The sequence below is a fragment of the Oncorhynchus kisutch genome, linkage group LG30 (genome assembly GCF_002021735.2).
Source record: "Oncorhynchus kisutch isolate 150728-3 linkage group LG30, Okis_V2, whole genome shotgun sequence".
NCBI classification, from domain to species: domain Eukaryota; kingdom Metazoa; phylum Chordata; class Actinopteri; order Salmoniformes; family Salmonidae; genus Oncorhynchus; species Oncorhynchus kisutch.
In genome coordinates, this window is record NC_034203.2 from 45751668 (window position 1) to 45812615 (window position 60948).

The following is a 60948-nucleotide window of genomic DNA, read 5'->3' on the forward strand; positions in this document are numbered from 1 at the left end:
CTCTGTCCTCTCACTGGTCTAGATGGAGGTCACCAGTCCTGATGTGTCTCTGTATTCTGGTCTAGATGGAGGTCACCAGTCCTGATGTCTCTGTATTCTGGTCTAGATGGAGGTCACCAGTCCTGATGTGTCTCTGTCCTCTCACTGGTCTAGATGGAGGTCACTAGTCCTGAAGTGTCTCTGTATTCTGGTCTAGATGGAGGTCACCAGTCCTGATGTGTCTCTGTACTCTGTTCTAGATGGAGATCACCAGTCCTGATGTGTCTCTGTATTCTGGTCTAGATGGAGATCACCAGTCCTGATGTGTCTCTGTATTCTGGTCTAGATGGAGGTCACCAGTCCTGATTCGTCTCTGTATTCTGGTCTAGATGGAGGTCACCAGTCCTGATGTGTCTCTGTATTCTGGTCTAGATGGAGGTCACCAGTCCTGATGTTTCTCTGTATTCTGGTCTAGATGGAGGTCACCAGTCCTGATGTGTCTCTGTATTCTGGTCTAGATGGAGGTCACCAGTCCTGATGTGTCTCTGTATTCTGGTCTAGATGGAGGTCACCAGTCCTGATGTGTCTCTGTCCTCTCACTGGTCTAGATGTGGTCACCAGTCCTGATGTGTCTCTGTATTCTGGTCTAGATGGAGGTCACCAGTCCTGATGTGTCTCTGTATTCTGGTCTAGATGGAGGTCACCAGTCCTGATGTGTCTCTGTATTCTGGTCTAGATGGAGGTCACCAGTCCTAATGTTTCTCTGTATTCTGTTCTAGATGGAGATCACCAGTCCTGATGTGTCTCTGTATTCTGGTCTAGATGGAGGTCACCAGTCCTGATGTGTCTCTGTATTCTGGTCTAGATGGAGTTCACCAGTCCAGTGTGAAATAAACATATTGACACCTAAGTACACCTCCAGTCTTTTTAGTCCAAACCTGAAAGTTGCTGCATCAGCAAACAACAAGATGGAGGTGTATTTAGGTCAGATATCAGCTCTTAGGATCTGGATCATTTAACTTCCTTAACACCAACTGTTGTCAGTAGGTCAACAATGTCAAACAGTGTCAATATGTTTATTTCACACTTTGCTTCCTCAGCAAACATAACGGTGGACGTGTCGCGTGTCCCATTAGAGAAAACATACGGTCACATGTTTGTCAAGTAATGTTGCAATAAGGGTTTGGAAACAGGAATTGACCAGCTGTCTGTATAGATTCCCAATGAAGCTTGATACAGTATGTGTCTGGTCATACTGCCTCCCCTGGAGTATTGGTCTCCCCCTCCGACCCTACCCCCTGCTTCATGGTCGGGATGTTGTTCTTCAGCTTGCAAGCCTCCCCCTTTTTCCTCCAAACATAACGATGGTCATTATGACCAAACAGTTCTATTTTTGTTTCATCAGACCTGAGGACATTTCTCCAAAAAGTACGATCTTTGTCCCCATGTGCAGTTACAAACCGTAGTCTGGCTTTTTTATGGCAGTTTTGGAGCAGTGTCTTCTTCCTTGCTGAGCGGCCTTTCAGGTTATGTCGATATAGGACTCGTTTTACTGTGGATATTGATACTTTTGTACCCGTTTCCTCCAGCATCTTCACAAGGTCCTTTGCTGTTGTTCTTGGATTGACTTCCTCTTTTCGCACCAAAGTACGTTAATCTCTAGGAGACAGAATGCGTCTCCTTCCTGAGCGGTATGACGGCTGTGTGGTCCCATGGTGTTTATACTTGCGTACTATTGTTTGTACAGATGAATGTGGTACCTTCAGGCGTTTGGAAATTGCTCCCAAGGATGAACCAGACTTGTGGAGGTCTACAATTTGTTTTCAGAGTTCTTGGCTGATTTCTTTTGATTTTCCCATGATGTCAAGCAAAGAGGCACTGAGTTTGAAGGTAGGCCTTGAAATACATCCACAGGTACACCTCCAATTGACTCAAATTATGTCAATTAGCCTATCAGAAGCTTCTAAAGCCATGACATCATTTTCTGGAATTTTCCAAGCTGTTTAAAGGCACAGTCAACTTAGTGTATGTAAACTTCTGACCCACTGGAAATGTGGTACAGTGAATTCAAAGTGAAATAATCTGTCTGTAAACAGTTGTTGGAAAAATGACTTGTGTCATGCACAAAGTAGATGTCCTAACCGACTTGCCAAAACTATAGTTTGTTAACAACAAATCTGTGGAGTGGTTGAAAAACGAGTTTTAATGACTCCAACATAAGTGTATGTAAACTTCTGACTTCAACTGTATACAATACATGCCCTAAAGCCAGTCACAGGACCAGGTAATGACTTCCCTCAGGCCTACAACAGCACAGGCATACATGTTCTGCTTACGTTCTTGTTTTTACATGTCTAGTGATTAACTCCACGTTGACCCAGCTCTCATTCACCTGAGCTCAGCCTTTATTCTGCTTGCACATGCCTCTAAATGAATGTTGATTCTTACTACTTCTGGGAGAACAGTCTAGATACAGAAAAAAATCACCCATAAGTCATGAATTTTCTCCTACAATATGCTACATGCTTTACGGGCACACACACACACAAGGACACACACAGCACCAAGAATAGCTGCTCCTCATCTCATTAAAACTCCCAGAATGTATCATCTCTGTGCTAACAGGCTGCAGACACTGGTCAATCAGAGAGCTATAAATGTGAAGATTTTTTTTTTTTAACTACAAAAAAATGTGAATCACATTTTTATTTGGCGTACCCCCAACGGCATTGTGCGTACCCCTGGGGGAAATACCTGCCCTAGAGCACACAAACTATACATACCACGGCCTAAACATCAGCTCCACAGGTAACTTCCACAAAGCTGTGAATGATCTGAGAGGCAAGGCAAGAAGCCTTCAAAAGGAACATAAAATTAAACTTATCAATTAGGATTTGGCTAAAAAAATACTTGAATCAGTTATAGAACCCATTGCCCTTTATGGTTGTGAGGTCTGGGGTCCGCTCACCAACCGTAAATTCACAAAATGGGACAAACACCAAATTGAGACTCACCAAATAATGCATGCAGAGCAGAATTAGGCCGATACCTGCTAATTATCAAAATCCAGAAAAGAGTTGTTAAATTATACAACCACCTAAAAGGAAGCGATTCCCAAACCTTCCATAACAAAGTCATTACCTGCAGAGAGATGAACCTGGAGAAGAGTCCCCTAAGCAAGCTGGTCCTGGGACTCTGATCACAAACACACCCTACAGAGAGATGAACCTGGAGAAGAGTCCCCTTAGCAAGCTGGTCCTGGGACTCTGATCACAAACACACCCTACAGAGAGATGAACCTGGAGAAGAGTCCCCTTAGCAAGCTGGTCCTGGGACTCTGATCACAAACACACCCTACAGAGAGATGAACCTGGAGAAGAGTCCCCTTAGCAAGCTGGTCCTGGGACTCTGATCACAAACACACCCTACAGAGAGATGAACCTGGAGAAGAGTCCCCTAAGCAAGCTGGTCCTGGGGCTCTGATCACAAACTAATCAAAATGTATTGGTCACATACACATGGTTAGCAGATGTTAATGCGAGTGTAGTGAAATGCTTGTGCTTCTAGTTCCGACCATGCAGTAATATCTAACAATTTCACAACAACTACCTTATACACACAAGTGTAAAGGAATGAATAAGAATATGTACATATAAATATATGGATGAGCGATGGCTGAACGGCATAGGCAAGATGCAGTAGATGGTATAGAGTACAGTATATACATATGAGATGAGTAATGTAGGATATGTAAACATTATATAAAGTGGCATTGTTTAAAGTGACTAGTGATTTAATACATCCAATTTTTAATTATTAAATTGGCTAGAGATTTGAGTCAGTATGTTGTCAGCAGCCAGTCAATGTTAGTGGTGGCTGTTTAACAGTCTGATGGCCTTGAGAGAAGCTGTTTTTCAGTCTCTCGGTCCCAGCTTTGATGCACCTGTGCTGACCTCACCTTCTGGATGATAGCAGGGTGAACAGGCAGTGGCTCGGGTGGTTGTTGTCCTTGATGATCTTTTTGGCCTTCCTGTGACATCGGGAGGGCAGGTAGTTTGCCCCCGGTGATGCGTTGTGCAGACCTCACTACCCTCTGGAGAGCCTTACGGTTGTGGGCGGAGCAGTTGCCTTACCAGTACACAGCCCGACAGGATGCTCTCGATTGTGCATCTGTAAAAGTTTGTGAGTGCTTTTGTTGACAAGCCGAATTTCTTCAGCCTCCTGAGGTTGAAGAGGCGCTGCTGTGCCTTCTTCACCACACTGTCTGTGTGGTTGGACCATTTCAGTTTGTCGTTGATGTGTACACCGAGGAGCTTAAAACTTACTACCCTCTCCACTGCTGTCCCGTCAATGTGGATAGGGATTTGCTCCCTCTGCTGTTTCCTGAAGTCCACGATCATCTCCTTAGTTTTGTTGACGTTGAGTGTGAGGTTATTTTCCTGACACCACACTCCGAGTGCTCTCAACCTCCTCCCTGTAGGCCGTCTCGTCGTTGTTGGTAATCAAGCCTACCACTGTAGTGTCGTCTGCAAACTTGATGATTGAGTTGGAGGCGTGCATGGCTACACAGTCGTGGGTGAACAGGGAGTACAGGAGAGGGCTGAGAACGCACCCTTGTGGGGCCCCAGTGTTGAGGATCAGCGGGGTGGAGATGTTGTTTCCTACCCTCACCACCTGGGGGCAGCCCGTCAGAAAGTCCAGGACCCAGTTGCACAGGGTGGGGTCGAGACCCAGGGCCCTGAGCTTAATGATGAGTTTGAAGGGTACTATGGTGTTGAATGCTGAGCTGTAGTCGATGAACAGCATTCTTACATAGGTATTCCTCTTGTCCAGATGGGATAGGGCAGTGTGCAGTGTGGTTGCGTCGTCTGTGGATCTATTTTGGCGGTAAGCAAATTGGAGTGGGTCTAGGGTGTCAGGTAGGGTAGAGGTGATATGATCCTTGACTAGCCTCTCACAGCACTTCATGATGACAAGTGAGTGCTATGGGGCGATAGTCGTTTAGCTCAAACAGACCCCACAGAGCCCCAGGACAGCAACACAATTAGACCCAACCAAATTATGAGAAAACAAAAAGATAATTACTTGACACATTGGAAAGAATTAACAAAAAAACAGAGCAAACTAGAATGCTATTTGGCCCTAAACAGAGAGTACACAGTGGCAGAATACCTGTCCACCGTGACTAACTCAAAATGAAGGAAATCTTACTGAGCTGCACTTCCTAACCTCTTGCCAAATGTATAACCATATTAGAGGCACATATTTCCCTCAGATTACACAGACCCACAAATAATTTGAAAACAAACCCAATTTTGATAAACTTCCATATCTATTGGGTGAAATACCACAATGTGACATCACAACAGCAAGATCTGTTGCCACAAGAAAAGGTCAACCAGTGAAGAACAAACACCATTGTAAATACAACCCATATTTAGGTTGATTTATTTACCTTCTGGGCTTTAACTATTTGTACATTGGTACAACACTGTATATAGAAATAATATGATATTTGAAATGTGTCTATTCCTTTGGATCTTCTGTGAGTGAAATGTTTACTGTTGATTTCACTTTTGTTTATCTATTTATCTATCTAATAAAGCTCTTGAATTGATTTGTACCTACTGTTAATAAAGCGGAGAATATTTCCTCATAGCGTTCCTCCTCAAGCCGAACGGTGTTACGTGATCAGGCCTATACGTTCTGCAGGGAGCGGATTAGGTTCATCTGGCTCGGGCGCATCTGGCGGGTTTTGCACCAGGTGAACATTGATTGCATTCGTTTTGGAATAAAAAAAATATATATATATTATGTCAAATAGAAGTTATATTTGTTGCTGAAAAATGTACCATGCCTTGTTGATAACATGACCGAGCAGCGCAGATGACTGTTCGCTTTGAGAGGGTGCTCCTCCCTCACCGTTTCTTTCCCCGCGGATCAGCACAATCAAATTTGCCCAATGCCTGGTGCACAAGGTAGATGGAGATTTCACTTAAGGACCAATGGAATGGTCTACAATGTGCAAACCCCGCCCCCACGCCCCGCCCAGACGCGTTTTCATATGTCTGTCATGTTATTGGACAAACGTCAGGGACTTTTTGCAGACAGCTCAGATAACCGTCTTCATGCAAACTGTTTATTGCTGAAGAAGGGATGCGAGGTCGGAAGTAACTTTACTCACTGAAGAATTAACTATGGCACGGAGGTGAGTTACATTTTAGGCTAAATTCTCACATACATGCTGTTGAATTACAGTGATCAACCGCAAATAATGATAGATATACTTTGGGCAACAATTTTTTAAATAGTTTTAGTGTATGTTGATTGCTCAATTGAATCTTTTTTTTGTGATGTTATTTTTGCGTTTGATTTTTAAATCAAACAGCCTGCTACGAAAAATATGAGTTAGTTGAACACTAATGTAAATCAAATTGATTTGTCACATGCGCCGTATACAGCAGGTACCTTACAGCACTTCTTTTTTTTATGTGCAAAGGTTGTTATTTTAATTGTAAAATGGATTCCTGATTAATAACGGCAGGCAGGTAGCCTAGTGGTTAGAGGCAGGTAGCCTAGTGGTTAGAGGCAGGTAGCCTAGTGGTTAGAGGCAGGTAGCCTAGTGGCAGGTAGCCTAGTGGTTAGAGGCAGGTAGCCTAGTGGTTAGAGGCAGGTAGCCTAGTGGTTAGAGGCAGGTAGCCTAGTGGTTAGAGGCAGGTAGCCTAGTGGTTAGAGGCAGGTAGCCTAGTGGTTAGAGGCAGGTAGCCTAGTGGTTAGAGGCAGGTAGCCTAGTGGTTAGGGGCAGGTAGCCTAGTGGTTAGAGGCAGGTAGCCTAGTGGTTAGAGGCAGGTAGCCTAGTGGTTAGAGGCAGGTAGCCTAGTGGTTAGAGGCAGGTAGCCTAGTGGTTAGAGGCAGGTAGCCTAGTGGTTAGAGGCAGGTAGCCTAGTGGTTAGAGGCAGGTAGCCTAGTGGTTAGAGGCAGGTAGCCTAGTGGTTAGAGGCAGGCAGCCTAGTGGTTAGAGGCAGGTAGCCTAGTGGTTAGAGGCAGGTAGCCTAGTGGTTAGAGGCAGGTAGCCTAGTGGTTAGAGGCAGGTAGCCTAGTGGTTAGAGGCAGGTAGCCTAGTGGTTAGAGGCAGGTAGCCTAGTGGCAGGTAGCCTAGTGGTTAGAGGCAGGTAGCCTAGTGGTTAGAGGCAGGTAGCCTAGTGGTTAGAGGCAGGTAGCCTAGTGGTTAGAGCGTTGGGACACTAACCGAAAAGTTGCTAGATTGAATCCCCGAGCTGACAAGGTACACATCTGTCGTTCTGCCCCTGAACAAGGCAGTTAACCCCACTGTTCCTAGGACGTCAATGAAAATAAGAATTTGTTCTTATTAACTGAATTGCCTAGTTAAATAAAAAATAAAATAACAACAGGATCAGAAATGACGGTGATGGTACTGTTATTGAGTCTTTAAATAGAAGCCTGGATCTTTGGAAATGCTTCTTTGAAATTTGACTGTTTTTGTTTGTAGGGACCCGTTAGTGAAACTAACAGCATGACATGTCATTTCCTCCTGTTGAACTAAAACTGTTGACGGACATGCAATGCAAGTGGCACGTGGAGTTTTATAACCGCAGGAACAATATACCGAATATTGACCTTGCGTCTCCATATGCAAACGTCATATCAACTGCCACTACTGACGTGGTTTTTATCTGGATCTGTCTTGGTTTCTGTTGACGCATCCTCCTGAATACTCAACAAAGGGTCTTGATTAGATACAAACAAAGACACATTCCGGACTATTATGCACGTGTGACAAATACAATTTGATTTGAATTCATCTCATACTATATAATTAATATTAGTCATAGCATGCTATGTTTTGATTGAAAGATCAAAACTCAAAAATAATAACAACATCACAAAAAACCAGATAAAGTTGAGCAATCAACTTGCACTAAAACGATAGTTTTTCTGCCAAACAACTGTTCCTTGCTAATTACTGAGTCAGCTAATTGTTGAAAAGTCCTTTTGATGAACCAGCAGCAGGATATGGGGATGATATTCATTAGCTCACCAAACTACACTCTGAAAACAACACAGGAAGTAGATCAGCTCAGGCCGCTGTCTGGCCCTGTTGGCTGTTCTCTGTCTGGCCCCGTTGGCTGTTCTCTGTCTGGCCCCGTTGGCTGTTCTCTGTCTGGCCCCGTTGGCTGTTCTCTGTCTGGCCCCGTTGGCTGTTCTCTGTCTGGCCCCGTTGGCTGTTCTCTGTCTGGCCCCGTTGGCTGTTCTCTGTCTGGCCCCGTTGGCTGTTCGCTGTCTGGCCCCGTTGGCTGTTCGCTGTCTGGCCCCGTTGGCTGTTCGCTGTCTGGCCCCGTTGGCTGTTCTCTGTCTGGCCCCGTTGGCTGTTCTCTGTCTGGCCCCGTTGGCTGTTCGCTGTCTGGCCCCGTTGGCTGTTCGCTGTCTGGCCCCGTTGGCTGTTTGCTGTCTGGCCCCGTTGGCTGTTTGCTGTCTGGCCCCGTTGGCTGTTTGCTGTCTGGCCCCGTTGGCTGTTCTCTGTCTGGCCCCGTTGGCTGTTCGCTGTCTGGCCCCGTTGGCTGTTCGCTGTCTGGCCCCGTTGGCTGTTTGCTGTCTGGCCCCGTTGGCTGTTTGCTGTCTGGCCCCGTTGGCTGTTCTCTGTCTGGCCCCGTTGGCTGTTCGCTGTCTGGCCCCGTTGGCTGTTCTCTGTCTGGCCCCGTTGGCTGTTCTCTGTCTGGCCCCGTTGGCTGTTCGCTGTCTGGCCCCGTTGGCTGTTTGCTGTCTGGCCCCGTTGGCTGTTTGCTGTCTGGCCCCGTTGGCTGTTCTCTGTCTGGCCCCGTTGGCTGTTCGCTGTCTGGCCCCGTTGGCTGTTCGCTGTCTGGCCCCGTTGGCTGTTTGCTGTCTGGCCCCGTTGGCTGTTTGCTGTCTGGCCCCGTTGGCTGTTCTCTGTCTGGCCCCGTTGGCTGTTCGCTGTCTGGCCCCGTTGGCTGTTCTCTGTCTGGCCCCGTTGGCTGTTCTCTGTCTGGCCCCGTTGGCTGTTCGCTGTCTGGCCCCGTTGGCTGTTCGCTGTCTGGCCCCGTTGGCTGTTCGCTGTCTGGCCCCGTTGGCTGTTCGCTGTCTGGCCCCGTTGGCTGTTTGCTGTCTGGCCCCGTTGGCTGTTTGCTGTCTGGCCCCGTTGGCTGTTCTCTGTCTGGCCCCGTTGGCTGTTCTCTGTCTGGCCCCGTTGGCTGTTCGCTGTCTGGCCCCGTTGGCTGTTCGCTGTCTGGCCCCGTTGGCTGTTTGCTGTCTGGCCCCGTTGGCTGTTTGCTGTCTGGCCCCGTTGGCTGTTTGCTGTCTGGCCCCGTTGGCTGTTTGCTGTCTGGCCCCGTTGGCTGTTGTACTGTTCTACTGAGGAACTCATGATGCATCAATGGAACTCTGTTTCAATAGTACAACATTTGAATGATATTCTGTAGTGGAGGTCGACCGATTAATCGGAATGGCAGAATAATTAGAGCCGATTTCAAGTTTTCATAACAATCGGGAATCGGTATTTTTGGACACTGTTTTGGCCTATCTATTTTACACTTATTTAAACTTTATTTAAACTAGGTAAGTTAGTTTAATAACAAATTCTTATTTTCAATGACGGCCTAGGAATGGTGGGTTAACTGCCTTGTTCAGGGGCAGAACGACAGATTATCACCTTGTCAGCTCGGGGGATTCAATCTTGCAAAGTTACAGTTAACTAGTCCAATGCTCGTAACCACCTGATTACATTGCACTCCACGAGCAGCCTGCCTGTTACGCGAATGCAGTAAGCCAAGGTAAGTTGCAAGCTAGCATTAAACTTATCTTATAAAAAACAATCAATCATAATCACTAGTTAACTACACATGGTTGATAATATTACTAGTTTATCTAGCGTGACCTGCGTTGCATATAATCGATGCGGTGCATATCGTTGCTCCAATGTGTACCTAACCATAAACATCAATGCCTTTCTTAAAATCAATACGCAGAAGTATATATTTTTAAACCTGCATATTTAGCTAAAAGAAATCCAGGTTAGCAGGCAATATTAACCAGGTGAAATTGTGTCACTTCTCTTGCGTTCATTGCACACAGAGTCAGTGTATATGCAACAGTTTGGGCCACCTAATTTACCAGAATTTTACGTAATTATGACATAGCATTGAAGGTTGTGCAATGTAACAGCAATATTTAGACTTATGGATGTCACCCGTTAGATAAAATACGGAACGGTTCCGTATTTCACTGAAAGAATAAACGTCGACCATATTAATTACCTAAGGCTCGTATTTCTGTGTGTTATTATGTTATAACTAAGTCTATGATTTGATAGAGCAGTCTGACTGAGCGGTGGTAGGCAGCAGCAGGCTCGTAAGCATTCATTCAAACAGCACTTTCGTGCGTTTTGCCAGCAACTCTTCGTTGTGCGTCAAGCATTGCACTGTTTATGATTTCAAGCCTATCAACTCCCGAGATTAGGCTGGTGTAACCGATGTGAAATGGCTAGCTAGTTAGCGGGGTGCGCGCTAATAGTGTTTCAAACGTAACTCGCTCTGAGACATGGAGTGGTTGTTCCCCTTGCTCTGCATGGGTAACGCTGCTTCGAGGGTGGCTGTTGTCGTTGTGTTCCTGGTTCGAGCCCAAGGAGGAGCGAGGAGAGGTACGGAAGCTATACTGTTACACTGGCAATCCCAAAGTGCCTATAAGAACATTCAATAGTCAAAGGTTAATGAAATACAAATGGTATAGAGAGAAATAGTCCTATAATTCCAATAATAACTACAACCTAAAACTTATTACCTGTGCATATTGAAGACTAATGTCAAAAGGAACCACCAGCTTTCATATGTTCTTATGTTCTGAGCAAGGAACTTAAACGTTAGCTTTCTTACATGGCACATATTGCACTTTTACTTTCTTCTCCAACACTTTGTTTTTGCATTATTTAAACCAAATTGAACATGTTTCATTATTTATTTTAGGCTAAATTGATTTTATTGATGTATTATATTAAGTTAAAATAAGTGTTCATTCAGTATTGTTGTAATTGTCGTTATTCCAAATAACACAAAATAAATCGGCCGATTAATCGGTATCGACTTTTTTGGGCCTCCAATAATCGGTATCGGCGTTGAAAAATCCTAATCGGTCGACCTCTATTCTGTAGTTATATTTTGGTAGATGGTTTCCTGTCACAAGCGATTTCACAATATTTTGTGCCCCTGTTCTATCTGGGTTGTTTTAGACACTGAGGTTACGGGGTCCTCTGGTGAGGGGTTAAGAGTGACCCAAATAGCACCAGAATCAAAAACTCTTGGGCACTGGTCTTTTCTATGAGAATGAATGGTTCTTTTTTTTTTTTGTGTCCCAGATGTTGTTATTTTAAGGGAAGTGAAGGCCACAGTGGTAACTGGCTGTGGCTGTGGCTGTTAACAGGAAGTGAACATATCCACGGGCTATTGGTTTATCAAACCTCCACAGTATTGTCTCTGTTATAGTAGCCTCTGTCTCGGTCCCCAACAACCGGATTTTCCAGTTTTGGACATATTAACAAGACAACAATCCATCTCAACCTCTTCTCTAGTTTCAGCCGTTTACTTTTTACGCCTGCTACATTAGGTTACCATTATAGCAATGCAGAGACACCAGCTAAGTATCAACATAGATCTATGTAGGTTACCATTATAGTAATGCAGAGACACCAGCTAAGTATCAACATAGATCTATGTAGGTTACCATTATAGCAATGCAGAGACACCAGCTAAGTATCAACATAGATCTATGTAGGTTACCATTATAGCAATGCAGAGGCACCAGCTGAGTATCAATATAGATCTATGTAGGTTACCATTATAGCAATGCAGAGACACCAGCTAAGTATCAATATAGATCTATGTAGGTTACCATTATAGCAATGCAGAGACACCAGCTAAGGATCAACATAGATCTCTGTAGGTTACCATTATAGCAATGCAGAGACACCAGCTAAGTATCAATATAGATCACTGTAGGTTACCATTATAGCAATGCAGAGGCACCAGCTGAGTATCAACATAGATCTATGTAGGTTACCATTATAGCAATGCAGAGACACCAGCTAAGTATCAATATAGATCTATGTAGGTTACCATTATAGCAATGCAGAGACACCAGCTAAGTATCAACATAGATCACTGTAGGTTACCATTATAGCAATGCAGAGACACCAGCTAAGTATCAACATAGATCTATGTAGGTTACCATTATAGCAATGCAGAGACACCAGCTGAGTATCAACATAGATCTATGTAGGTTACCATTATAGCAATGGAGAGGCACCAGCTGAGTATCAACATAGATCTATGTAGGTTACCATTATAGCAATGCAGAGACACCAACTAAGTATCAACATAGATCACAGTAGGTTACCATTATAGCAATGCAGAGACACCAGCTAAGTATCAACATAGATCTATGTAGGTTACCATTATAGCAATGCAGAGACACCAGCTAAGTATCAATATAGATCACTGTAGGTTACCATTATAGCAATGCAGAGGCACCAGCTGAGTATCAACATAGATCTATGTAGGTTACCATTATAGCAATGCAGAGACACCAGCTAAGTATCAATATAGATCTATGTAGGTTACCATTATAGCAATGCAGAGACACCAGCTAAGTATCAACATAGATCTCCGTAGGTTACCATTATAGCAATGGAGAGGCACCAGCTGAGTATCAACATAGATCTATGTAGGTTACCATTATAGCAATGCAGAGACACCAACTAAGTATCAACATAGATCACAGTAGGTTACCATTATAGCAATGCAGAGACACCAGCTAAGTATCAACATAGATCTATGTAGGTTACCATTATAGCAATGCAGAGACACCAGCTAAGTATCAATATAGATCACTGTAGGTTACCATTATAGCAATGCAGAGGCACCAGCTGAGTATCAACATAGATCTATGTAGGTTACCATTATAGCAATGCAGAGACACCAGCTAAGTATCAATATAGATCTATGTAGGTTACCATTATAGCAATGCAGAGACACCAGCTAAGTATCAACATAGATCACTGTAGGTTACCATTATAGCAATGCAGAGACACCAGCTAAGTATCAACATAGATCTATGTAGGTTACCATTATAGCAATGCAGAGACACCAGCTGAGTATCAACATAGATCTATGTAGGTTACCATTATAGCAATGGAGAGGCACCAGCTGAGTATCAACATAGATCTATGTAGGTTACCATTATAGCAATGCAGAGACACCAACTAAGTATCAACATAGATCACAGTAGGTTACCATTATAGCAATGCAGAGACACCAGCTAAGTATCAACATAGATCTATGTAGGTTACCATTATAGCAATGCAGAGACACCAGCTAAGTATCAATATAGATCACTGTAGGTTACCATTATAGCAATGCAGAGGCACCAGCTGAGTATCAACATAGATCTATGTAGGTTACCATTATAGCAATGCAGAGACACCAGCTAAGTATCAATATAGATCTATGTAGGTTACCATTATAGCAATGCAGAGACACCAGCTAAGTATCAACATAGATCTCCGTAGGTTACCATTATAGCAATGGAGAGGCACCAGCTGAGTATCAACATAGATCTATGTAGGTTACCATTATAGCAATGCAGAGACACCAACTAAGTATCAACATAGATCACAGTAGGTTACCATTATAGCAATGCAGAGACACCAGCTAAGTATCAACATAGATCTATGTAGGTTACCATTATAGCAATGCAGAGACACCAGCTAAGTATCAATATAGATCACTGTAGGTTACCATTATAGCAATGCAGAGGCACCAGCTGAGTATCAACATAGATCTATGTAGGTTACCATTATAGCAATGCAGAGACACCAGCTAAGTATCAATATAGATCACTGTAGGTTACCATTATAGCAATGCAGAGACACCAGCTAAGTATCAACATAGATCTCCGTAGGTTACCATTATAGCAATGCAGAGACACCAGCTGAGTATAAATATAGATCACTGTAGGTTACCATTATAGCAATGCAGAGGTCTCTAGGTTACTAGAAAGAGATGAACATAGATCTATGTAGGTTACTGGAAAGAGATGAACATAGATCTCCCTAGCAGTATCTCTATGCTTTTGTCCCCCCCCCACCCCCCCCCGCCAAACATTTTATACTGTAGCATTATATCTATAGCAAGGGTCTTTTTCTTGCATTGCAATGGGAAAGTATGAGTTCATATCGATGTGTCTATTGCCTGTTTGTGTATTAGTCAAGGTGTGAACCACGAGCTCTCTGAGGTTCTGAACCAGCTGTGGAGTCGGGATACAAACCGTCTCAAACCTGGGACTGACTACACCATCTCCCTACAGGTACGGATGTCAGGGTTACCGTACTACTACTTGGCGAGATTAAATTTAGGAGCACCAGAAAATATTTTGTTATTTGATTGAGATACAGCCTATATGATTTCTAGTTACTTTTGAAGGACAGTTACTTTTGTGCCCTATAAATTATTTTGATTGATCCTTTATTTAGACAGGGAGTCAATGCTGAGACCGGGTTGTCTTTATTTAGACAGGGAGTCAATGCTGAGACCGGGTTGTCTTTATTTAGACAGGGAGTCAATGCTGAGACCGGGTTGTCTTTATTTAGACAGGGAGTCAATGCTGAGACCGAGGTGTCTATTTAGACAGGGAGTCAATGCTGAGACCAAGGTGTCTTTATTTAGACAGGGAGTCCATGCTGAGACCAAGGTGTCTTTATTTAGACATGGAGTCAATGCTGAGACCAAGGTGTCTTTATTCAGACAGGGAGTCAATGCTGAGACCAAGGTGTCTTTATTTAGACAGGGAGTCAATGCTGAGACCGAGGTGTCTTTATTTAGACAGGGAGTCAATGCTCCCCGGCTGAAACGCCCTAGAGGATCCCCTAACAACCGTCTGAAACGCCCTAGAGGGTCCCCTAACAACCGTCTGAAAGGCCCTAGAGGATCCCCTAACAACCGCCTGAAACGCCCTAGAGGATCCCCTAACAACCGCCTGAAAGGCCCTAGAGGGTCCCCTAACAACCGCCTGAAACGCCCTAGAGGGTCCCCTAACAACCGCCTGAAAGGCCCTAGAGGGTCCCCTAACAACCGCCTGAAAGGCCCTAGAGGGTCCCCTAACAACCGGCTGAAAGGCCCTAGAGGGTCCCCTAACAACCGGCTGAAACGCCCTAGAGGGTTCCCTAACAACCGTCTGAAATGCCCTAGAGGGTTCCCTAACAACCGTCTGAAACGCCCTAGAGGGTTCCCTAACAACCGTCTGTAATGCCCTAGAGGGTTCCCTAACAACCATCTGTAAGGCCCTAGAGGGTTCCCTAACAACCGTCTGAAATGCCCTAGAGGGTTCCCTAACAACCGTCTGAAATGCCCTAGAGGGTTCCCTAACAACCATCTGTAATGCCCTAGAGGGTTCCTAACAACCGTCTGTAATTCCCTAGAGGGTTCCCTAACAACCGTCTGAAATGCCCTAGAGGGTTCCCTAACAACCGTCTGAAATGCCCTAGAGGGTTCCCTAACAACCGTCTGAAATGCCCTAGAGGGTTCCCTAACAACCATCTGTAATGCCCTAGAGGGTTCCTAACAACCGTCTGAAATGCCCTAGAGGGTTCCCTAACAACCGTCTGAAATGCCCTAGAGGGTTCCCTAACAACCGTCTGAAATGCCCTAGAGGGTTCCCTAACAACCGTCTGAAATGCCCTAGAGGGTTCCCTAACAACCGTCTGAAATGCCCTAGAGGGTTCCCTAACAACCGTCTGAAATGCCCTAGAGGGTTCCCTAACAACCGTCTGAAATGCTAGGCTTCTACACCTGCATTGCTTGCTGTTTGGGGTTTTAGGCTGGGTTTCTGTACAGCACTTTGAGATATCAGCTGATGTAAGAAGGGCTATATAAATAAATTAGATTTGATTTAGAGGGTCCTCTAACCGTCTGAATTTCCTCCAATTTTAAAATGTATTTTTAGATCATTCCACACGTAAGGTGGAAGGAAATGAAAAGCTGATCATCCTAACTCTCTAGAAACCAAAGGAGTCTCCAGAGTTAACCAACCCTGTGAAGGGGTTTGATAACTGGTCATTTGAAATCTTACCGGTGACGTTAGGGAAGTTGGGAGTTTGTGGAGCAGGGTTTTGTATACAGAAAGAGGGTAATGATGTGATCTACCTGACTTTTAAAGAGGTCCAGACAATGTTTTGTAACACTGTAAATACATATGTTTTTATTATAAAACCTCAAATTCATTTGTGAAATATTAGGGTTTTTAAATTGTACAAATTGCACTATTTTCCTTTTTGAGATGCGTTACATTTGAAAATGGTATACTCTCTTTTTTTAAAACATCAGGTTTGTGATGACTACATGTAAGAGATCTGTCATTCATTCATTCCAAAGGAATACCTGGCTGGCACATGTGTTTCCCCATAGAAAGGTTAATGAAGTTGCCACTACGTGTAACTCTGGTCTGAACCCCCCTAGAGAGGCAGGTAACGTTACTGGGAGCTAGCTATTCAAATAAAGACAGGAAGGAATTTAGCTTATTCAGGGTTGAGGTCAGGCCCACAGAGTAGTTTTCATGGTGTTGTTGGGAGATGTGATGGTCTTATTCATATAGTATGTTTGTCTATCCAGGGAAAGGCAGGTTACGTGGCCCAGGGTAGTAACACTGCCAGAGACATGGCTAGGGCTCCTCTGTTCGCCTATGTCAACGAGGGCAAACTGAAAAGCATCAAGACCTACACCTGTAAGTCCTTTCTACCTCCACTCCTCCCTTCCTTCACTCCTCCCTCCCTTCCTTCACTCCTCCCTTCCTTCACTCCTCCCTTCCTTCACTCCTCCCTTCCTTCACTCCTCCCTTCCTTCACTCCTCCCTTCCTTCACTCCTCCCTCCCTTCCTTCACTCCTCCCTTCCTTCACTCCTCCCTCCCTTCCTTCACTCCTCCCTCCCTTCCTTCACTCCTCCCTCCCTTCCTTCACTCTCTACCTCCTCTCCTCTCTTCCTGTTATTCAAGGCATATTCTCTCTACCTCCTCTCCTCTCTTCCTGTTATTCAAGGCATATTCTCTCTACCTCCTCTCCTCTCTTCCTGTTATTCAAGGCTTATTCTCTCTACCTCCTCTCCTCTCTTCCTGTTATTCAAGGCATATTCTCTCTACCTCCTCTCCTCTCTTCCTGTTATTCAAGGCATATTCTCTCTACCTCCTCTCCTCTCTTCCTGTTATTCAAGGCTTATTCTCTCTACCTCCTCTCCTCTCTTCCTGTTATTCAAGGCTTATTCTCTCTACCTCCTCTCCTCTCTTCCTGTTATTCAAAGCATATCCTCTCTACCTGTCCTCTCTTCCTGTTATTCAAGGCATATTCTCTCTACCTCCTCTCCTCTCCTCCTGTTATTCAAGGCATAGCCAGTATTTCACAAAGCATTCTTCAGAGTGATGCTTCGTGGGTGACTGTTGTCTGTGTGCAGAGGGTCAGAGTGATATATGCTTCTTGTGTGCAGTGTTCATGCGTCTCCTGGACAACTATGAGATGTCTACAGGCGTGTCGGAGACCGTCACCTCTGAGGAGCTGATAGAGAACGATCTCTTCCTCAATGCCATTCTGGAGACCGAGGTCATGAAGGTAGTGTGTGTGTGTGATCTGTCTCTGTGTGCCCACAGGTAAAAGTGTGGGTTATAGTCCTTCTTGCTTGGTTGAGCACATATAGCTATGTTCTGTCGTCATTTAGATCCATAGCCAAGACTCCTGGAGACAGGCCCTTAACCTGTCTGTTCAGGACAGGACTCCGGGAGACGGGCCCTTAACCTGTCTGTTCAGGACAGGACTCCTGGAGACGGGCCCTTAACCTGTCTATTCTGGACAGGACAGGATAAGGGCCTGTCTGTTCAGGCCAGGAGTCCGGGAGACGGGCCCTTAACCTGTCTGTTCAGGCCAGGACTCCGGGAGACGGGCCCTTAACCTGTCTGTTCAGGCCAGGACTCCTGGAGACAGGCCCTTAACCTCCATGAGTTAGTCAGATGGTGTTCTGTCACTGTGGACATGTGTTTTGCCTTGTTATTTAGTCTCAGGTGTGGACTCCACAACACACAAAGCAATGTGTACTGTTGTGTCGGTCTAATCCTGGTGTGTGTGTGTGTGTGTGTGTGTGTGTGTGTGTGTGTGTGTGTGTGTGTGTGTGTGTGTGTGTGTGTGTGTGTGTGTGTGTGTGTGTGTGTGTGTGTGTGTGTGTGTGTGTGTGTGTGTCAGTGTGCCCACAAGTACCTGGTGAGTAAGGGTCACTCCCCGTCAGACCAGCAGCAGTTCAAGAGGCAGCTCTATGACATGTGGTTCAGACTCTATCACCGAGACCGCAGTGGAGGGTGAGTGTGTGTGTGTATTTTATTATGCCCACATACAGTGAGCAGTTTGAGCTTGTTTTAGTTGTATCAAATCAAATGTATTTATAAAGCCCTTCGTACATCAGCTGATATCTCAAAGTGCTGTACAGAAACCCAGCCTAAAACCCCAAACAGCAAGCAATGCAGGTGTAGCAAGCAATGCATGTGTAGAAGGTGGCTAGGAAAAACTCCCTAGAAAGGCCAAAACCTAGGAAGAAACCTAGAGAGGAACCAGGCTATGAGGGGTGGCCAGTCCTCTTCTGGCTGTGCCGGGTGGAGATTATAACAGAACATGGCCAAGATGTTCAAATATTCATAAATGACCAGCATGGTCAAATAATAATAAGGCAGAACAGTTGAAACTGGAGCAGCAGCATGGCCAGGTGGACTGGGGACAGCAAGGAGTCATCATGTCAGGTAGTCCTGAGGCATGGTCCTAGGGCTCAGGTCCTCTGAGAGAAAGAGAGAATTAGAGAGAGCATACTTAAATTCACACAGGACACCGGATAGGACATGAGAAGTATAACAAACTGACCCTAGCCCCCCCACAAACTACTGCAGCATAAATACTGGAGGCTGAGACAGGAGGGGTCAGGAGACACTGTGGCTCCATCCGAGGACTCCCCCAGACAGGGCCAAACAGGAAGGATATAACCCCACCCACTTTGCCAAAGCACAGCCCCCACACCACTAGAGGGATATCTTCAACCACCAACTTACCATCCTGAGACAAGCCCGAGTATAGCCCACAAAGTTCTCCGCCCAACTGTTCTGACCAGTTGTACCTGTATGTGTGTGAAAGAGACAGAGAGTGACACGCAGAGGGAGAGAGAGGGAGATTTGCAAATAATAGGACATTTTAAAATGTATTTTATTCTTTTGGAACTGTGTAATGTTTACTGTTAATTTGTCTATTTCACTTGCTTTGGCAATGTTAACATATGTTTCCCATGCCAATAAAGCCCTTAAATTGAATTGAATTGAGAAAGAGACACACACACACACACACACACACACACACACACACACACACACACACCGAGACAGAGAGAGAGAGAAACGCAGAGTGAGAGAGAGAGACACACAAGGACCGAGACCGAGAGAGACTGATCACATATTTTTTTAAACATAATTTCTTATGTTTCCAATCCAGTGAGGACTCCTGTGGTTTTGAGCATGTGTTTGTTGGTGAGTCTAAGAAAGGGAAGGAGATCACGGGGTTCCACAACTGGGTTCAGTTCTATCTGCAGGAGAAGCATGGCAATGTGGACTACAAGGGTTACAAGGCCCAGGGCAACAGGAACACTGTAAGACATTCTAGAACAATCTCCCTATCTTATCAGCAGAGTTACATTTCACACAGGTCCATGTAGCTCTATGGTTGTTGTCTTGCTCTGGTAATTAGTTCACCTTTTGGGTGTGTTTTTTAGTATTTACAATTTACTGACTGATTTCAAGACACCCAAAACTGTGGCCACCACTGTACACTTCCCAAATCATACATTATATTTAACCGTATGTTATGTGCGGCAGGGTAGCCTAGTGGTTAGAGGGGAGGGGCGGCAGGAAGCCTAGTGGTTAGAGGGGAGGGGCGGCAGGAAGCCTAGTGGTTAGAGTGTAGGGGCGGGGCGGCAGGTAGCCTAGTGGTTAGAGGGGAGGGGCGGCAGGAAGCCTAGTGGTTAGAGTGTAGGGGAGGGGCGGCAGGAAGCCTAGTGGTTAGAGTGTAGGGGCGGGGCGGCAGGTAGCCTAGTGGTTAGAGTGTAGGGGCGGCAGGTAGCCTAGTGGTTAGAGTGTAGGGGCGGGGCGGCAGGTAGCCTAGTGGTTAGAGTGTAGAGGCGGCAGGTAGCCTAGTGGTTAGAGTGTAGGGGTGGCAGGTAGCCTAGTGGTTAGACCAGTAACCAAAAGGTTGCTGGATCGAATCCCCGAGCCGACAAGGTAAAAAAAACTGTTGTTTTGACCTCTCTGTGCAGCCAGATGAGGATGACCACGTTCTGAACCTGCAGTTCAGCTGGAAGGGCCTGGTCAAGCCTGTGGGAAGCTCCTTCATCGGGGTCAGCCCAGAGTTCGAGGTCGCCCTCTTCACCATTCTCTTCCTCGCGTCGACTGAGAAGGTGAGCGGTTGCCTGATTGACCACACGGGGTTCAAACCTGGGTCTATTAGATAACCATGAGACTGTGTTGACCTGTAGTGCTGAAGCCTAGGAAGACATTATCTTGGGGAGCTAATGCTAGATCTCAGGCTGGTTACTCATGGTTCCCTGAACCACCCTGATGACACGTCTTATCAACCGGAAGTCATCATAGCTAACATGACCCCTCCAGTCTGAATACATAACATGGCTAAATAAACTACTGTTCTGACCAGCATAACATGACCCCTCCAGACTGAATAAACTACTGTTCTGACCAGCATAACATGACCCCTCCAGACTGAATAAACTACTGTTCTGACCAGCATAACATGACCCCTCCAGTCTGAATAAACTACTGTTCTGACCAGTATAACATGACCCCTCCAGTCTGAATAAACTACTGTTCTGACCTGCCATAACATGACCCCTCCAGGCTGAATCAGCACAGTTCTGGGAAAGGTTTGTGAATTGGGATGCAGCCCAACGTTGGTGTTGATGAGAACCCTAGCCAGTATATAAATGTGTGGATGTATATGTATTGGCTAATGTTAGCTTTGTGGTTTATGTACAGGTGACCACGGCTGTGGTGAAGGTGGACGAGTACCTGCTAGAGATGGTGGTGTATCGTCAGGGGCGATCCATCGGAACCTCCTACCCCAAACTACTCAGCAGCAACAACAGGGACCTGTAGTGGGGAGATCTACGCACCCTGATTCTGAAATCAGGCCCAAATGGAACCCTATTCCCTATGTAGTGCACTGCTTTCAACCAGGGCCCATAGGGCTAGTAGTGCACTATATAGGGAATAGGGCGCCATTTGGGGCTTAGCCAGAATAATCTGTCATGTTGTTTTTGACACCATATTGTTATTAGGTTGTGTTCTCCTCCATCAAATCCTTAACCTCGTTCCCAGGTTCAATTAGATCCTGGATCATTCATTGTTTGCTCTAAACTATTATATTAGAGATTACAGTTGATCCAGGACCAGGATTGTGTCTCTCTCTGCTACCAGCTCTCCTTTCTGTCCTGAATATTCAGTTCTGGTCCTTGGTCTTTCACAAAGCAGAGGGCTGTTTTTATTTTCTGTTAAGAAAACTACTAAAGCATTTTGTCAATCCATTAAAACCAAGATTTACCTGATTGTCGAACATTATATTAACAGTGTTGTACTCTTGTTTTTAACATTATTACTTTATGATTATTAAATTTAATTTCTGCTTGAAGAAAAGAAAACATGTTTACAAGTTATACTATCTTATTTATTTAACCAGGTATTTATATATATAACCCTTTATTTAACCAGGTATTTATATATATAACCCTTTATTTAACCAGGTATTTATATATATAACCCTTTATTTAACCAGGTATTTATATATATAACCCTTTATTTAACCAGGTATTTATATATATAACCCTTTATTTAACCAGGTATTTATATATATAACCCTTTATTTAACCAGGTATTTATATATATAACCCTTTATTTAACCAGGTATTTATATATATAACCCTTTATTTAACCAGGTATTTATATATATAACCCTTTATTTAACCAGGTATTTATATATATAACCCTTTATTTAACCAGGTATTTATATATATAACCCTTTATTTAACCAGGTATTTATATATATAACCCTTTATTTAACCAGGTATTTATATATATAACCCTTTATTTAACCAGGTATTTATATATATAACCCTTTATTTAACCAGGTAGACCAGTTGAGAACAACTCATTTACAACTGTAACCTGGCCAAGATAAAGCAAAGCAGTGTGACACAAACACAGTTACACATGGAATAAACAAACATACAGTCAATAATACAGTAGAAAAGCTTCTCCTGGGCTTTTATATTGAAGATTAAAACAAACAATGGTTACAGTACGTCTCCTTGGCAGAAAACAATACAATCATGTCAGACTAGCGTATGTTAAACTACAATTCCCATGGAAAGATCTCAGGTTTATTTGACTCAATAGTAGAAGCCTAAGAACAGGTCTGTATTGAGGAATGTAATCATGATCTGCCTAAGAACAGGTCTGTATTGAGGAATGTAATCATGATCTGCCTAAGAACAGGTCTGTATTGAGGAATGTAATCATGATCTGCCTAAGAACAGGTCTGTATTGAGGAATGTAATCATGATCTGCCTAAGAACAGGTCTGTATTGAGGAATGTAATCATGATCTGCCTAAGAACAGGTCTGTATTGAGGAATGTAATCATGATCTGCCTAAGAACAGGTCTGTATTGAGGAATGTAATCATGATCTGCCTAAGAACAGGTCTGTATTGAGGAATGTAATCATGATCTGCCTAAGAACAGGTCTGTATTGAGGAATGTAATACTTAAATATAAACTAATTAATATATGAAAACATAATGATACAGTTTAGATTAAAAGCATGGATTTTAATAATATACACGTCACTACTTTCATTATCATCAGTGGTGTAAAGTACTTTAGTAAAAATACTTTAAAATACTACTTAAGTTGTTTTATGGGATACCTGTACTTTACATTACTGTTTATATTTTACTTTTACTGAGTGGACAAAACATTAAGAACACCTGCTCTTTCCATGACAGATTGACCAGATGAAAACTATAATCCCTTATTAATGTTAATTTCTTGTTAAATCCACTTCAATCAGTGTATCTGAAGGGGAGGAGACAGATTTAAAGAAGGATTTAAGTCTTGAGACCATTGAGACATAGATTGTGTATGTGTACCATTCAGAGGGATGACTGGGTAAGACAAAAGATTTAAGTGCCTTTGAACGGGGTTTGGTAGTAGGTACCAAGCGCACCGGTTTGTGTCAAGAACTGCAACGATGCTGAGGTTTTTCCACACTCAACAGTTTCCTGTGTGTATCCAGAATGATCCACCATCCAAAGGACATCCAGCCAACTTGACACAACTGTGGGAAGCATTGGAGTCAACATGGACCAGCATCCCTGTGGAACACTTTCAACACCTTGTAGAGTCCATGATCCGACTAATTGAGGCTGTTCAGGGGGCAAAAGGGAGGACAAAAGGTGTTCCTAATCTTTTGTCCACTCAGTGTATATAATAATTTCTGTGTCTTTCAGGAGATGTGTTGATGTCCCAGTTCTCTTCAAAATATCTGTTGTTTATGACATATAAGAATTCCTCATTCTCTGTTCCATGTTTTTCTACAGCTCGTTTACGATCTCCATGTTGAATGATAAAGCAGGGGTCTGTCTTTTTCACCCTGCACTCGGGGTGGCCGATGATGCAGATTCCACCCTCTAGAGACGGAAAGCTGAAGGTGTCAAGCAAGCTTGAAGGCAAGGTGATGTCAGGATCTGAGCTAAGCTCCAGCAGAGCAAAGTCAAGATCCCCAGAATCAACTTTTCCATAGGCTACAACCTCACTTTGCACTGGTATCTGCTGCGTTCTCTCATCCAGGTCTTCAAAGTCAAACGTGACTGTTACCGATTGTTGCAGCTTGTTAGTTATCGGCTCATAGATTTGATGGACAACATGGGCGTTTGTAAGGATGAACTTTTCAAACAGAAGGAAGCCAGTTCCTTTTGCATTCCCTTCAATTCTCACCTGACAAACAGAAGCACTCAGCTCCATTAGTCTCTTCACTTTCTTCACCTCTTGGAAGCTCTGTGTTTTCTTTCCAAACTCTACTCTTAAGAATTGTTGCACGTCTGAAGGCTTTTTCAAATTCTCTCTCTCTTTCAAGTGATCTACCAAACCTGCATATTGGGAACGCAGGATGTTTAGGATCTCTTTAGAGTTTGGAATCTCTTGCCGTTTTTGCTTCACTACCAGATAACTACCATCTTTTCCTGCCTCTTTTGACTGCAACTGTGTTTTAACTGTGTCTGTTGTGGTAGGATTCTGAGGAGAGAGAGCTGCTTCCGATGTTACACCAGAGGGGACGGACAGCTCTTCAGTTGGTGTGTTGTCCCAATCCTCAAGACTATCTGGCTGTGGCTGAGATACACGTGTTGTGATAGGACTCTGAGGAGAAAGATGTCTGAAAACACAACAGCCAGCTGGTCTGCACATGCTCTGAAGGGTGTGGCTAGGGATGCCGTCTAGTTCGGCAGCTTTGCAAGGGTTAACGCGTTGGAATGACTTACATACATCTTCCGTGGAGACAGGAAGTACACAGCCCACTTCATCTTCAGTGGCTCTCCTCGGCAGTTCACAGTCTTCGTTGAGAAAATGGTGTTCAGTTCATCCGGTAGCCCCGATGACATCTTTCCACACACTCTTGACATTCTCTCAACCAGCTTCATGAGGTAGTCACCTGGAATGCATTTCAATTTCAACAAGTGTGACTTGTTAAAAGTTCATTTGTGGAATTTCTTTCCTTCTTAATGCGTTTGAGCCAGTCAGTTGTGTTGTGACAAGGTAGGGGTGGTATACAGAAGATAGCCCTATTTGGTAAAATACCAAGTCCATATGATGGCAAGAACCGCTCAAATGAGCAAAGAGAAATGACAGTCCATCATTACTTTAAGACATGAAGGTCAGTTAATGCGGAAAATGTAAAAATTTTAGAAAATGTATTCAAGTGCAGTCACAACAACCATCAGGTACTAAGATGAAACTAGCTCTCATGAGGACCACCACAGGAATGGAAGACCCAGAATTACCTCTGCTGCAGAGGATAAGTTCATTAGAGATACCAGCCTCAGAAATCCCAGCCCAAATGAGAATGCTCTGGGAACTGCTCGTTGATTCCCCACTGGGCCAGGTGTAAATGCACTGGGAGGCGTAAGTCTACCCCCCACCAGTTTGATTACAATGTTGGATTCCCCCCCCCCCCCCCCCCCCCCAATACATCCCTTTCAAAAACAGTTGCAACAGGCCACCAACCAAAGTCCTACCCTAAACACGAAACGTGTTTTTACATGCCCAACCAAACCCCCCATCCTCTCCACCTACAAACTTGATCAAAAGTCACAATAGTCCTTAGCCTCCCCAAATACCACTGATCAAGGGCGTAACACATTTTTTTGTCCCACAATTGACCAAGGACTCTACTTGATCCAAAATGTATTTTGGATTTTGTTTTTCCATATAGCCATAACAAGCCCTCATACATGTCTCCCGGATCAGAATAAATAACCACAGACTCAGCTGTCTGAAACTATCCCCTCATGCCCCAACATGTCTGGATATAACTGAGGAACTCCTGGCAAACTTCATGTCTTCTTCATTTGGTCTGACCCGCTTGGTGTTACTGGGTGGACCAGACCTGTTGACCCGCTTTGTGGTACTGGGTAAACCAGACCTGTTGACCCGCTTGGTGGTACTGGGTGGACCAGACCTGTTGACCCGCTTTGTGGTACTGGGTAGACCAGACCTGTTGACCCGCTTGGTGGCCCAGACCTGTTGACCCGCTTGGTGGTACTGGGTGGACCAGACCTGTTGACCCGCTTTGTGGTACTGGGTAGACCAGACCTGTTGACCCGCTTGGTGGCCCAGACCTGTTGACCCGCTTGGTGGTACTGGGTGGACCAGACCTGTTGACCCGCTTGGTGGTACTGAGTAGACCAGACCTGTTGACCCGCTTGGTGGTACTGAGTAGACCAGACCTGTTGACCCGCTTGGTGGTACTGAGTAGACCAGACCTGTTGACCCGCTTGGTGGTACTGAGTAGACCAGACCTGTTGACCCGCTTGGTGGTACTGAGTAGACCAGACCTGTGGACCTGTTTGGTGGTACTGAGTAGACCAGACCTGTTGACCTGTTTGGTGGTACTGAGTAGACCAGACCTGTTGACCTGCTTGGTGGTACTGAGTAGACCAGACCTGTTGACCCGCTTGGTGGTACTGAGTAGACCAGACCTGTTGACCTGCTTGGTGGCACTGAGTAGACCAGACCTGTTGACCCGCTTGGTGGTACTGGGCGGACCAGACTTGTTGACCCGCTTGGCCACCCCTCATAGCCTAGTTTCTCTCTATTTTTCTTCCTATGTTCCTGCCTTTCTAGGGAGTTTTTCCTAGCCACCCCTCAGAGCCTGGTTCCTCTCAAGGTTTCTTCCTAGGTTCTGGCCTTTCTAGGGAGTTTTTCCTCGCCACCCCTCAGAGCCTGGTTCCTCTCAAGGTTTCTTCCTAGGTTCTGGCCTTTCTAGGGAGTTTTTCCTAGCCACTGTGCTTCTACACCTGCATTGCTTGCTGTTTGGGGTTTTAGGCTGGGTTTCTGTACAGCACCTTGATATATCAGCTGATGTAAGAAGGGCTTTAAAAATCAATTTGATTGATTGATTGATTGACCTAGTTTCAGTCAGACCCTGAGTATCACCACGGTGGAATGTGAAAAACCGGTATGTGTGGTTTGAACTCTTAAGCCAATCAGGACAGTGGGTGTGATATTTACATCCTGGTGTGAAGTCCCGCCCACTCAATACACACCGACACACAACCCCACCCCTTCCTGACGAGCCCATCACAAATTTAAACATTCTCACTGGTTAATGAAATTGGACAATGGAGTATAGGAGTTCTGCCCAGACATGGAACTCCCATCCTAACTGACTCATCACATTAACCCCCACTGTCTCCCCATAGGTCCCAGTACAAGCCCCTTGATCAACACAATAGTCTCTGTCTCTCCAACCAACACCTTTCACAACATGTCTGCACACAGACACTAGGACCCCTCCTCCCATCTACAACACTGTAATTAGAACAGTGGGTGTGATATTTACATTCAACATGTGGTAATGCCCCAGCCACTCAGAATAGTGGGTGTGATATTTACATTCAACATGTGGTAATGCCCCAGCCACTCAGAACAGTGGGTGTGATATTTACATTCAACATGTGGTAATGCCCCAGCCACTCAGAACAGTGGGTGTGATATTTACATTCAACATGTGGTAATGCCCCAGCCACTCAGAATAGTGGGTGTGATATTCAAATCCTAGGTCGGAAGTCCCACCCCCTCATCAACCACAATATTTGATTGATAGTTTGACAGTTTAAGCCCAATACTAACCACCACTACCACTATTACTACTAAGCGCAAACCAAATGGGATGGAATATCACTGCAGAATGCTGTGGTAGCCGTGCTGGTTAAGTGTGCCTTGAATTCTAAATAAATCACCAACAGCGTCACCAGCAAAGCACCCCCACACCATCACACCTCCTCCTCCATGCTTCACGGTGGGGACCACACATGCGGAGATCATCCGTTCACCTACTCTGCGTCTCACAAAAGACACGGTGTTTGGAACCAAAAATCTCTAATTTTGGACTCATCAGATCAAAGGACAGATTTCCACCGGTCTAATGTACACTGATTGTTGTTTCTTGGCCCAAGCAAGTCCCTTCTTCTTATTTGTGACCTTTAGTAGTGGTTTCTTTGCAGCCATTCGACCATGAAGGCCTGATTCACACAGTCTCCTCTGAACAGTTGATGTTGAGATGAGTCTGTTACTTGAACTCTGAAGCATTTATTTGGGCTGCAGTTTCTGAGGCTGGTAACTATAATGAACGTATCCTCTGCAGCAGAGGTAACTCTGGGTCTTCCTTTCCTGTGATGGTCCTCATGAGAGTCAGATTCATCATAGTGCTTGATGGTTTTCCAGACTGCACTTGAAGAAACTTTAAAAGTTATTGAAATTTTACACATTGACTGACCTTCATGTCTTAAAGTAATGATGGACTGTCGTTTCTCTTTGCTCATTTGAGCTGTTCTTCCCATAATAGGGACTTGGTCTTTTACCAAATAGGGCTATCTTCTGTATACCACACCTACCTTGTCACAACACAACTGATTGGCTCAAATGCATTAAGAAGGAAAGAAATTACACAAATTAACAAGGCACACCTGTTAATTGAAATTCATTCCAGGTGACGACCTCATGAAGCTGGTTGAGAGAATGCTAAGAGTGTACAATGCTGTCATCAAGGCAAAGGGTGGCTACTTTCAAGAATCTCAAATATAAAATATATTTAGATTGGTTTAACACTTCATGATTCCATATGTGTTATTTTATAGTTTTTATGTCTTCACTGAAAATAGTAAAAATAAAGAAAAACCCTTGAATGAGCAGGTGTGTCCACATTTTTTGACTGGTACTGTAGGAAAATGTGTTTTTAGTTTTAATACTCCACATTTTTGGATTCGTTAACAAATTTCATTACATTTGGATTCCCTGGTCCCACTGGGGCAGTTTAAAACCCTGATGATAAATGAGTTTACCTAGTTGTGCAATTGTTTTCATTGATTGACTTGAATAATTTGTTTTTATGATGTTCTAATGTAATGTCCTTGTTATTGTATCTTGTTATTCTTTCTTGTATCTTGTCGAATTATATTTGATATCCTCAGGGCACCATTGCAAATGAGACCCTGGTCTCAGTTGGGCTCCCCTGGTTATATAAAACTTAATGAACACGTATTTGAGATGCTTTTCAATGACAGCCACAGCTCAATAATCAGCTAGGCCTATTGCCACACATTGCCCAAATTGTGGGCTTCCCAATATAGGCATAGACCCGCCCTTGTGATTTGAATCCACACCTATGTTCTTACAGAAGCTAATGATCCTCTGTGTATTCTGGTGAAGTATTTTAATGGTTTTATTTAGACAGGTGTAATCATATAATTTTGGCAAAAACATCAATTTAGTTTAGTGGAAGCCAACACCTGAACAGTGTACCGTGCACCAGCAAACCTTCCTTTCCAATTCGTTAAGAATGGGATATCATATAATTAATTTTACCGACACAAGAATAACCCACCTTGTCTAATTTATTTTGTTTTATGACATTTATAAAGTTTACCCGTTCTGTTTACCAACAGGTCTGTCATGACATGTATTATCCCACGTACTTCACTCGTATAAAAAGGTTGGATAGAAACGTGGTTATTTTGAATACTTTATTTGGACAGGCAACGAGGTATGGTAGAGCGGACAAGGCCCGCCACATAATACCAGCCCATAATACCAGGCCTTCTTCAATGCGGGGTAGCGATGTCACAAGGATCCAGAACAGCAAGGACCGTGAGATGACTCAGACGACTTGAAGCCCGTTTAACCAAAGCTGAGTTAGGCTTTTGTATTATTTTCTTCGTGAGTAAAATCCTGCTGTTAATTCCAGTCATGAGATTGCACATGATATCTGAGTCAGAAGTGTGTATAAATTGTAATTACTACGCTACTATGGCCTATTTATTGCCTTACCTCCTCACGCCATTTGCAGTTTGTCTACTGTATTATTGACTGTATGTTTGTTTACTCCATGTGTAACTCTGTTTTGTTGTTTCTATCGCACTGCTTTGCTTTATCTTGGCCAGGTCGCAGTTGTAAATGAGAACTTGTTCTCAACTAGCCTACCTGGTTAAATAAAGGTGTTCTCAACTAGCCTACCTGGTTAAATAAAGGTGTTCTCAACTAGCCTACCTGGTGAAATAAAGGTGTTCTCAACTAGCCTACCTGGTTAAATAAAGGTGTTCTCAACTAGCCTACCTGGTTAAATAAAGGTGTTCTCAACTAGCCTACCTGGTGAAATAAAGGTGTTCTCAACTAGCCTACCTGGTTAAATAAAGGTGTTCTCAACTAGCCTACCTGGTTAAATAAAGGTGTTCTCAACTAGCCTACCTGGTGAAATAAAGGTGTTCTCAACTAGCCCACCTGGTTAAATAAAGGTGTTCTCAACTAGCCTACCTGGTTAAATAAAGGTGTTCTCAACTAGCCTACCTGGTTAAATAAAGGTGTTCTCAACTAGCCCACCTGGTTAAATAAAGGTGTTCTCAACTAGCCTACCTGGTTAAATAAAGGTGTTCTCAACTAGCCTACCTGGTTAAATAAAGGTGTTCTCAACTAGCCTACCTGGTGAAATAAAGGTGTTCTCAACTAGCCTACCTGGTTAAATAAAGGTGTTCTCAACTAGCCTACCTGGTTAAATAAAGGTGTTCTCAACTAGCCTACCTGGTTAAAGAAATAAATAATTAAATTCACTTCATTATCTTTTATTCTATGTGTTGTATTCATTATTATAGGCCTGATTTACATGTAGGCAAACGAAATTAGGACTGCATGAAACATCACAGAAGAGACGCACACAACATGATTTGGACTTATATTTTGAAATCCCAGAATGTCGAACTCGGAAGTGAATATTACCCTCACGCATGCGCGTACCGTCAATCTGGGGGACATGTGTTTTCAAGCACGAAATCGTTTTTCTAGCAACTGTTTCTAGCTAGTTAAAATCATATTTCTTTCAGCTCATGTTTTGCACGTAAGTTACAACAGTTACCCTTTACTGGTTTTGATTGTTTCCGGTGATAGAGTCGGAATAATCTTAACAGAAACACGTGAGAAAGGTTATTTGTTAGTTACTGTAGCATTCATCGTTAGGACAGCATGGGGCCCGTAATAGAGCTCATTGCTGGAAGTTACGAGCAGATCGCCTTTGGTTACCGTGTGTCTACAGGTGAAGAGGTATGTTGCATTAGTTTCTAAGCTTGGATTTTGATACCTGATTGTCCTGTGTATATGACAAACTATACTGTTTACCTTTTGCGAACCGATTAACGTTAGTTAACAGAGTTGGGGAGTATGTAACGGATGACACCGAAACGAACTAATCCGTGACGTTACCAGCAAACATATTGTAATAAGATTACAAATACTTAAAAAAAAAGGTGTAAAACAATACTTCTAGGATTCATTTTAAATTGAGAATGTTGGTGTCGCTGTAACGTTACAAGTCCCATGACTCTTCCAGTAACATTGGGAGGGGGGGGGGGGTGTTGATCTTTAAACAGTTTTTCAGTTTAACCCAAACTCACTGTCAACCTAATGGTAATGTTATTCATCACTCTATTGCCCCCTTTGATAAAGGTGTTAGCTACCACCGCTAAACTGCTAATATAATGACCTGTATTGCCTCTATTGATCAAACCTCCATTGCCAGATGTTTGGAAGCAGGTCTCATTGCTGTGTTGTCTATCTGCAGGAGTGGACAGCCACGGCAGACTTCACCCACCATGCCCACACTGCCTCAGTGTCCGCGGTGGCCACCAGCGAGAGGTATATCGCTACAGGAAGCAGAGACGAGACCATCCAGATCTACGACATGAAGAAGAGGGTTGAACATGGAGCTCTGCTGCATCACGACGGTAAGAGATATGACATGAAGAAGAGGGTTGAACATGGAGCTCTGCTGCATCATGACGGTAAGAGATATGACAGGAAGAAGAGGGTTGAACATGGAGCTCTGCTGCATCATGACGGTAAGAGATATGACATGAAGAAGAGGGTTGAACATGGAGCTCTGCTGCATCATGACGGTAAGAGATATATGACAGGAAGAAGAGGGAGCTCTGCTGCATCACGACGGTAAGAGATATGACATGATGAAGAGGGTTGAACATGGCGCTCTGCTGCATCACGACGGTAAGAGATATGACATGAAGAAGAGGGAGCTCTGCTGCATCACGACGGTAAGAGATATGACATGAAGAAGAGGGAGCTCTGCTGCATCACGACGGTAAGAGATATGACATGATGAAGAGGTAGCTCTGCTGCATCAGGGGTGTATTCATTAGTCGAACACTGTAGCAAAACGTTTAGCAATGGAACCATTTACTCCAGTAGGGAAAAACATTTTTGTAAGGGAAAGAGCATAGAAAATGTTTCTGCATCGTGACGGTGAGTTCAGGAAAACCACTTCTTGGAATTAAGTCTAGTAATGTTCAGGTTTTTTAGAGCTGCAGAATCTCACCTGCTACAGCAACAATCGGTTCCCAATCTGACGATCTTGAAGGTACCTCACTAACTGCATCCAACATTAATTTATGACTTCAATGGCTAAGGTTTGACTGTCTATTCCTTCGACATGCCGTTTTGATTAAGTCACTGACACGGTCAACAACATTATTGTGTGGCCCATGGTCTTTAGGCATGTGGCAAGCCACTAATATCGATTGAAGTATTGTTCCCCTAAGTGTTGCGGCTGCTGTAAGAGGACTTTAGTATCTCTGACCTAGGTTTCATTGTTATGATCTTTGTTCAGGTACCATTTCATGTCTGGAGTTCTATGGCTCCTCCCACCTGCTGAGTGGAGGACAGGACGGGCTGCTGTGTGTTTGGAGCACCAGGAACTGGGAGTGTCTTAAGTCCATCAGAGCACACAAGTAAGTTGTCACTCTCACATAAATTATTAGGTTTTTCCAGAAATCCCGGTTGGAAGATTGTCTGCTTATTCCCTTCTGAATCCTGGAATCTTCGAAACCGGGATTTCTGGGAAGTCAGCAGAATTTTGCATCCCCCACCGACAGACATGATTCACAATATATTGTCAAACTAAGTTTCCATCCACTGTTTTTTTAAATGTTTTTTTTTATGTGCGTAAAGTCATGACATATAAAATAAATAATAATCACGTCAAATGACATTTTATTTGTCACATGGGCTGAATACAACAGACAAGCCCTTAACCAACAGTGCAGTTGGTTATTTACTAAATAAACAAAAGTAACACAATAAAATAACGAGGCTATGTACAGGGGTACAGAGTCAATGTGGAGGCTATATACAGGGGGTACTGGTACAGAGTCAATGTGGAGGCTATATACAGGGGGTACCGGTACAGAGTCAATGTGGAGGCTATATACAGGGTGTTACGGTACAGAGTCAATGTGGAGGCTATATACAGGGGGTACCGGTACAGAGTCAATGTGGAGGCTAAATACAGGGGGTACTGGTACAGAGTCAATGTGGAGGTTATATACAGGGGGTACCGGTACAGAGTCAATGTGGAGGCTATATACAGGGTGTTACGGTACAGAGTCAATGTGGAGGCTATATACAGGGGGTACCGGTACAGAGTCAATGTGGAGGCTATATACAGGGGGTACCGGTACAGAGTCAATGTGGAGGCTATATACAGGGGGTACCGGTACAGAGTCAATGTGGAGGCTATATACAGGGGGTACCGGTACAGAGTCAATGTGGAGGTTATATACAGGGGATACCGGTACAGAGTCAATGTGGAGTCAATGTACAGGGGGTACCGAGTCAATGTACAGGGGGTACCGAGTCAGTGTGCAGGGGGTACAGATTAGAGGTGATTTGTACATGTAAGTAGGGGTGAAGTGACTATGCATAGATAAACAGCGAGCAGCAGCGTAAAAATAAAGGGGGGAATTGTCAATGTAAATAGTCCGGGTGGACATTTGATGAAGTGTTCAGGAGTCTTATGTCTTGGGGGTAGAAGCTGTTAAGAAGCCTTTTGGACCTAGACTTGGTGCTCCGGTACCTCTTGGGGGTAGAAGCTGTTAAGAAGCCTTTTGGACCTAGACTTGGTGCTCCGGTACCTCTTGGGGGTAGAAGCTGTTAAGAAGCCTTTTGGACCTAGACTTGGTGCTCCGGTACCTCTTGGGGGTAGAAGCTGTTAAGAAGCCTTTTGGACCTAGACTTGGTGCTCCGGTACCTCTTGGGGGTAGAAGCTGTTAAGAAGCCTTTTGGACCTAGACTTGGTGCTCCGGTACCTCTTGGGGGTAGAAGCTGTTAAGAAGCCTTTTGGACCTAGACTTGGTGCTCCGGTACCTCTTGGGGGTAGAAGCTGTTAAGAAGCCTTTTGGACCTAGACTTGGTGCTCCGGTACCTCTTGGGGGTAGAAGCTGTTAAGAAGCCTTTTGGACCTAGACTTGGTGCTCCGGTACCTCTTGGGGGTAGAAGCTGTTAAGAAGCCTTTTGGACCTAGACTTGGTGCTCCGGTACCTCTTGGGGGTAGAAGCTGTTAAGAAGCCTTTTGGACCTAGACTTGGTGCTCCGGTACCTCTTGGGGGTAGAAGCTGTTAAGAAGCCTTTTGGACCTAGACTTGGTGCTCCGGTACCTCTTGGGGGTAGAAGCTGTTAAGAAGCCTTTTGGACCTAGACTTGGTGCTCCGGTACCTCTTGGGGGTAGAAGCTGTTAAGAAGCCTTTTGGACCTAGACTTGGTGCTCCGGTACCTCTTGGGGGTAGAAGCTGTTAAGAAGCCTTTTGGACCTAGACTTGGTGCTCCGGTACCTCTTGGGGGTAGAAGCTGTTAAGAAGCCTTTTGGACCTAGACTTGGTGCTCCGGTACCTCTTGGGGGTAGAAGCTGTTAAGAAGCCTTTTGGACCTAGACTTGGTGCTCCGGTACCTCTTGGGGGTAGAAGCTGTTAAGAAGCCTTTTGGACCTAGACTTGGTGCTCCGGTACCATTTGCCTTAGCGGAAGCAGAGAGAACAGTCTCTGACTTGGGTGACTGGAGTCTGACACCGCCTAGTATATAGGTTCTGGATGGCAGGAAGCTTGGCCCCAGGGATGTACTGGGCCGTACGCACTACCCCCTGTAACGCCTTACGGTCAGATGCTGAGCACTTGCCATACCAGGCGGTGATGCAACCGGTCAGGATGATCTCGATGGTGCAGCTCTAGAACTTTTTGAACATCTGGGGACCCATGCCAAATCTTTTAGTCTCCTGAGGGGGAATAGGTTTTGTCGTGCCTGCTTAACGACTGTCATGGTGTGTTTGGACCATGTTAGTTTGTTGGTGATGTGGACACCAAGGAACTGGAAGCTCTCAACCTGCTCCACTACAGCTCCGTCGATGAGAATGGGGGCGTGCTTGGCCCTCCTTTTCCTGTAGTCCACAATCATCTCCTTTGTTTTGATCACGTTGAGGGAGAGGTCTCTGATGCTGCCTGGTCTCAGACCTCCTCCCTATAGGCAGTCTCATCGTTGTCAGTGATCAGGCCTACCACTGTTGTGTCTCCGGCAAACTTAATGATGGTGTTGGAGATGTGCTTGGCCACACAGCCGTGGGTGAATAGGGAGTACAGGAGGGGACTAAGTACACACCCCTGAGGAGCCCCCGTGCTGATCCTCAACTTGGCAGATGTTGTTGCCTACCCTTACCACCCGGGGCAGCCCGTCAGGAAGTACAGTTGCAGGAAGTGTTTAGTCCCAGGATCCTTAGCTTAGTGATGAGCTTTGTGTGCACTATGGTGTTGAACGCTGAGCTGTAGTCAATGAACAGCATTCTCACATAGGTGTTCCTTTTGTCCAGGTGGGAAAGGGCAGTGTGGTTTGCAATTGTGTCATCTTTGGATGCGTTTGGGCGGGATGTTAATTGGAGTGTGTCTAGGGTTTCTGGGATGATGGTGGTGTTGATGTGAGCCATGACCAGCCTTTCAAAGCGCTTCATGGCTACTGACGTGACTGATACAGGTCAGTAGTCATTTAGGCAGGTTACTTTAGCTTTCTTGGGCACAGGGACTATAGTGGTCTGCTTGAAACATGTAGGTATTACAGACTGATTCAGGGAGAGGTTGAAAATGTCAGTGAAGTGAATTTGTTTGTCCGAGTTGGTGGGATCTTTTTTTGTGTATCAGTACACATGCAGCACAACACATCATTGACCATTTGCCTCATGCAGCACATCTCCTTCACATAGAGTTGATCAGGCTGTTGATTGTGGCCTGTGGCATGTTGTCCCACTCCTCTTCAATGGCTGTGTGAAGTTGTTGGATATTGGCGGGACCTGGAACACGCTGTCGTACACGTCAATCTAGAGCATCCCAAACATGCTCAATGGGTGACATGTATGGTGAGTATGCAGGCCACGGAAGAACTGGGACATTTTCAGCTTGCAGGAATTGTGTCCAGATCCTTGTGACATGGTGCCGTGCATTATCATGCTGAACATGAGGTGATGGCGGTGGATGAATGGCACGACAATGGGCCTCAGGATCTCGTCACGGTATCTCTGTGCATTCAAATTGCCATCGATAAAATATAATTGTGTTCGTTGTCCGTTGTTTATGCCTGCCCATACCATAATCCAAAGGGGCACTCTGTTCACAACGTTGACATCAGCAAACCGCTCGCCCACACGACGCCAGACACGTGGTCTGTGGATGCGAGGCCGTGGTCTGTGGATGCGAGGCCGTGGTCTGTGGATGCGAGGCCGTGGTCTGTGGATGCGAGGCCGTGGTCTGTGGATGCGAGGCCGTGGTCTGTGGATGCGAGGCCGTGGTCTGTGGATGCGAGGCCGTGGTCTGTGGATGCGAGGCCGTGGTCTGTGGATGCGAGGCCGTGGTCTGTGGATGCGAGGCCGTGGTCTGTGGATGCGAGGCTGGTTGAACGTACTCCCATATTCTCTAAAACAACGTTGGATGCAGCTTATGGTCGAGAAATTACTATTCAATTCTCTGGCAACAGCTCTGATGGACATTCCTGCAGTCAGCATGCCAATAGCACGCTCCAACAAAACTTGGGACATCGGTGGCATTGTGTTGTGTGACAAAACTGCACATTTTAGTGGCCTTTTATTGTCCCTAGAAGAAGGTGTGTAATTAATGATCATGCTGTTTAATCAGCTTCTTGATATGCCACACCTGTCAGGTGGATGGATTATCTTGGCAAAGGGTGAAATGCTCACTAAACAGGGATGTAAACAAATTTGTGCCCAACATTTCAGAGAAATAACATTTTTGTGCCGTATGGAACATTTCTGGGATGTTTTATTTCAGCTCATAAAACACGAGACCGACACTTTTACATGTTGCATTCTGGTTCAGTGTATTTATAATGCAGATGCTATTGGATGGAAACCTAATGACCTACAACACGTTGATCCATTAAGGGCGCCAACTCTAAGGGTCATGGGAAGCTAAGGGAATGTGCAGATCTTTGTTCCATCCCAGCACTAACATACATGTTTTATTTCTTCTCCTCAGAGGTCAAGTTACGTCACTGTCCGTCCATCCCTCAGGGAAACTGGCCCTGACTGTCGGCACAGACAAGACACTCCGGTTTGCTTTCTGTTTTGAGTACATTTTTGGTTCTTGTTGTAGGTGTTCGAAACATTCTCTAGGAACTAAGTTGACTGACGGTTTTTGTGGTTGCAGAACGTGGAATCTAATCGACGGAAGATCGGCTTTCATCAAAAACATTAAACAGAGTAAGTTATCACTCAGTCTGACCATTACACATTTAATTTGATTTATTTTACCTTTATTTAACTAGGCAAGTCAGTTAAGTACACGTTCTTATTTTCAATGACGGCCTAGGAACAGTGGGTTAACTGGTCTAGGAACAGTAGGGTTAACTGCCTGTTCAGGGGCAGAACGACAGATTTGTACCTTGTCAGCTCGGGGATCTGAACTTGCAACCTTCCTCTTACTAGTCCAACGCTCTAACCACTAGGCTACCCTGCCGCCCCAAGCTTCAGTATTTGACACATTTTGTATATGTAAAATAGTCACGGCCATTTTGTCTCTAACTCCCTCTCCTCTAGATGCGGTGATAGTGAAGTGGTCTCCCGAGGGGGATAAGTATGTGGTAGTGATCGGCGACAAGGTGGACGTTTATGACCTGGAAACAGCGACTCTGACATCAACCATCATCAACCCCAAGAGGATCTCATCCATCAAGTTCCTCACTGTGAGTTCTGGGCTTTACCCAGAAGGCTAGGGGTTCTGGGCTCTTATCCAGAAGGCTAGGGGTTCTAGGCTCTTATCCAGAAGGCTAGGGGTTCTGGGCTCTTATCCAGAAGGCTAGGGGTTCTGGGCTCTTATCCAGAAGGCTAGGGGTTCTGGGCTCTTATCCAGAAGGCTAGGGGTTCTGGGCTCTTATCCAGAAGGCTAGGGGTTCTGGGCTCTTACCCAGAAGGCTAGGGGTTCTGGGCTCTTACCCAGAAGGCTAGGGGTTCTGGGCTCTTACCCAGAAGGCTAGGGGTTCTGGGCTCTTATCCAGAAGGCTAGGGGTTCTGGGCTCTTATCCAGAAGGCTAGGGGTTCTGGGCTCTTACCCAGAAGGCTAGGGGTTCTGGGCTCTTATCCAGAAGGCTAGGGGTTCTGGGCTCTTACCCAGAAGGCTAGGGGTTCTGGGCTCTTATCCAGAAGGCTAGGGGTTCTGGGCTCTTATCCAGAAGGCTAGGGGTTCTGGGCTCTTATCCAGAAGGCTAGGGGTTCTGGGCTCTTATCCAGAAGGCTAGGGGTTCTGGGCTCTTATCCAGAAGGCTAGGGGTTCTGGGCTCTTATCCAGAAGGCTAGGGGTTCTGGGCTCTTATCCAGAAGGCTAGGGGTTCTGGGCTCTTATCCAGAAGGCTAGGGGTTCTGGGCTCTTATCCAGAAGGCTAGGGGTTCTGGGCTCTTATCCAGAAGGCTAGGGGTTCTGGGCTCTTATCCAGAAGGCTAGGGGTTCTGGGCTCTTATCCAGAAGGCTAGGGGTTCTGGGCTCTTATCCAGAAGGCTAGGGGTTCTGGGCTCTTATCCAGAAGGCTAGGGGTTCTGGGCTCTTATCCAGAAGGCTAGGGGTTCTGGGCTCTTATCCAGAAGGCTAGGGGTTCTGGGCTCTTATCCAGAAGGCTAGGGGTTCTGGGCTCTTATCCAGAAGGCTAGGGGTTCTGGGCTCTTATCCAGAAGGCTAGGGGTTCTGGGCTCTTATCCAGAAGGCTAGGGGTTCTGGGCTCTTATCCAGAAGGCTAGGGGTTCTGGGCTCTTATCCAGAAGGCTAGGGGTTCTGGGCTCTTATCCAGAAGGCTAGGGGTTCTGGGCTCTTATCCAGAAGGCTAGGGGTTCTGGGCTCTTATCCAGAAGGCTAGGGGTTCTGGGCTCTTATCCAGAAGGCTAGGGGTTCTGGGCTCTTATCCAGAAGGCTAGGGGTTCTGGGCTCTTATCCAGAAGGCTAGGGGTTCTGGGCTCTTATCCAGAAGGCTAGGGGTTCTGGGCTCTTATCCAGAAGGCTAGGGGTTCTGGGCTCTTATCCAGAAGGCTAGGGGTTCTGGGCTCTTACCCAGAAGGCTAGGGGTTCTGGGCTCTTACCCAGAAGGCTAGGGGTTCTGGGCTCTTACCCAGAAGGCTAGGGGTTCTGGGCTCTTACCCAGAAGGCTAGGGGTTCTGGGCTCTTACCCAGAAGGCTAGGGGTTCTGGGCTCTTACCCAGAAGGCTAGGGGTTCTGGGCTCTTACCCAGAAGGCTAGGGGTTCTGGGCTCTTACCCAGAAGGCTAGGGGTTCTGGGCTCTTATCCAGAAGGCTAGGGGTTCTGGGCTCTTACCCAGAAGGCTAGGGGTTCTGGGCTCTTATCCAGAAGGCTAGGGGTTCTGGGCTCTTATCCAGAAGGCTAGGGGTTCTGGGCTCTTATCCAGAAGGCTAGGGGTTCTGGGCTCTTATCCAGAAGGCTAGGGGTTCTGGGCTCTTATCCAGAAGGCTAGGGGTTCTGGGCTCTTATCCAGAAGGCTAGGGGTTCTGGGCTCTTGTTAAGGATAATGTGAGATCACTAAAGTTTTATATTTAGTTCAGAGTGATCAACACAATGGTGAGCAATATTAAGAGCAATGCTTAATACACATGGTATATTTGTGACAGTCAAGGTGCAGGTTAATGGTGGTCACTAGACCTGATACACACGACACTCCTAGGTAAAATCACAGTAGAACACACAGTAAAGAAACAGGTTGGATGAATATGAGATGTGAGAAGGGAAGCGACCTTTATCCACTTACAAGTAGCCGTTAGTTTTGTTGTTCCTTTTCGTATGGAGTAATTGGTTCGTTTGTCATCAGAATTCCATCCTGGCCATAGCTGGGGACGACGAGACAGTCAGGCTGTGTGACATCAACACTCAGAAGGTGCTCTGTGAGTTCGAGGCTCATGAAACCAGGTACGTAGAATTCATATCTATGGTTTCGCTGCTTCCTTCTTGTAATCATTATGTACATTTTAATTGTATGATTTAATAGAATTCTTGGATGTTTTCTTGGTAATTTTGTGAAAAAGTTGTGCTGAGTATTGTCTTCACCTCTGTCAGGGTGAAATCGGTGGACAGTTTCACCGTGGACGACTTCTGTGTTCTGGTGACGGCGTCAAACGATGGCTTCATCAAAATGTGGAAACTTAACCTTGAGGTATGTACCACCTGTCTACCTGTCTACCTGTCCTTGAGGTGTGTACCACCCGTCTACCTGTCCTTGAGGTGTGTACCACCCGTCTACTTGTCCTTGAGGTGTGTACCACCTGTCTACCTGTCCTTGAGGTGTGTACTACCTGTCCTTGAGGTGTGTACCACCTGTCTACCTGTCCTTGGGGTGTGTTCTACCTGTCTACCTGTCCTTGAGGTGTGTGTACCACCTGTCTACCTGTCCTTGAGGTGTGTGTACCACCTGTCTACCTGTCCTTGAGGTGTGTGTACCACCTGTCTACCTGTCCTTGAGGTATGTGTACCACCTGTCTACCTGTCCTTGAGGTGTGTGTACTACCTGTCCTTGAGGTGTGTGTACTACCTGTCCTTGAGGTGTGTGTACTACCTGTCCTTGAGGTGTGTGTACCACCTGTCTACCTGTCCTTTAGGTGTGTGTGTACCACCTGTCTACCTGTCCTTGAGGTGTGTGTACCACCTGTCTACCTGTCCTTGAGGTGTGTGTACCACCTGTCTACCTGTCCTTGAGGTGTGTGTACCACCTGTCCTTGAGGTGTGTGTGTGTACCACCTGTCCTTGAGGTGTGTGTGTGTACCACCTGTCCTTGAGGTGTGTGTGTGTACCACCTGTCCTTGAGGTGTGTGTGTGTACCACCTGTCCTTGAGGTGTGTGTGTGTACCACCTGTCCTTGAGGTGTGTGTGTGTACCACCTGTCCTTGAGGTGTGTGTGTGTACCACCTGTCCTTGAGGTGTGTGTGTGTGTACCACCTGTCCTTGAGGTGTGTGTGTGTGTGTGTACCACCTGTCCTTGAGGTGTGTGTGTGTGTGTACCACCTGTCCTTGAGGTGTGTGTGTGTGTGTACCACCTGTCCTTGAGGTGTGTGTGTGTGTGTGTACCACCTGTCCTTGAGGTGTGTGTGTGTGTGTACCACCTGTCCTTGAGGTGTGTGTGTGTGTGTACCACCTGTCCTTGAGGTGTGTGTGTGTGTGTACCACCTGTCCTTGAGGTGTGTGTGTGTGTGTACCACCTGTCCTTGAGGTGTGTGTGTGTGCGTACCACCTGTCCTTGAGGTGTGTGTGTGTGTGTACCACCTGTCCTTGAGGTGTGTGTGTGTGTGTACCACCTGTCCTTGAGGTGTGTGTGTGTGTGTACCACCTGTCCTTGAGGTGTGTGTGTACCACCTGTCCTTGAGGTGTGTGTGTGTGTACCACCTGTCCTTGAGGTGTGTGTGTGTGTACCACCTGTCCTTGAGGTGTGTGTGTGTGTACCACCTGTCCTTGAGGTGTGTGTGTGTGTGTACCACCTGTCCTTGAGGTGTGTGTACCACCTGTCCTTGAGGTGTGTGTGTGTGTGTACCACCTGTCCTTGAGGTGTGTGTGTGTGTACCACCTGTCCTTGAGGTGTGTGTGTGTGTACCACCTGTCCTTGAGGTGTGTGTGTGTGTACCACCTGTCCTTGAGGTGTGTGTGTGTGTACCACCTGTCCTTGAGGTGTGTGTGTGTGTACCACCTGTCCTTGAGGTGTGTGTACCACCTGTCTACCTGTCCTTGAGGTGTGTGGCCCTCCAACGGCCTGTCGGTGGAATTTGTATTTTATTTAGGCAGGGGTGTCCCATTGAGACCAAGGGGTCTTCCATGAGAGCCCTGCATGACAAGACCAAACATTTACACACCATCTCTGGTAGGACTAGACCAAGCATTTACACACCATCTCTGGTAGGACTAGACCAAGCATTTACACACCATCTCTGGTAGGACTAGACCAAGCATTTACACACCATCTCTGGTAGGACTAGACCAAGCATTTACACACCATCTCTGGTAGGACTAGACCAAGCATTTACACACCATCTCTGGTAGGACTAGACCAAGCATTTACACACCATCTCTGGTAGGACTAGACCAAGCATTTACACACCGTCTCTGGTAGGACTAGACCAAGCATTTACACACCATCTCTGGTAGGACTAGACCAAGCATTTACACACCATCTCTGGTAGGACCAAGCATTTACACACTGTCTCTGGTAGGACTAGACCAAGCATTTACACACCGTCTCTGGTAGGACTAGACCAAGCATTTACACACTGTCTCTGGTAGGACTAGAGGGTTCCCAGGCTTGATGAACAGTAATGTTGCTCTAAAGATGACGACATTGTATTATTCATCAGTGATGTCCTCTATATTCACTGTTGTCTGTGTTGCTACTCGTCTTTTTAAGTAACCATGACGATTCCAAGAGTTGACACGATGGCACTAAACACTGTGTTCTCTTCTCTGATCCGGTGGTTGTCTGTTGTGTTCCAGTCCTTGGAGCCTCCGGTCCTCCTGGGGAAGGTGAATACTACAGCTAGGTTGACCTGTCTGGCCGTGTGGAAGCCCACCACTCTACAGGAGCCTCCCCCGGAGGTCAAAACAGAACCTACCACATCTCACGGTACTGCACTGTCTTAGTTCTTAATCCATAATAATAATAATGTTGCCATTTTAGCATTTTTCCCAAAGTGACTGTCATGCACACACATCCTGGTCCCGGTGACCCAAAATGGCGCACATGGTAGTTTTTGCCCCAGTACTAAACACCTGATTCTATTAATCAGTTATGTAGTAGAAAAATAAACAACATTTTGAGTCACCAGGGTGAAGAACCACTGGTCAAATGGTGTTACCCCATAAACCCCAGTCCTGGTTTAGCTTTTCATCATTATTACTGTAGGAATAGTTTTAAATGGTTTTTTATTTTTTATATATTTTTTTACCTTATATTTATTTATTTATTTTACCTTTTATTTAACCAGGCAAGTCAGTTAAGAACAAATTCTTATTTTCAATGATGGCCTAGGAACAGTGGGGTTAACTGCCTGTTCAGGGGCAGAACGAGTCCTGGAACATGTTCCAGCTGGAGAAGAAGAGAAACTCAGTCCGTCAACTTCCAAACAGTGTAAACCATTCGATAATGAGACCGGGGTTCTAATATGGCTTGGTCCTACTGGGTGGAGGAGCCCTGCTAGTCTAATATGGCTTGGTCCTACTGGGTGGAGGAGCCCTGCTAGTCTAATATGGCTTGGTTCTACTGGGTGGAGGTGCCCTGCTAGTCTAATATGGCTTGGTCCTACTGGGTGGAGGAGCCCTGCTAGTCTAATATGGCTTGGTCCTACTGGGTGGAGGAGCCCTGCTAGTCTAATATGGCTTGGTCCTACTGGGTGGAGGAGCCCTGCTAGTCTAATATGGCTTGGTCCTACTGGGTGGAGGAGCCCTGCTAGTCTAATATGGCTTGGTCCTACTGGGTGGAGGTGCCCTGCTAGTCTAATATGGCTTGGTCCTACTGGGTGGAGGAGCCCTGCTAGTCTAATATGGCTTGGTCCTACTGGGTGGAGGTGCCCTGCTAGTCTAATATGGCTTGGTCCTACTGGGTGGAGGAGCCCTGCTAGTCTAATATGGCTTGGTCCTACTGGGTGGAGGAGCCCTGCTAGTCTAATATGGCTTGGTCCTACTGGGTGGAGGAGCCCTGCTAGTCTAATATGGCTTGGTCCTACTGGGTGGAGGAGCCCTGCTAGTCTAATATGGCTTGGTCCTACTGGGTGGAGGAGCCCTGCTAGTCTAATATGGCTTGGTCCTACTGGGTGGAGGAGCCCTGCTAGTCTAATATGGCTTGGTCCTACTGGGTGGAGGAGCCCTGCTAGTGTAATATGGCTTGGTCCTACTGGGTGGAGGAGCCCTGCTAGTCTAATATGGCTTGGTCCTACTGGGTGGAGGAGCCCTGCTAGTCTAATATGGCTTGGTCCTACTGGGTGGAGGAGCCCTGCTAGTCTAATATGGCTTGGTCCTACTGGGTGGAGGAGCCCTGCTAGTCTAATATGGCTTGGTCCTACTGGGTGGAGGAGCTCTGCTAGTCTAATATGGCTTGGTCCTACTGGGTGGAGGAGCCCTGCTAGTGTAATATGGCTTGGTCCTACTGGGTGGAGGAGCCCTGCTAGTCTAATATGGCTTGGTCCTACTGGGTGGAGGAGCCCTGCTAGTCTAATATGGCTTGGTCCTACTGGGTGGAGGAGCCCTGCTAGTCTAATATGGCTTGGTCCTACTGGGTGGAGGAGCCCTGCTAGTCTAATATGGCTTGGTTCTACTGGGTGGAGGTGCCCTGCTAGTCTAATATGGCTTGGTCCTACTGGGTGGAGGAGCCCTGCTAGTCTAATATGGCTTGGTCCTACTGGGTGGAGGAGCCCTGCTAGTCTAATATGGCTTGGTCCTACTGGGTGGAGGAGCCCTGCTAGTCTAATATGGCTTGGTCCTACTGGGTGGAGGAGCCCTGCTAGTCTAATATGGCTTGGTCCTACTGGGTGGAGGTGCCCTGCTAGTCTAATATGGCTTGGTCCTACTGGGTGGAGGAGCCCTGCTAGTCTAATATGGCTTGGTCCTACTGGGTGGAGGTGCCCTGCTAGTCTAATATGGCTTGGTCCTACTGGGTGGAGGAGCCCTGCTAGTCTAATATGGCTTGGTCCTACTGGGTGGAGGAGCCCTGCTAGTCTAATATGGCTTGGTCCTACTGGGTGGAGGAGCCCTGCTAGTCTAATATGGCTTGGTCCTACTGGGTGGAGGAGCCCTGCTAGTGTAATATGGCTTGGTCCTACTGGGTGGAGGAGCCCTGCTAGTGTAATATGGCTTGGTCCTACTGGGTGGAGGAGCCCTGCTAGTCTAATATGGCTTGGTCCTACTGGGTGGAGGTGCCCTGCTAGTCTAATATGGCTTGGTCCTACTGGGTGGAGGAGCCCTGCTAGTCTAATATGGCTTGGTCCTACTGGGTGGAGGTGCCCTGCTAGTCTAATATGGCTTGGTCCTACTGGGTGGAGGAGCCCTGCTAGTCTAATATGGCTTGGTCCTACTGGGTGGAGGAGCCCTGCTAGTCTAATATGGCTTGGTCCTACTGGGTGGAGGAGCCCTGCTAGTCTAATATGGCTTGGTCCTACTGGGTGGAGGAGCCCTGCTAGTGTAATATGGCTTGGTCCTACTGGGTGGAGGAGCCCTGCTAGTGTAATATGGCTTGGTCCTACTGGGTGGAGGAGCCCTGCTAGTCTAATATGGCTTGGTCCTACTGGGTGGAGGAGCCCTGCTAGTCTAATATGGCTTGGTCCTACTGGGTGGAGGAGCCCTGCTAGTCTAATATGGCTTGGTCCTACTGGGTGGAGGAGCCCTGCTAGTCTAATATGGCTTGGTCCTACTGGGTGGAGGAGCCCTGCTAGTCTAATATGGCTTGGTTCTACAACCAATTTTGAATGATAAATTGGTTATTGTGACATATGTTTGTCTCGTATGGCATTTGTGTGAATGTTGCTGCGTGACTTGCCACAACGAAAGTTATTCTGTTTCTATTATATTATTATATTATGTTGGACAAGATCTAATATGTGGAATTGCTGGATGTAAACGTCTTGAATACTAGAGAAACCCTTAACATTAAGGTCTCTTTTTATAGAAAGTTATGTACAAAAATATTTCGGGTGGTTTTAAAATGCGTATTTTTTTCTGGCAATATAGCATGAGAATATCATGTGGTTGTTTTCCTTCATCCCCGACAGACGTCAAGGATGTACTGGAGCTTGAAAAGAAGAGGAAGAGGAAGAGGGTCAGGATCTCGACTGTAGAAGTGGTCCAAGAGGAAGATGCTTCACCCAAGAAGAAAAAAGATGGTGGGAAAAAAAAGCTGAAAACTTAATAAAAAATAAATATTTTTTAAAATTGTAGTTTCAACCTGGTGTCAGGTCATTTCGTATTATTCTGTACGTAAATCCGAGCTGCACCTTTTTAGTATTAATTTGTGGATGTCCATCACCCATTTTGTATATGTTACGAGTTACAATTCGTATTATATGTTATGAATTTGCTAAATATATGATATGTTACATTCTAGCTAGGTGGCTAACATTAGCTAGTCTAGGGGTTAGGGTTAAGTTTAGGAGTTAGGTTAAAGGTTTAGGGGAAGGATTAGCTAACATGCTAAGTAGCTAGAAAGTAGTTGCTGAAGTTGTCCAGGATGAGATTCAAACTCACAACCTTTGGGTTGCTAGATGTTTGCGTTATATGCCCACCCATCTACCCTGATCAACCACCCTACTTTTGTTTTTTGCCTTAAGTAACGATCCGTCTTAGGTAACCGTAACATATAATACTAATTTGAGCGTCCCGGATTTACATTTACTATGTTACGCCTAGTCTGAGACCAGGCTGGTATTTTTGGTGTGGATATGATGTGGTCTTATAGATCTATGTGACAATGACATTTGGCCACTAGGAGGTGACAGACCTACTTTATAAACAGCTTGTATGTCCTCGTACTGTCTGTCACGTTATTTATTATCCCATTAACAATGGACTCTTATCAATCTAAATTTTCCAATCGAAACATAACTAAGTTATAATACAAAATGAAAATAGCTTAGTCTGTAGGTGAGTGGATGGGAGTTGGATTGTCCAAGAACATGAGGAAGAGTGCATTACCTTTTGGGACTTTAAAAAAAAACTTTTTACTGAACAAAAATAAATGCAACATGCAACAATTTCTAAGATTTTACTGAGTTACAGTTCATATGAGGAAATCAGTCCAATGAAATAAATTCATTAGACCCTTATCTATGGATTTCACATGATTGGGCATACAGATATACATCTGTCGGTCACATTTTTTTTTTTTGAGTAGGAGCGTGGATCAGAAAACCGGTCAGTATCTGGTGTGATCATTTGCCTCATGCAGTGTGACATCTCCTTCCCATAGAGTTGATGAGGCTGTTGATTGTGGCCTGTGGAATGTTGTCCCACTCCTCTTCAATGGCTGTGTGAAGTCGCTGGGTATTGGCGGAAACTGGAACGTGCTGTCGTACACGTCAATCCAGAGCATCCTAAACATGCTCAATGGGTGACATGTCTGGTGAGTATACAGGCCATGGAAGAACTGGGACATGTTTAGCTTCCAGGAATTGTGTACAGATCCTTGCAACATGGGGCTGTGCATTATCATGCTGAAACATGTGATGGATGAATGGCACAGCAATGGGCCTCAGGATCTCTTCAGGGTATCTCAGTGCATTCAAATTGCCATCGATTTAAAATGCAATTGTGTTCATTGTCCGTAGCTTATGCTTGCCCATACCATTACCCCACTGCCACCATGGGACTCTGACAATGTTGACATCAGCAAACCCGCTCGCCCACACGATGCCATACACGTGGTCTGCGGGTGTGAGGCTGGTTGAACATACTGCCAAATTCTCATGGTAGAGAAATGAACCTTCTATTCTCTACTAACAGCTCTGTAGTCCAGCATGCCAATTGCACACTCCCTCAACTTGAGACATCTGTGGCATTGTGTTGCGTGACAAAACTGCACATTTTAGTGGCCTTTTATTGTCCCCAGCACAAGGTGCACCTGTGTAATGATCATGCTGTTTCATCGGCATCTTGGGATGTAAACATATGTGCACAAAACTGGAGTGAAATAAGCTTTTTGTGCATGTGAAACATGGGACCAACACTTTACACGTTGCGTTTTTATGTTTTGATTCAGTATAGAAAAAGATTTGTTGATCTTTTGTAGGCTTCAAATGTCAAAACTGACAGGTGATGAAAGATGGAGATGTCTGGATACAAACAGAAACACGATGTTACTATAAAACAAGATGTCTGGATACAAACAGAAACACGATGTTACTATAAAACAAGATGTCTGGATACAAACAGAAACACGATGTTACTATAAAACAAGATGTCTGGATACAAACAGAAACACGATGTTACTATAAAACAAGATGTCTGGATACAAACAGAAACACGATGTTACTATAAAACAAGATGTCTGGATACAAACAGAAACACGATGTTACTATAAAACAAGATGTCTGGATACAAACAGAAACACGATGTTACTATAAAACAAGATGTCTGGATACAAACAGAAACACGATGTTACTATAAAACAAGATGTCTGGATACAAACAGAAACACGATGTTACTATAAAACAAGATGTCTGGATACAAACAGAAACACGATGTTAATATAAAACAGATGCACATGGTAAATAAAGGGTAAACAAATGAGCAAACTAGCAAATGAGCAAACTAGCAAATTAGCAAATTAGCAAATCAGGGAAGAGCACTTGTATGCACAACAATCAAACGATCTAAATGTAGATGATAAATACCTTGGCCACCACACTCAACAGTCAATAATGTAATTCTCCAGTAGTCCATGCTGGTTTGGGTTGAAATATAATATTATTCTCTGTTGGGCATTTATGGCGGTGTGCGTACTAGTATCAGGTAAATTACTGCCACCTACCTACTGAGGTGGAGTCTGAGGCTAAGGAGGTATATTAGATTCTGTACTACCAGGCTAGAGTCTGATGAGACTATGGAGGTGTATTAGATTCTGTACTACCAGGCTAGAGTCTGATGAGACTATGGAGGTGTATTAGATTCTGTACTACCAGGCTAGAGTCTGAGACTATGGAGGTGTATTAGATTCTGTACTACCAGGCTAGAGTCTGAGACTATGGAGGTGTATTAGATTCTGTACTACCAGGCTAGAGTCTGATGAGACTATGGAGGTGTATTAGATTCTGTACTACCAGGCTAGAGTCTGATGAGACTATGGAGGTGTATTAGATTCTGCACTACCAGGCTAGAGTCTGATGAGACTATGGAGGTATATTAGATTCTGTACTACCAGGCTAGGGTCTGATGAGACTATGGAGGTGTATTAGATTCTGTACTACCAGGCTAGAGTCTGATGAGACTATGGAGGTGTATTAGATTCTGTACTACCAGGCTAGAGTCTGAGACTATGGAGGTGTATTAGATTCTGTACTACCAGGCTAGAGTCTGAGACTATGGAGGTGTATTAGATTCTGCACTACCAGGCTAGAGTCAGACTATGGAGGTGTATTAGATTTTGGTGGTGTCGAGCTAGGGTTGCACCAAAGGTAGACCATGGACCATACACCCATAGGCCATGCGCCATGCATCCATAGACCATACATCCACAGGCCATACATCCACAGGCCATACATCCACAGGCCATACATCCACAGACCATACATCCATAGACCATACATCCACAGACCATACATCCATAGACAATACATCCACAGGCCATACATCCACAGACCATACATCCATAGACCATACATCCATAGACCATACATCCATAGACCATACATCCACAGGCCATACATCCATAGACCATACATCCATAGACCATACATCCACAGACCATACATCCATAGACCATACATCCATAGACCATACATCCACAGGCCATACATCCACAGGCCATACATCCACAGACCATACATCCACAGGCCATACATCCACAGGCCATACATCCACAGGCCATACATCCACAGGCCATACATCCACAGGCCATACATCCACAGACCATACATCCATAGACCATACATCCATAGTCAAATGTGGATGTGATGAGAGCGAAATAGACATTCATAAGTTATGTGGATTCCCCCCATGTGTGCCCGGTTAGACATCTCATTGCCCCTCTTCAGTACCTGGTTAAACATCTCATTGCCCTTCTTCAGTACCTGGTTAGACATCTCATTGCCCCTCATCAGTACCTGGTTAAACATCTCATTGCCCCTCATCAGTACCTGGTTCAACATCTCATTGCCCCTCATCAGTACCTGGTTCAACTTCTCATTGCCCCTCATCAGTACCCAGTTAGACATCTCATTGCCCCTTTTCAGTACCTGGTTAAACATCTCATTGCCCCCCATCAGTACCTGGTTAGACATCTCATTGCCCCCCATCAGTACCTGGTTAGACATCTCATTGCTCCTCATCAGTACCTGGTTAGACATCTCATTGCCCCTCATCAGTACCTGGTTAGACATCTCATTGCCCCTCATCAGTACCTGGTTAGACATCTCATTGCCCCTCATCAGTACCTGGTTAGACATCTCATTGCCCCTCATCAGTACCTGGTTAGACATCTCATTGCCCCTTTTCAGTACCTGGTTAAACATCTCATTGCCCCTCATCAGTACCTGGTTAGACATCTCATTGCCCCTCATCAGTACCTGGTTAGACATATCATTGCTCCTCATCAGTACCTGGTTAGACATCTCATTGCCCCCCATCAGTACCTGGTTAGACATCTCATTGCTCCTCATCAGTACCTGGTTAGACATCTCATTGCCCCCCCATCAGTACCTGGTTAGACATCTCATTGCTCCTCATCAGTACCTGGTTAGACATCTCATTGCCCCTCATCAGTACCTGGTTAGACATCTCATTGCCCCCCATCAGTACCTGGTTAGACATCTCATTGCTCCTCATCAGTACCTGGTTAAACATCTCATTGCCCCTCATCAGTACCTGGTTAGACATCTCATTGCCCCTCATCAGTACCTGGTTAGACATCTCATTGCTCCTCATCAGTACCTGGTAAGACATCTCATTGGCCCTCATCAGTACCCGGTTAAACATCTCATCTCTGTTCTGAGACCATACTGCTGGTGTCCTTTAGGAGGGGAGCTGTTCTGATACCATACTGCTGGTGTCCTTTACAAAGGAGGGGAACTGTTCTGAGACCATACTGCTGGTGTCCTTTAGGAGGGGAGCTGTTCTGAGACCATACTGCTGGTGTCATTTACAAAGGAGGGGAGCTGTTCTGAGACCAGACTGCTGGTGTCCTTTACAAAGGAGGTGAGCTGGTCTGAGACCATACTGCTGGTGTCCTTTACAAAGGAGGGGAGCTGTTCTGAGACCATACTCCTGGTGTCCTTTAGGAGGGGAGCTGTTCTGAGACCATACTGCTGGTGTCCTTTAGGAGGGGAGCTGTTCTGAGATCATACTGCTGGTGTCCTTTAGGAGGGGAGCTGTTCTGAGACGATACTGCTGGTGTCCTTTAGGAGGGGAGCTGTTCTGAGACCATACTGCTGGTGTCCTTTAGGAGGGGAGCTGTTCTGAGATCATACTCCTGGTGTCCTTTAGGAGGGGAGCTGTTCTGAGACCAGACTGCTGGTGTTCTTTACAAAGGAGGGGAGCTGTTCTGAGACCAGACTGCTGGTGTCCTTTAGGAGGGGAGCTGTTCTGAGATCATACTCCTGGTGTCCTTTAGGAGGGGAGCTGTTCTGAGACCAGACTGCTGGTGTCCTTTAGGAGGGGAGCTGGTCTGAGACCATACTGCTGGTGTCCTTTGCAAAGGAGGGGAGCTGGTCTGAGACCATACTGCTGGTGTCCTTTAGGAGGGGAGCTGTTCTGAGACCATACTGCTGGTGTCCTTTACAAAGGAGGTGAGCTGGTCTGAGACCATACTGCTGGTGTCCTTTACAAAGGAGGGGAGCTGTTCTGAGACCATACTGCTGGTGTCCTTTAGGAGGGGAGCTGTTCTGAGACCATACTGCTGGTGTCCTTTAGGAGGGGAGCCGTTACTGCACCAATGATAGAGGGGCGTTACTGCACCAATGATAGAGGGGTATTACTGCACCAATGATAGAGGGGCGTTACTGCACCAATGATAGAGGGGCCGTTACTGCACCAATGATAAAGGGGCCTGTTACTGCACCAATGATAGAGGGGTGTTACTGCACCAATGATAGAGGGGCCGTTACTGCACCAATGATAGAGGGGCCGTTACTGCACCAATGCCCGCTACAATAGGGTGCCCTGGGGGTTTTGTAACATTCTTGTGTAATTTCGGCAAAGTGGTCATTTTATGTTGTTGAATAGACAAAAAGTAGTGTTATTTTTTGGTGATTTGACCAGAACTTAAATAGCCATCTAAGACCGTATAGACAGTGTTCTGAAATTGGGAAGTGGGGTCACTTCTGAGTTTCTTGTAAAAGGTGTTGTCTATGACCCTCATTTAGATAAACTGTCCTATCCAAGAGTACAACCGACCCAACCTTATCAGCAGAGCAGGTAAGGACTGACCTATCAGGTTGTACAACCGACCCACCTTTATCAGCAGAGCAGGTAAGGACTGACCTATCGGACTGTACAACCGACCCACCCTTATCAGCAGGGCGGGTAAGGACTGACCTATCAGGTTGTACAACCGACCCACCCTTATCAGCAGAGCAGGTAAGGACTGACCTATCGGATTGTACAACCGACCCACCCTTATCAGCAGGGCGGGTAAGGACTGACCTATCGGACTGTACAACCGACCCACCCTTATCAGCAGGGCGGGTAAGGACTGACCTATCGGACTGTACAACCGACCCACCCTTATCAGCAGAGCAGGTAAGGACTGACCTATCGGACTGTACAACCGACCCACCCTTATCAGCAGGGCGGGTAAGGACTGACCTATCGGACTGTACAACCGACCCACCCTTATCAGCAGAGCAGGTAAGGACTGACCTATCGGACTGTACAACCGACCCACCCTTATCAGCAGAGCAGGTAAGGACTGACCTATCGGACTGTACAACCGACCCACCCTTATCAGCAGAGCAGGTAAGGACTGACCTATCGGACTGTACAACCGACCCACCCTTATCAGCAGAGCAGGTAAGGACTGACCTATCGGATTGTAAATCAAAAGCTTGTTTTTCATTCTTTGGTAAATGATGGAAAGATTTGGACTCCTGTTTGTTTTTAAGGAGATGGGCAACATCTTTTTCAACAAGTCTGCAATATGTCTCAATAGAGTGATTGTGATTGGCTGGAGGTACAAAATATGTACAGGTGAGCAGCCTACATGTTCAGTAGAAACATCCCAATTAGGGGAGCTAAAGTATTCCCTTAAACGGATGTTTCTAAAAACCTTAAACATGTTTACCTTATTAACATCTAAATCATTGCACTGAGTTGTAGGCACAAAAGATAACCCTTTATTAAGCAAGGAGATATGGGCAGGGCTCAATATCTTGCTTGATAAATTAAAAACACTCAGTCCCGCGGGTTCTGGGACCGAGTGATCGGTCTCCTCTGCCTCTGATAGTAGTTTCTTCTTACCCCGTCGGGTGCGACATCTCATCGGTACGCGTGACCGCGGCCACCCCCGCGCTTCGTTAGGCCCAGTCTCTCGTTGGATAAAAAAAATTGCCCTGGAAACGGATGAGACGCTGGTTGTAGAGCGTTGGTCAGACGGCGGTGGATAGAAGGAAGCGGCCTCACTCCTGCGTCTGTCATGGAGAGGAGGAGCAGGACATCTTGTCAGGGTTTCTCCAGAAGTAGACTTTGTCCTCGGCTTTGTCTTTTTTGTCTCTTTTGAACTTCTTGATTTGAAGCTCCTTCATTTCTGTAGACAACTTGTCCCGGAGCGCTTGGTTAGTTTTCATCAGTTCATTGAATATGCCATCATCATTAACAGCTCCTTGTAGAGCTGTGCGTTTCTCGTCAATCGTGTTATCCATTTCAATAAAATCCTTTCTCAACTGGTCAACAATTAATGTCATGAAAATCAGTAGAGCATTTGTTCAGGATGGCACACCAGCGCTCCCAGAAATCATCTGTGCTCTGTCCCAATGATGGTAATTTAGTCCCGGTGGAATAATGCCTTGACGCACATAATCATTAAGAGTGACTATATTTTGTTGCGTTCTCGTTTGGCGCTACTTATATCAGTAAACTTGTAACAACTTAAGCAGTACGAAACTTCTACTCGATCAAATAAATCACACGTTGCAAATAAACCATACATAGTTTTTGTTAACCAAATTCGACACTCATTGACGTCCATACAAAAACTCCTCGCTCGGTGAGATTAAAATACACCACCTGTTTTGGGCACATGCTTATATAACCTTTCGCTTCTCCTCTTCCTCTATGGGAAAGTTAAATATGTGAAAATCACGAGAAGTGAACTTGTTTAGATTATTTTTGTAATGTATCTGTTGATCAGAAGAAATGTGTGTTGAATCTCACGCAAACTGATGGATAGGATGTTTAGTGCTTTGATTTACGATGCAGCGCACCTGTCAAATTAGTCATTTCTGCAGTAGCGGAAGAATTCAACGTTGCTCTACTGAAGAAAATGTATGGAGTGGTCGACGCACGAGGAGTGAATCCCATGGTAAATGACAAGAACTAGAAGAGTTATCGTCGTTTCTTGTGTTTTGGAAGTTTCCTCACTATCCGAGTGTAGATAGGATATGTCAACTACCCTGTCAGCGCGTTTATTCCCAGACCTTTGGCAATACAGGCTACCAGCTGTACAATGTGTGGAGCATGTGTCAAGTGTATGCAGACCGGAGAAGCCGAGATGTGGGAAAAATCATTATGAAGGAGATTGTTTAGCAGAAGAGAATTTAACAAGGAGGAAAATGTTATAACTGTGGTGGAGATCATGAAACGAAATCAGATAAATGTACCAGGAGGATGAAAGAGACCGAGATTGCCAAAATCTGGGCTGTTAAGAAACTCCTGTGCGGAGGCTGTTTAACGGGTAGAAAGAACGAGTAGCTCAAGATGTTTCATCATGCTAGAGGCTAAGCATACACCGCAACCTGCGGAGAGTTCCTATCACCAGCCGGACACAGACATTCTTCATGTGAAGAGGGAGAAATCTGTTACTTTTATAGCAGTGGTGGTAAACGGACACTGCTCAATTGGGGGAAGTGAAGTATAGAAATGTTGACATAAATTACAAGACTTTAACATCCTAGTTCTGTCTGGTGCGATCCTACCCTCGCAGGCCCCTGAGCCATAACGTGGAGTTTTTGAATGACACGAGGAGTGGGATGTTTATTACGTTTTTTTTAATAATACTTGTGGATTAATGTTTTTTTTTCCTTTCTCCGTAATGGAGCAGTTTGTGGCGGCAATACAACAATAGTTTTGGTATGCCATAACGTTTCAGAGAAGAAGTGTTGGCACTTTTATTTTGAAATCCATAACACTTCCGGGACTTGAACAGCGTAATTCGATTTGTGGCACTGAAATGTTATATTGTAGTCGAATTGTCTCAGATTAAGATTTACCGTGAGTTTTGACAATACTTTTCCATATTAGTTTTAGACAAGACGTGACAATGTCTCAAGATTGGATCGGTTATAGCTATGCTGCATTGGTCTCGGCAGGAGGAATCATGGGTTATGTAAAAGCAGGTAAGGATGATTACACACTTCGCAAATGTTTGTTGACTTTACCAAGTATTTATTTTAAAGTCAGCTGTCAAGAAATATTGATAGAATTTTGCATGTAAGTAATTATTCTTCAATATGCTCTGTGATTGGTTCCCGTACCAGGAAGTGTAACTTCACTGGTTGCGGGACTTTTCTTTGGGTTCCTAGCTGGACTTGGTGCCTACCTGATGTCTCAGAATCCTAAAGATGTCAGGCTTTCTCTCGGTGAGTGAGCCAAACTATGCCTTGTTATCAATAACATGACCTTACGCGTAGGCTAGTTGATGTTAGTGAGTGTTTCGAACAGCTACACTACAGTAACATGTCTTCTCGTTGTGTAAATTAGGTACCTCAGGAACACTGGCCATTGTCATGGGAATGAGGTTTCTAAATTCCTGGAAGTTCATGCCAGCTGGTCTGATGACAATAGCAAGGTACTGTGGATGGGACATCATGTCTCATTTAAGGCTTCTGTTACTAAACCTTGGAATAGCTAAACCCCTTTTTTCAGAATCTGAGAGGGAAATACTTACACACTCGTCTCTAACATGTAGGCTCAGCATTCCCAAACAGTCCCATTATAAGTCAGAATGTTGAACAAACTTAACTTCAACTTACTTGACCTGTTGTCCTGATTTTACCCCTATGTCGGAGGTAATCTGATACAAAATATCCACAGGGAAATGCTATCAACCCGACCTTCAGTATGCTGGTCTGTTCATCGGTTTTTATTTCCGTTTTTTTATTTTCAATACTGATGCAATTCGCATGTGACAAACACTTGCACAATATGGCTGAGACTAATCTAACCACAGACCGAAAGGCAAACAATTCCGGATGATTGCGATGAAACGTGCTTTGGTTACATTCGGCTATTGTTTACATATTGTGCATCACATCAAGAGATTGAAAATACAAGCAACAGAACCTACCTGCGAGTGCAAAAAGGTAGGCAAACAACACTAATGTGGATACCTTATCTCCACCTCCTGTCATCAGAAGGACCTACAGCATGTACACCCGGTACATATCATTGTATTCCACATTCTGTAGAGAATATTGGCGTCGTTCTTTATGGCGACTTCGGTCAGACTGAAAATCCATGGAGTAACCATGTTAACAGTCTGATGTTTAGGCCAGAGAGAGTTGGTTTAGCATTGAATTAGGCCTGTTAATGCTTTTGTTGGAACACAAACCTCTACCCACACTGGCCCTCTGTGGATAAAATAGATTTGGCACCCCTGGTGGAATGGGACACTATGACAGGTAGAGGGACTGGTAACACCCCCACCATGGTAGAGGGACTGGGAACACCCCCACCATGGTAGACAGGTAGAGGGACTGGGAACACCCCCACCATGGTAGACAGGTAGAGGGACTGGGAACACCCCCACCATGGTAGACAGGTAGAGGGACTGGTAACACCCCCACCATAGTAGACAGGTAGAGGGACTGGTAACACCCCCACCATGGTAGACAGGTAGAGGGACTGGTAACACCCCCGCCATGGTAGACCGGTAGAGGGACTGGTAACACCCCCACCATGGTAGACAGGTAGAGGGACTGGTAACACCCCCACCATGGTAGACCGGTAGAGGGACTGGTAACACCCCCACCATGGTAGACCGGTAGAGGGACTGGTAACACCCCCACCATGCTAGACAGGTAGAGGGACTGGGAACACCCCCACCATGCTAGACAGGTAGAGGGACTGGGAACACCCCCACCATGACAGACAGGTAGAGGGACTGGGAACACCCCCACCATGACAGACAGGTAGAGGGACTGGGAACACCCCCACCATGACAGACAGGTAGAGGGACTGGGAACACCCCCACCATGACAGACATTTCAATGTTTGTAAATGAGCTGACTGTTCTTCCACTAATCCCAGAACAAAATGTTCCTCTCTTTTTTTTTTCTAGTTTCCTGATGCTGGGGAAGACTGCAGTGGGGATGTTCAAGAGACCACATGATTCTTAAATGTGAAGAATATAGGAATGTCACTGTTTTTCTATCTGATGACATCTAGTGGCCCTTTCTGGGTACTTTAGATGATCACAGGTGTCTGCCATTACCCCAGATTCACCTTGTGGCTTTTTACCGGTAGGCTCTGATGAAGGTCGAGTGACCGAAAGCTGACCCACAATTAAAGAAATGTGGATCTGATTGGAAGTGTGCAGAGACTATTCTGGTTCTTCAGTTGTGCCTTCAGCTCCTTCACAAATCAGCTCTGAGTCTGTGGTACATTCTGCCTATTGTAAATACGAATCAAATATTCTCAATTCCTGTGTATGTTACCATGACTATGGATAATCATGAATGAATCGTGAATAATGATGTGTAAAAGTTCGAGGGTCAAAGATCATACCCCCCAAGACATGATAACCTCCCGTTATTGGTAATGGTGCGACGTTAGCATGTCTTGGGGGGGTATGATCTTTGACCGTTTAACTTTCTCAATCATAATTATTCACGATTCATTCAGGATTAGCCGTAATCGTGGTCAAAAAGACTACTTCGGTCAATCACAGACACTGGTGTTGTCTTCTTGTGTGAAATATAAATCAATGTCCAGCACTCTCGAAATGGCCAGCCTAAATATGACGTAGTGCGTCTTTCCTCTAAAAAGGGGGCTTGGGAGATTTTGTGCAATTGCACAGCGGGATGGCATCATTTTCCTCCGTGGATTTGCTTTTGGTTTACTGGACCCGCAGAGTCCAGTATGGGGCAGGTGATCCGCTAACTACGGAGCGCAGGCTGACTGGTGAAAAAATGCAAAATGACATATAGCAAATTTCGGAGCATAATTCATTCACGATTTTGGATCAAATTGGAATTCAAATCGCAATAGTGGAACCCCAGTGTAGCGATGTCGCGCTAGGACTGGCGGATTTTTAACATTTTAATTGATAAAATAGCACAGTTACAGAGTATAAATATTGTCACCATCGACATGGGGCTGTGCTACAGTTTGCGTCCCCGGCTCTTCGGAGACCTGAGCGGGTCTATTTCAAACGCTACTTCGGACTCGGATCATCCTCCAGACACAGCTGTACCTTGTCGAGCCGGGGGAACTCGTCAAGAGGACACAGGTGTATAGGGCGAGAGCGCGTCGCTTCGAGACGGTAGCGGTAAAGTACGCCATGGGGACTCAGCCAAGCTCCCATCCGGGGAGCCCCGGGGTAGAGACAACACCGGCACTGATGGAGTGCTCATACAGAACGGGGGTGGAGGCGGAGGCAAGGGAACCGGTAAGGACCGTAGTCGAAGATTACAGCTGCTGCAGAAAACAACCAGCACTCAAAAACAGAAAAACTGGGACAAACTGCTAGTCGAGGAGAAGGAGGCCGAGAGGGAGGCGAAGAAAATCAGCAAGAACATTGACAGGGCTCGAAAAGAGCTCAAACGGGAGAACAAACAGTCTCACCGGCTGCTATTACTAGGTAGGACGGGAACGTGTTTTAAACTATTTCTCCCTTGTGTTGTGAACGGAGGCCTTTCAGATGCCTAGTACGGTCATGTAGGCTATTCTAGTGCGGTCTATGCTTATGTCGCGCTATTTTCCACGTGAAATGGTATCCCCGGGCAGTTGTCATTTGACTAAGCTGAAGATGGATGTTAATTTCGCCTCTTCTACGCACCAGTATCTCTGTTTTGGTTGCGTTTACGGTTACATTGATGATGATGATGATTTCCGGGGTTGTTATTGTTATGATGGTGGATCTTTTACCACACACACACACACACAATAAACCGATGCATTTAACAAATATAAAGTGTTAAATTATTATAAAATATAGGGACATACAGGTGGTTTAAGACCCTATTGCTCTCTGCTTTGCTTTATTCTTGGCCAGGTCTTAGTTGTAAATGAGACCTTGTTCTCAACTAGCCTGCCTGGTTAAATAAAGGTGAAATAAAATAAATATGTAGGCTACAGGGTCTTCTATCTGTTCTTTTTCTCACAATGTTAGAGAGTGTTTCCTTCCTCTACTCCCAACTATCCACACCACCCTTGGCCTTTATACATGGTGCCTGTTACTATGTCCATATATATCACGGTTACTGTTCAGATGTGGGGGGGGGGGGGGGTTGGACTGGAACTGTTCAGGGGAGGGGGGGGGGTTGGACTGTAACTGTTCAGATGGGGGGGTTAGACTAACTGTTCAGATGGGGGGTGGGTTAGACTAACTGTTCAGATGAGGGGGGGGGGGGGGGGGGGGGGTTGTGGTTGGCATTATTAGAGGGCCAAAGGTTTCACTCAGAGAAGCCAGTGGCTTGGTGAGGTATAGTGAGGTGTGGGTGTGGTATAGTGAGGTCGGTGTGGTATGGTGTGGGTGTGGTATGGTGTGGAATAGTGATGTGTGTGTTGCCTCTGTTTCTCTGAAAGTGGACACCTTCCAAATTGTGTTACAGCCAGGCCAAGGTGCGCCGACCCTGCTAATCTGGGTCACTTTATCTGTTTGTAGTAGTGGCCCGGCAGCTGTTTCCTTGAGTAACAATACAGTCAGAAGGAAATACATAAGTAACTGGTTGGAATACAATTCATGAGTCGTCATTTTGATGTGAGGTGTTTTGGAACTGGAATCTAGAATGTATCACTGTTAATATTCTAGAATGTTTAAGCTCTAGAATATGACAGGTATTCTAGTGTTCATGATCGTCATTTTGATGTGGGGTGTTTTGGAACTGGAATCTAGAATGTATCACTGTTAATATTCTAGAATGTCTAAGCTCTAGAATATGACTAGTATTCTAGTGTTCATGATCAGTGGTGAGCTTGGCCGGCCACCAAATCAGAACACAGCGCACAAAGTATCAAAGTATACCAGACAAAGTGAGGGCTTCCCGCTTATCAGTCTGGCTTCATTTACAATCAAACCGCCTTGACTTTGTCTGGTATACTTTGATACTTTGTGCGCTGTGTTCTGATTTGGTGGCCGGCCAAGCTCACCACTGATTCCAGGAAAGGAAGCAGGGAATCCATTGTTAGTTCATATTAGGCCACATGGATATACAACATAGCTCCAGAGAAAGTGTGTGTGTGTGTGTGGTGCAACACACAGTTAGGGCTGGGCAATATCGCTGGGCAATATCGCTGGGCAATATCGCCTACAAATCACATCTTGATTCTTTTGAAATTATGGCCAATATACATATACACTGTAGCTCCCTCCAGTAACCACGAACACAACCACTCTGAGAGAGATCAAAACCCAAATGTTAACATTATCATTGTAGCTCCCTCCAGTAACCAAGAACACAACCGTTCCTTGATTTTATCTGGCGGCTTTATTCTGTAGTTTTAGTCAGAATTATCACCTTCTGTGATACTATAAAGTAAATGAAAATACAGTTCAGCACACTCTTACAACCTTCTTGTCTTACGAGTGACTTATTAGCTTGGTATAACTCTGAA

At 45.4% G+C, this 60948-nt stretch overlaps 3 protein-coding genes across 6 annotated transcripts; all 3 read left to right on the forward strand.

Moving 5' to 3' along the window:
• Positions 1 to 1665: 1665 nt before the first annotated feature.
• LOC109887066 (poly(U)-specific endoribonuclease-C) lies at positions 1666 to 21694 on the forward strand. 2 transcript variants are annotated; one of them, XM_031810828.1, is made up of 8 exons: positions 1666 to 1869; positions 14268 to 14367; positions 16668 to 16779; positions 17533 to 17654; positions 18279 to 18391; positions 19563 to 19716; positions 20380 to 20520; positions 21113 to 21694. In XM_031810828.1, the coding sequence occupies exons 3-8, from the start codon at positions 16713 to 16715 to the stop codon at positions 21230 to 21232; spliced, it is 717 nt and encodes a 238-aa protein (XP_031666688.1). In that variant the 5' UTR covers positions 1666 to 1869; positions 14268 to 14367; positions 16668 to 16712; the 3' UTR covers positions 21233 to 21694. The 2 variants fall into 2 exon arrangements, with proteins under 2 accessions (XP_031666688.1, XP_031666686.1); XM_031810826.1 differs by lacking the exon at positions 1666 to 1869 and adding an exon at positions 6057 to 6187.
• Positions 21695 to 30660: 8966 nt separating this feature from the next.
• Positions 30661 to 46773, forward strand: pak1ip1 (PAK1 interacting protein 1). Of its 2 annotated transcripts, XM_031810830.1 has the most exons (10): positions 30661 to 30997; positions 31515 to 31677; positions 32574 to 32694; positions 37270 to 37344; positions 37441 to 37493; positions 37830 to 37975; positions 40097 to 40194; positions 40342 to 40438; positions 42757 to 42886; positions 46023 to 46773. In XM_031810830.1, exons 1-10 carry the CDS (start codon positions 30920 to 30922, stop codon positions 46157 to 46159), a joined length of 1098 nt encoding a protein of 365 aa, XP_031666690.1. In that variant the 5' UTR covers positions 30661 to 30919; the 3' UTR covers positions 46160 to 46773. The 2 variants fall into 2 exon arrangements, with proteins under 2 accessions (XP_031666690.1, XP_031666689.1); XM_031810829.1 differs by having other exon boundaries at positions 30679 to 30997; positions 37270 to 37493.
• Positions 46774 to 54178: 7405 nt separating this feature from the next.
• On the forward strand, positions 54179 to 57701 carry LOC109883839 (transmembrane protein 14C). 2 transcript variants are annotated; one of them, XM_020475862.2, is made up of 5 exons: positions 54179 to 54475; positions 55414 to 55508; positions 55650 to 55751; positions 55873 to 55960; positions 57452 to 57701. In XM_020475862.2, the coding sequence occupies exons 2-5, from the start codon at positions 55433 to 55435 to the stop codon at positions 57507 to 57509; spliced, it is 324 nt and encodes a 107-aa protein (XP_020331451.1). In that variant the 5' UTR covers positions 54179 to 54475; positions 55414 to 55432; the 3' UTR covers positions 57510 to 57701. The 2 variants fall into 2 exon arrangements, with proteins under 2 accessions (XP_020331451.1, XP_020331450.1); XM_020475861.2 differs by lacking the exon at positions 54179 to 54475 and having other exon boundaries at positions 54552 to 55508.
• The last annotated feature ends 3247 nt before the right edge of the window (positions 57702 to 60948 follow it).

What these genes read in the sequence shown, in the direction of transcription:
- pak1ip1 (XM_031810829.1), top strand. Translation starts at nt 30,920, where the DNA reads ATGGGGCCCGTAATAGAGCTCATTGCTGGAAGTTACGAGCAGATCGCC. An exon ending in TTCGAGGCTCATGAAACCAG is followed by an intron (nt 40,195 to 40,341) that starts GTACGTAGAATT and finishes CACCTCTGTCAG; the next exon opens with GGTGAAATCGGTGGACAGTT. An exon ending in AGAACCTACCACATCTCACG is followed by an intron (nt 42,887 to 46,022) that starts GTACTGCACTGT and finishes CATCCCCGACAG; the next exon opens with ACGTCAAGGATGTACTGGAG.
- LOC109887066 (XM_031810826.1), top strand. An exon ending in AAGCATCAAGACCTACACCT is followed by an intron (nt 16,780 to 17,532) that starts GTAAGTCCTTTC and finishes TCTTGTGTGCAG; the next exon opens with TGTTCATGCGTCTCCTGGAC. An exon ending in CACCGAGACCGCAGTGGAGG is followed by an intron (nt 18,392 to 19,562) that starts GTGAGTGTGTGT and finishes TTTCCAATCCAG; the next exon opens with TGAGGACTCCTGTGGTTTTG.
- LOC109883839 (XM_020475862.2), top strand. Translation starts at nt 55,433, where the DNA reads ATGTCTCAAGATTGGATCGGTTATAGCTATGCTGCATTGGTCTCGGCA. An exon ending in CATGGGTTATGTAAAAGCAG is followed by an intron (nt 55,509 to 55,649) that starts GTAAGGATGATT and finishes TTCCCGTACCAG; the next exon opens with GAAGTGTAACTTCACTGGTT. An exon ending in AGATGTCAGGCTTTCTCTCG is followed by an intron (nt 55,752 to 55,872) that starts GTGAGTGAGCCA and finishes TGTGTAAATTAG; the next exon opens with GTACCTCAGGAACACTGGCC.